Source organism: Rhyacophila brunnea, unplaced genomic scaffold (assembly GCF_057557595.1).
Source record: "Rhyacophila brunnea isolate RB1 unplaced genomic scaffold, BYU_Rbru_1.0 scaffold_24, whole genome shotgun sequence".
Taxonomy (NCBI): Eukaryota; Metazoa; Arthropoda; class Insecta; order Trichoptera; family Rhyacophilidae; genus Rhyacophila; species Rhyacophila brunnea.
The window spans coordinates 12,751,153-12,823,241 of NW_028232904.1; the positions used below are offsets into that span (position 1 = coordinate 12,751,153).

The 72,089-nt window shown below is 34.2% G+C and overlaps 2 protein-coding genes across 4 annotated transcripts; one reads left to right on the top strand and one right to left on the bottom strand.

Moving 5' to 3' along the window:
- Window positions 1–13,958: 13,958 nt before the first annotated feature.
- Window positions 13,959–35,049, bottom strand: LOC147069066 (uncharacterized). Of its 3 annotated transcripts, XM_085951127.1 has the most exons (10): window positions 34,869–35,049; window positions 33,440–33,627; window positions 32,029–32,199; window positions 29,635–30,037; window positions 28,447–28,771; window positions 25,272–25,498; window positions 23,336–23,688; window positions 20,839–21,936; window positions 18,299–18,562; window positions 13,959–15,223 (listed from the first exon to the last, which is right to left on the bottom strand). In XM_085951127.1, the coding sequence occupies exons 2-8, from the start codon at window positions 33,618–33,620 to the stop codon at window positions 21,926–21,928; spliced, it is 1,671 nt and encodes a 556-aa protein (XP_085807253.1). In that variant the 5' UTR covers window positions 33,621–33,627; window positions 34,869–35,049; the 3' UTR covers window positions 13,959–15,223; window positions 18,299–18,562; window positions 20,839–21,925. The 3 variants fall into 3 exon arrangements, with proteins under 3 accessions (XP_085807253.1, XP_085807252.1, XP_085807254.1); XM_085951128.1 differs by lacking the exons at window positions 13,959–15,223; window positions 18,299–18,562 and having other exon boundaries at window positions 21,424–21,936; window positions 28,593–28,771; window positions 34,869–35,002; XM_085951126.1 differs by lacking the exons at window positions 23,336–23,688; window positions 25,272–25,498; window positions 28,447–28,771; ... (2 more) ...; window positions 33,440–33,627; window positions 34,869–35,049 and having other exon boundaries at window positions 20,839–21,915.
- Window positions 35,050–47,706: 12,657 nt separating this feature from the next.
- On the top strand, window positions 47,707–56,493 carry LOC147069067 (uncharacterized). Its single transcript, XM_085951370.1, has 5 exons — window positions 47,707–47,894; window positions 49,356–49,532; window positions 50,463–50,597; window positions 52,289–52,516; window positions 55,278–56,493. Exons 1-4 carry the CDS (start codon window positions 47,816–47,818, stop codon window positions 52,345–52,347), a joined length of 450 nt encoding a protein of 149 aa, XP_085807496.1. The 5' UTR covers window positions 47,707–47,815; the 3' UTR covers window positions 52,348–52,516; window positions 55,278–56,493.
- The last annotated feature ends 15,596 nt before the right edge of the window (window positions 56,494–72,089 follow it).

Here is a 72,089-nt window from a genome sequence, read left to right on the forward strand (position 1 = left end):
ATAAATAATAATAATCAGGCGAACGTTCCGTGGCTTACAAGAAAAAATGACGTTGCCGCAACACGTTGCCTCTCTGTGTGGACAATTGAGCAACGTCAACAAGTGGCAACACCTTCGATTTTATTACCCTATTCCGAGACATAGTCGCTAAATTTTATGAGGTTGGCAACAAAAGTCGCAGATGTAGTCCCACTTTTACTCTTTGCCTTGAATCAAATCTTTTAAAAAATACTGCCCTTACTTCTTTCTGCTCTGCTTGTATATGGACAATTATTTTCAACCCTTTGGTAAATCAGGAGTAGATAATATCTGTACCTCAAAGGCAGACGGATGCAACTCCGTTTTTGGGGAAAATGAGTTTTTTTAAGAATCGTCATGCTAAAGGCTTTATCTATTAGTGGCAGAGAGATGAAAGTCCTAGTCCAAGATATGCATAGCATAAAGATGCAAATGCCATACCTACCTTAGAAGCAGAAGGATGCAAATCCAATAATCCACTAAGATAAAATTCTCTCAAACCGTCTGCAATATGTAATAGACGAGAACCAGCCAGGAGAACGAGCTTTAGAGGAGGATACAGCACTATGGACCATATTATCCAAGTCATCAGAGAAATCAGAGCGGTAACAGGAATACAAGCTGCCGCTATCCATGGGTTTTACAGACTATGAGAAAGCGTTCGATTCCACAAAGAAATTTTCAATACTCGATGCACTCAGAAATCAAGGAATCCCCGGGCGCTATATAAATATTTTCAATAATATATACAGTAGCACAACAACATCTCCATAAACCATCGCGCATTTCCTATCAGCAAAGGAGTCCGACAAGGTGATACAATCTCACCTAAACTATTTACAGCTACATTTGAAGACTTATTTAGTCAACTTGACTGGAATGACACGGGTCCCCATAAATGGAGAATACGTGAGTAATCTACGCTGTGCCGATAACAATAAATAGTAGTTTGAAAGACTCAAAAGGCCTCCAAAGCAGAATGCAGTAACTCGCTGGAGTAAGCAACAAAGTAGGCTTGAAAATAAATGTATCAAAGAATAAAGTCATGTTCAACTGCTTTGCGGGCCAAAAAGAGATCCTCATCAATGGCATTCAGCTCGAACAGGTGAAAAACTACATCTATCTGGCACAATAAGTGTCTATTTTTTTTTTCGACCATGTCCGATCCTAATAAGATCATATGGGCCTCCACAAAGTAGAGGTTTTGTATTAACAGATTTTTGTTTTTTACGAGAAATGGATGTCAGCCACTTGCTCAACCTATTAGGTCCATACCCTGACTCACACACAAATTGAAAAACAATATGTGTACTTGCCAGACCCAGGATTCGAACCTGAGACCCACGGCGTGATAGTCCAACGCTTATGCCGCGCGGCCACCGTGGGTGTCAAGTGTCTATAGATGGATGTATATTTGATGAAATTGTTCGCAGAGTAAAGCTAGACTGGAGTGCTTTTGGCCACCTGAATAATTTCTTCGAAAATGCCTAAAGTGCAAAGTGTTCAACCAGTGAGTACTTCCCGTAACCACATGCGTGTGAAACATTGAGCCTAAGTAAAAGAGAGATCCAGAAACTTAGAGTAGCACAACGTGGTATGGAAAGGTGCATGCTGGGCATAACGCAAAAGGACAAAAAAAGGAATGAGTAGATAAGGGAGCAGACTTGACCAGAGCAGTTTGCTAAAAACCTCAAATGGAAATGGGCTGGAACGTGGCTCGAAGAAAGGACAATCGTTGGAGAAATTTAGTCATCCAGTGGTATCCAAGAGGTAAAAAACATCCGCAAGGTAGACCTAGAGGCCGCTGGATCGATTAAATGATAAAGTTCTGTGGAAAAACTTGGCAACGCAACGCACAGGAACGAGAGAAGTGGAATCAGCTTCGAGATTAGCGAGGCCTTCATCCAGCAGTGAATAGATTCAGGCTGGTGATGATGATGATGACATAATAAAATTTAAAAAAAAAATGTGTTTTGCTTTGTTATATTTATCCTATAAATTTTTTAAACTTATAAATTGTTTTATTTTGGCTAGGTAAATAAGATACAAATCCACATTAACAAAATATCTTTAGAGGCAGAAGGATGCAAATCCATACTACATTTTTTATTTTATTTTTTTTAGATATAAAATTGTATTATATTTATTCCTTTCTTACATATTCCAGAAGTAGTTTAATTGAATTAGAATAAAAAAAATAATGATTATTCTATGTATATGAGTTATGAGTATTCGTTTAAAATAAAAATTGTTTTTTGGCTCTCCTGAACAATTGGGTATTTGGATTTGCATCCGTCTACCTCTGAGGTACAGATATATCGAAGTGCCTAATATTCTTTGCATATTTCAGGATAATATACACGTGGCGAAGGGTGAAGGTCGGCTGCGGAGATTCGGCATAAATAATGCATATTAAACTTTATCAGTCACACTTATTGAATTTATTTTACTAAGAATACAAATTTCGGATGATATTGGTTATTTTTTTTAAAATTAATTAAATGCTGCCTAGAGTAAACCACAATAGTAGAAGTGGGCTGTGGGTATCTGATTAAAATAATGCACACTTTGTCAGTCATACTTATTTGTTTTCATTTGACTAAAAATATATACTCCACAGCCTACCCCCCACACTTTGTCATTGAATGTATTTACATTATAAAATTAAAGGTTTTATATGCGTTTAATCGTTTAAGATAGCCTTGCAGAAATAATGAAATGAAGGAAACTGTGAAAATACTTACATAATTTTGACGCTACCTACAAAATAAGGGGCTGCCATTTAAGTTTGCGTATAGGTAGGCAGTTTTTTGCTTATGTATGTCATTACTTACCTCAAACTTTATTTTGACCCACAACAGGAATCATCTTTTAATAAAATGGCAAAGATTCTGATACTTACTTAAATCACTCTAATAAGAGAAAATACAAGAAAAAGTTGCCTTTTTCTTTAATAAAGACGTCGGTATGTAATAAATTATTTCACAAGGAGACGTCATTTTTATTTTTTCACAATTCTTGGGTTCGCACTATAACACTAGCTAATACTTTATTTATTTTTTAAATAGGTACAACAAAAGCATAGTGAAACAGAATAAAACATCCAAAACGTACTTTTTTTAATATAAACAATTTTAAAGACTACACGAAACAGCTTTGACACAATGTAAAATATATCAGGAGCGAAGGATGTTTTCAAAAGAATGAATCCAGGACAGTGGCGACTGTAGCTTTCTCCATGACTTGGCATTCCGCGTTACGTCAAATTGGTGGGAAAATCATTTGGCGGTCATGATTTACGCTACCCATCTAAAGGAAATTCTTTCTCACACTCTTTAACCTGTGCAAATAATACAATTATCCTATGGAGTCTTCCTCAAGCGTGAAGCCAAAAATTAGAGTGCATGGCAGATTCAAATTAAACGAATGTCTGGTTTTATAATTTCGTTTTTTAGTTAAAATATTACAAGATATAAACATTTTTTTATATTTATATTTGACAGTCACAGTGACAGAAAAAGAAAACTCGTTGCAAAAAAACAAAAGAGAAAAAGATTTGAAAAAAGAAGCTATCCTTTGACCAGTATTGCTAATTTTAAAATTGTCATAAACACAATAATATTGATATTACCTATCAATTATTTTACCCAAAATAATAATAAATATCAATTGGAAAGACAACTGACTTACTTCAGCTGTCTTGGTTAAACATATTACTGATCTGAATTGGTTGCATTCAAGATACATTGTTTTTTACCATAATTTTGATCATAAAGACAAAATGACCACCTTCTAATTTATGCGTGAAGAATTCAATTACTGGAATCTGTAGCAACATTAGAATTGTATAAAGCTTAACGAGAAACTTATTTGAAAAATTCCAAATGATTTCGATGAAAACCTACTTAGTATATAATTATTTAACTTGACACAAGACAACATTCAAAATACAAATAAAACCTACCAATCAATTGCTAGATTTAAGAAAATATTGTTGTCGCTGGACCGTCTCATAGCTAGTGGCCAAAAAGGCTGATTCTGAAATAGGTTATGGGTTCGAATTCCGCTTAGTTTAACGAATAAATGATATGATAATTTTACTAGGAGCACATACTCAATGTCCACTATTATTTCATAAAATAAAACGTCACATACGTTTCCTTGTACGGCAACTATGATTTTGCACCCACGCCGGTGATCCAAGTCCATACCTTATATTCCATAATATCAATGTACTTACCTCCATTTTGTAGCCATAAAGTATTAAAGATGAAAGTAAACCTAGCAGTCAGTGATTCGGGAAAATTCCAGTTCAAATGTAATATGAAAAATAAATTTGGCTGATTTCAAAAGCTCTTCCCTTCCAACCAATATATGGGTACACTCTCAGAGGATGTGATCAACATATTATTACCTACACAAGTTTGAGATAGTAGTTAATTAATCAGACAGACCTTTAAAACAAACAACAAACTCACAGTGAAGAACTTGACAATTACAAATCCCGACAGAAAAAAATATGCATTATAGGTGTGGCATTCAATTCGGTATAAATCATGTTAATTATTAATGCAATAGTTAAAAATATTTGTATTCATCAACTTTTACGCACGTTTTTGTTAGCATTGAAACTGATGGATAGGCGAGTATTTTTTGATTATTATCTATTATGACTTGGTTATTGAGGGGTTATTTTAATTTTAAAAACTAAACAACACCACCTGTAAATTATTGTAGTCTTATTTCAATGAAAATAAATACGTATGACTGACAAAGTTTAGTGTGCACCATTTATGTTGGATCTTAACAGCCTACCACTTTGCCACTGTAATATTGTATGTCCGTATTGTTTTAGCTTTTTTGTTTGTACTTTATACAATGAAGACCAGCCCTTGAGCTATAGTTACGGGTGCTTACCTACGAGCAATCGCGACCAGTTTCATCCACAAGTAGTTACGAGTATCAAATGCACGTTGCCTAACGGTCATACTTATTAGAGCGCCACAAGCCTTGCGTATCGTAGAATACCGGAGGAGAGAGGAAAAGCCGTTGAGAAAGCTGTTCGACAGCCAAATCATCCGGATCATGATCCTCAGTCACGAGGCCCTTGAAGAAGTAGGAAAGTAATATTCCATTCACCAAAATATTTTGTATTTTTTTCATTTTCGGCGTGATGTATTTATTCATATTTCAGTGATCTGGTCACCCTATATCGCATTGCTCTTCACTTCAAAGATAACCCGTAGAGCAGAGGTTTCCAAACTTTATGTTACTATGCCTCCCTTTAAAAAAAAATCTTGGCGCCTCCCCTCCTTTATTTCATTAAATAATACAGACACCTTTTTAAATAGTCAACAATTTACTAATATAAAAATGAAAAAATATATATAAAAATCAACAAGCTTTTACTACTTATATTAACTATATTCGTTTTAAAATCAATTTGTTTAGTAGTCAATCCAAATATTATTATATAATGTAAAAAGTGCATTAGCAAACTAACTAAGAACTCAGTAAATAGATTTTTGTTTGCTTCAATATATCTGGCGCAGAAATTATTTAAAAGTGGAAATATGGAGAACTTATTTTTTTGGAATTTTGATTTCCAAAGCTCCATCTTTTTATGAATGCCTTCACTTTGTCTTTTTAAATCAGTGATCGCATTATTGGTCCTTGCATTGATTTATTCACTCATTTTTTTTTTAATTTCAATCAAATAGACAAGTTTAACAACGAAATTATCGTTCCTAAACAAATTTGCCAATTTCATTATGATTTGATCCTTCTATTTCATTTTTTCATGAGATAGCCAGCGCGGTTCACAATAGTTACGAAGTGAGGTATTATAAAATTAGTCTCCTTATTTTCAGACAGGTTTACAAAAACCTTTTATAGGACTGTTTTTTATGTAGTTTATAACAATAATTACTAGCGGGCGTATTATAAACTATGCATTTACAAACTGCAAACCTGTGGCTACATTAATTTTGTTAAACTTTTCGCGCCTCCCTTTACAACACTCTGCGCCTCCCAGTTTGGAAATCGCTGCTGTAGAGCATTGAAATCAAGATTTTTTTCGATAACAAATTTAATATTATAATGTATGAATAGCGGGTGCGGTACATATTGACAATCTCTATTTTTTTGGCCTCAATAATTATTGAAATTCAAGATAATTATGGGTTTAGTAAGTGCACATGTTAATAATTTTTAATTAAATAACCTTTTTATTCAACGAATTATTCACAAGATTTAAGAATGTAACATTCTAATTATTGATCATACATAATTTTGAAAACACTTCTGAGAAAATACATTATAACCAATAGAAAAAAACTTTTTGAAAAAAGTACTTTGATTTTATACAAAAGCCAATACTAGCTCAATTTTATTCAGAAAGCGCTTCAGATAGTATTATAAGAGCCATTTTAGTTAAAATCTGTCGTAATTAAGTATGGTACCTTTAGCATAGTGGTCTATGTGAGTGGGCGCGAAACCCGAGAGATGCAGGTTCGATTCGTGCGAGGTGTCTTACTTTTTTCAAAAAGATTTTTTCTATTGGTTATAATGTATTTTCTCAGAAGTGTTTTCAAAATTATGTACGAGTATATTAAATAATTATAATGTTACATTCTTAAATTTTGTGAATTATTAGTTGAATAAAAAAAGTAATTCATTAATATTTTAGTTAGATAATAATGTAGGTACGCCAAACATTTTCCTTGTCAGTGTTAAAACAATATAATTTACGTAATTTTATATGTCGCAGCACGATCCTATATTATAGATGCAAGCATAAAGTTCCTAATCTTCTAATATATAAAAATCAATATTTGTTTGTTTGTTTGTTTGTTCGTATTTTATGCGCTGCCATACCTTTCATCCGATTGCGATAAAACTTTGTCAACTTATTACTTGCACTTGCGCGAAGAGTATAGGCTATATCTTACATATAAAAATGAATGTCTGTCTGTCTGTCGATCTGTCCCGTATGCGTTCCTATACCATTCATCCGATTGCTATGAAATTTTGGTAAGTGGTTGTATGCACACCCGCGAAGGTTTCTAAATTAGAAAAAATCATCATCTTTTTCTTCTTCTTCATTATATTTTCTTTTATTCGTATGATTCCTATACCATTCATCCGATTGCGACGAAACTTTCGTCAGTTATTGTATGCACACCCGCAAAGGTTTCTAAATTGGAAAAACAATCTTCTTCTTCTTCTTCATTATATCGTCTTTTATTCGTATGGTTCCTATACCATTAATCCGATTGCAATGAAACTTTGGTGAGTTGTCGTGCGCATGCCCACGAAGATTTCTGAATTAGAAAATCATCTTCTTCTTCTATTCGTATGCGTTCCTATACCATTCCTCCGATTGCGATGAAACTTTTGTCAGTTGTTGTGCGCACACCTGCGAAGTTTTTTAAATTGGTATTATATAAAATACAAAATTTGTTGTTTGTTTGTTCTATCCAATTTTGATTTTTTTTACTACATATTGATAACATTAAAAACGTTTTCATATTTTGGATTCGATTTTAATTTAGTGTTCTTTTGTTTGACCTTTACTCCTATTAGAATTATTTTCATATTGCCAAATTGTATTACACATATAATTTGATATTAAAAAAATAATTACCTTTTATTATTTTTTAAATATCTAATATAAATATAACCACGAAGCAACCGTGTGCGAAGCCGGGTACTTCAGCTAGTAATTAATAAGAATTTAGATATTTTTGATACACCCTTGGATGGACTCTCCGCCTAATTTAATATGAATATATAATTACTGTAGTTGTAGATATTAATTTATATCATCAATATGTCACGTCATCTCAGTCACTCTCAATCGGTAACGAAGGGTGGAGGTAGGCTGTGAAGATTCGATATAAATAGTGTACACACTGTACACCAAACTTGATTTGACAAAGTGTACTTATTTTTTTTGGATCTGCTCTAATTCTCAGTAGGTAGGTATGTCAATTTGGGCGGTACTTTACCTAGGGACACATTTCCCAATATTATTTTTCGACTGTCTGACGTGCCGACCAGTTTCTCAAGGGGGAAAATAGCTTTTAATAAAAAAAGTTTAAAAATTACAATTATTGAGACTTGAGAATTGAATTATACGAGATTCTATTTTTCGCCGAAGTTATATTTTTTATTCTTTGAATTTTTTTTTCCATTTTCAAAATTTTTAAAGAGATTCTGGAAGCATTAACCATGCTTCTTTCATATTATTCCTCATCACTGAGCGGTTTTCCATTTTTAGCGATAATGTATGATGCAAAATATGAAGCAGGTGTTTATATTAATTGAATGACTTATTCGTTTATATTAATTGAATGAATAGGTTCGCCATCACTAGGTATTAAACGAATTATTTTCGTCGATCTGTTAATATAATATAAGCAATACAATGTTAAAAATAAATAATATTAAATAATATGCAATAATACTTGTCTTTTTTTTATCACGTTATTCTCTATAGTCATAGAATTGGAATTCTGAATTCAAATTTTAAAAATTCGTAATACAAAAAGAAAATTGCAAATAAAACAAAACTTTGACAGTCAAATTTTATCGTCAACCCATTTCGCCATCGAAATTGTTAGTGCGTTTTTTTAATATATAAGTATAAGTAACATAAAAAAAGATAACATAAAAAAAATAAAATAGAAGAAGCCTTTATTATAGCATTCGCGATGTTCGGAAATCCGAAAAGTGACCGTAAAGTGAAAAGTGAAAAAACACTTTCAAATTCCAACAAAAATGGATGAAGCATTCGGGGATCATTGACGGGAAGAAAATTACCATATTCGACGCGCCCATTTGTTTCAACAAATTCAGGTATTTAGGACAAATTAGTTAATTAAGCATATCAATTATTTTATTTCTCCTGTTATTTATAATAACTATATCTCCACATTTCGTTCGTTCTACTTTCTCACGAATTATTAGGTAGGCACCTATGTATCTATCTTTGTTTTTTTCGTACATATCTACTTTTTTTTGAGATTTGAGATTTGTTGGCAATATTATACAAGGTTGGTTGTTAATCACTGTATTCTTGATTGAGATATTTAAAGGGTGGTTAAATGGAAAGGGGATTCAATTTATTGCTAAATTGTACGACAAAATATAAATTCCGATTTGTGTGGTGAATACAATTTTTAATACATATCATTATTATTCCCATACCAACCGTATTTTATTTGAATATTTTGGCTTGACGAATGGAATCGAGAAATCGCCGCCCTTAACGCAGACTATATTGTCGTCCTATACTCCTATTTTATATTTAGTTTCAAATTGTCTGAATTTTAGGTAGGTACTTAGGTATTTTACAACGTTTTTCTTAGGTCGTATTCTTATTTGTCCGATAAAGATCTTGCAATCGATTTTTAACTAACTTCCCGACTAGCTAGATATTTGAAACTTTTAGAATATATCAGAACACGATGTCAATGCATTTTTTTAATACTTTTAGCCATCTTTAAGTAGAATTAAATTAATTTTTCGTTAATTCTGTTTTGTATGAAAAGTTATTTCGATACCATTATTGGTTGCTAGGGGGTCCTAGCAACTAAATCATTTAAATAATATATACGTGCATTACTATAGAAATCAATATGAAATGACATTTCATTATTCAGTATTTCTATCAAGTACAATTTTTTTTTGATCATTTAAGCTAGTCAAGTCAAGTTTATATAATTCAATAGAAAATTTAAAAACGTTGTATATAAAAAGTTCTTTTTATCTTATAATTATTATTATTTTATTTTTGGCTATCTTAAACAGACAAATATACCAAAAAGCTTAAATTTACAAATGTACCTACATACCAGGGAATTCATGGAAATAATGGAAACTGAAATACCTAACAAGTGTGGAGAAACAGGTAACCGATCTCGAGTGTGAAAGAATATGAGATAAACTTAAACACTTGTCAAGAATATGCATTCGCATTCGTTCTGACAACTGCTCTCGTTTTATGCACTGACGCTAATGCAATATTGAAATACACTCGATGATTGCACTCTATAATGTGTGGTTAATTTTCGTAGGATTCTCACACATTCAAAACCCTGCGTCAAAATGTAGTGTACTGGGATATAGTCTATCGGAATTATATTTATTAATCTGTTCTGTGCTACATACCATCTATTGAGAATTAGAGCATTACCACGAAAATTACTCTCAAACAGTGGTGTTGTTAGGTGCGCGGAGGCCAGTGGCGCTTACAGGCTTGGAGGCACCCTTGTGAATATTTAGCCTGTATGATCAACTGCTAGAACAGTATGCTTTATAAAACAATAATGGTTACGTTGACAAGATTTTTATGCTTCGATTATTTTTTTTAAACTAAGATGTTATACTTTAAAATAAAGAGACGGCGTTGTCTATTTCATTGAAAACTGCTAATGCTCTCAAAAGTTGTAATATTTGTATTCGTGCCTCCGTTCGCCACTCTTTATTATGTGCCGCCCCTATGCAACGCATGATCTGCATATCCCCATGGGACGTCACTGAGTGCAATCATGATTAGAAACTTATAGCACCTGTACACGTGCATGGATTTACTATTACGATTTACGATTATTTACAACAATAATGTGTATTTTAAACTATCGTGACAATAACTGACACGACTGTGTGTGAGGAAGTGAGTTGCAATATTGCTGGTAGATTTGATTCATGGCCATGTAGCAGTCGAGACGATTTAATTTGTGCAACCGGGCTTAGGTACTCGGCCTCGCGCACTTTAAATAATGTCTCTATTCAGGCAGTCTCCACTAGGGATCCCGGGATCCCGAACTGTTTTCGCTACCTATGAATCCCGGGATCGGTATATATAGGTATAACAGAAAAAATATTTTTAATAACATACGAATAAGTAGGTACATTAGAAATAAACTGAGTTTGAATGAAGTTTAATTTATTACCCATCTGTTGCCAATTCATTTTATTTTTTCACATACATTAATAAAAGGGATAAAGATTGGAAAAACAATGCTTCGCACTTTTAACAAAGTGATTCCACCATGTTTTTTAATGTATTTGTCATTTTTTTTATTTTAATTGAACTTGTATTTATTATCTTTTCATAAATAATAAAACTGTTTTATTTCCACATTATTATTTATACATTTATAACAATATTATGTACTCCATTAAACCTATATATTTCCAAAGATTTAACGTACACACTATTAACAACAAATGTCCAAACTAAAAATAGTATAAACCAGGGGTGGCAAACCTATGGCACGCGAGATGAATTTGCCCGGCACGCAAACGAAAACCAATAAAAAATTACAAAAAGGTATACAAATGAATATTATACTTATTACATATAAAAAAATAATGACGACATTTGAGAAAATTGTGCAACCTGCGGCGAAAATATATACCTAAAAAAACGAGCCGACTGTGAAAAATTGACCAACGTGCGGCGAGCCGACTGCGAAAAATTGACCAACATGCGGCCCGCGGCGAAAATGACAGTCAAAAAATATTTTTTGGAAAATGTTGGCACTGTTTTTGTGTTTCTAAATGTCATGTTGTGAAAGTCTTAAATTAATAAGTTGTAATGCCCACTATTATGTAAAAAAATAAATAAATAAAATAACAATGCTATGTACCTATATAGTTAACAAAAATAGAGTCTTTAGGATAAACAGTGATTCATAAACAGAACTTCTATAATTCTTCTATATAAAATAAATATAAAAAATCTTAACACCACTGCACATGGATGTACTGAAATATTACTATATTCTAAAATATTAGATCGAGAGGTTTAAAAGAATACTAATTTATGTAATAAAAATACTTTATGCGGTCATCAACTGTTTAAAATAAATATAAAGGATAATATGGCTTCAAAATTATATAAAAAGACTAGCTGACCCGGCAAACGTTGTTCTGCCATATAAATTATTTCTAGTGAATATTTTGGTTGTTAAATAAAAAATAACGAATGTATCGTAAGTGTGTGGGGATGGGATATATGACAGAAAGAGGAATAGAGCGCTGTAGACGATGACCGCCGATAAAAACAAAAAAACATCAACCATTCATTTTCTCAATTCAAAATGAGTAATGATGTTCATAATGAATGAATTACCTGTGACAGGATCTCGTTGTTTAATGTTTATGCAATATCCGTCTTTTTCCTTCCTGAAAATTAGCGGATATTGGAGAGCGTCGTATGAACGGTGTGTGTCAGCGATAAACTCCAGATTATTGTTTCTTCTTCGAATCACGATTTCTCGCGTCAATGTGTGGTCGCCAACCATGATTCCAGCAATGTCGTCAACAACAGGCGCATTGAATCGAAGCAAGTGCTCTCCAGCTGGTGTTTTCTCATGATTGATGACAATAGCGTGATTGTCACTTTGCAATTCGTGCATGTGTGCTTTGAAGAATTTCAATAATTCATTGTGCTCATTCAACAGGGCGTCCAGTTCGCCGACGATGCGCCTGGCATTAGGCGAATTGAGGCTATTGTAGCCGCAACGTGCATCCACATGATTGATGTCCTCACCGCCCATGAAGTAGATTTGTAAAAAATTATGTGGTTCGTTTGGCATTGGCAGCAATGAGCCTACTTTGTGGTATACTTGGCCTTTGATTTTGAACGTAGAATGGAATTGTTGACCATTTACCGCAGTATTGTGAACTATTTCTGTTGCTCCGAACGAAGTCTTTTGGAAGCATGAATTGAATGTGCGAATGGACTTCAGGAACAGGTTTTAATCTGGAACCGTGCCGATGAGCAAGCCGTTCAATGGTTCTGGTGGTATCTCAATTTCTGGTAGTTGCACTTTTCCTGATGCGTAACACATCCCGGCTGACTCATGTTTGAATTTGAGCGCATGACAATGGGGACATTCTTTGTCCATAGCACCGATCAGTACTTTCGGATGAGCGGAATATTTAATATCTGGCTCGTACTCGAATGCGAGACGAAGGAACGAAGCGGATGTAAATGTTCGATGTACTTGTTGGCGTTGTCGGTCATTTGCTCTGCGTGTGTTAACTACGAACCGGCGCGCTTGGCTCCGTTCCAATTGTCGCTGTTGATTTCATACAGCTCGTGCCTCTTGTGATTGGGATGCACGCAATTGCGACATGCTTACACGCACGTTTTTGTTATCTTGTTGGATTTGTTCGTCTGTTCTTTCTGCTCTACTATTTCGCATGTTTGTTGCTTTATTCGTTCGACGGCCCAAATGGCCCCCCTTGCGTCTTGATGGCATTGTGTACTGTAATACACGCACATAAAAATAGATAAATTAAAATAAATCGTACAAAATTTTGCACGCACTGCGTTGTGATATGCCGAATGAAATGTCAATATGATGCGACGCTTCTCTTGAATCCTTCTTGGACGTAGCGCCATCTGTCATTCAACAACATAAATAATTTCGTTCTGTTTGAAATACAAACGACGGTTAAATTTGTTCATACAAAAATAATAAAATCGCGATTAAAAAATGGGAGGGTGGGGGTAGGAGGGTGAAAATTTGAGGTTATAGGTATTTTTTGATGCAAAATAATAAAAAAAATAAATTTTCAAAAAAATAAAAGAAAAAATTTTCTAGATAGAGATACCCTAATCACCTAGCGGTATGAAATATACTTGTTGACCTATTCTCATACCTAACAAATATACATAAAAAAGAATCACAAAAATCGGTCGAGCCATTTCGGAGGAGTTCGACCACAAACATCGTGACACGAGATTTTTATATATATAGAGATTATCTACAACGTTAAAGGAATGTCCAGGGTTATGCTCTGAACATAGCATAAAACCTCCATTTTGACCTACGCTGAGCATGTGGGCCGTTAAAGGATGTAATTTCTTGTATTAATTTTTTTTTTCGTGGAGGGTCTCAAAATTAGTGATAACAAGGTATCATGTCGTATAAATTTTTTATTTATTGTTATTTGTAAAATCGTTTTACAAACTGTACTAACTAATAATTTCACATTGACATGTAGAATTACTGGAAACGAAAGTCACAGAAAATTACCTATCAATTTTAGATTTTATTACCCACTTACTAACTGTCAACGTATACAGTATACATTCCACCACTTCATAAGTCGAGAAAATACAGCTGAATTTATGATCAGGTCACAAAAATAAACATGCACTGTATTAGTCCTTTATTTAAAATGATAAGAGTTTTATTATTATAATAGTGAAATGAAATAACAGTAATAACGTATTAGCATTGTTTATTAAGATATTTAAAAATTAAAGACTATAACAGATATTATAAATCGCACCTAATAAATTTGCCGCCAGTGTGGCGACATTAAGTAATACGGTAAAGACCTAAAATGCCGCCAGGCTGGCGACAATCTCGTAGAAAAAGTTAACATCCAAAATTATATAAAACTTATGTTGTTTATACTCTGATTATATGTATTTGCTATAAAGTAGTTTGATACTGGTTTAGAACTCCTTCAGGTTATAATATGGGAATGAAGTCAATTAATAGGGGATGACATATTTTGGTGGGTAAATTTTGGGATCCGCAAAATCAGTCAGTGCCTCCAAGTCAGTAAGCCCGCCACTACATTCATCTTATATTCATAGTCCTTATCCATATTAATCATCTGCTTCTTCATAATCAAATTCAGAATGTTGTGATTGAAGTGCTTCTTCTTTCAAGCTGATTATCTTATTATTTATGTATTTCATAATCTTCTGCGCAATGTCTTTGTCGAGTGTTTTTGTTAATTCGTCAGCTGTTGGCACTTTATTATTGTACGTGAAGTCGAAGTTATTGCAAAATTTATGCATACGTTTAGGGAAGTAAGCTGGGAATTTAAAATCTTCAAACATGCTTAAAAGATGTATCCGCTCCAAAAGTCTTTGAATTTTCCATTTAGATTCTAGACTCTTTGTGTCTATAATGATGAGAGATACGATAATATTCATGATGACAATGGAAACGCATAGTATGAAAAGCAAAAACAAAACCCTCGTGAGGTGTGCAATGTAATCAAATGGCTTCTCATTAAACAGGTTCGTGTATTCAAACTCTGAGGTCACCATGACGATAGTTTTCATGAAGGCGTCTTCCCACGACTCGAACGGCTGGCGTTTCTTAAACAGGATCCAAAACGCAAAAGTGAACCCGGCGATCGGGAAGAAACCGAAGAAAAGTACCTAAAATTAAATAGTAAAAGCAATTATTTAAAAAAAATTACAGTATGGAACATGAGGTGGGCTACTATTTTCAAACACGGCAAAAATGCAATAAACTGTTTTAAAGACTAATAAATTTGTATGATATTTTTAGTTAATTTTTAGTGTAGTATATTTAAAATAGAAAGCAAAGGGACACGTATACATTTCAATATTGGTAATAAAGAATCTATCAAGCCGGGTTTGACAGTTAAGTTGGATTGAGCCGTTTCTGCAATTTAAAAATTTGGATTAATCCCATGTGACCCAAAAGCTGAGCTCCTATTGGCTAACGTGAAACGAGCTGTCTTTGAAACTAAATGATTCTGGAATAGGCCACATTTAAAAGTTATTTAGATTTGATATATTGTATAGAATAAAGCCAGGTTTAGGCTACTGTCTAAAAAATCATTTAAAGTTTATTCTCCTTTACAAAATGTCATTCAAAGTTAATTTTTCAACAATATTGGAACAAGCCGCATTGGCAAATAGTAGCATCATATAATATACATATGGTAATCACGAATCCTTTATTTAAGAGTGATGCTGTTTACATTTTTAATTATTAACATTTAAAAAAAATCATTTGAATGTGATTGTGAGTGGAATTTACATTTTAACCATTTGGCTGCTTTGATGTTTTTCAAAATCCCAGCGACAAATGTTAATATTTAAATTATCGTTGATTAAAAAAAAATGTATTATTTTTAAACACTCTACTTTTCTTATTAATTGTGAGACTTTGGATTATGATCTTAACACCGAGCATGCGAGAGACTAATAACAACATCTCACGGTAGGTTGAATTGAGTAGAGAATTGCTATTATATAATTACTCGGGTATAGTTAGTTACATTCTTAAATCTTGTTAATTATTCGTTAAACAAAAAATGGTTAATTAACATTAGAAACGTTCTGGATTTTCTTGTCATGAGTATTTTTCCAAAATTGTATGGTGGCTTTTCAAAATTTCGTACCTGTCTATATCTATTTATTAAGACAACATATTATATTGCATTAGTGTACAAATTATTTGAAAATATTATTTACCATTATTTTTTTAAATTCTCACTGGAATAATAACCATTAATATGTATCGCATTGTCTAATGAAGTTTGTTACAAAAAAATACTATAATAATACTAGCTGACCAGGCAAACGTTGTTCTGCCATATAAATTATTTCTAGTGAATATTTTGGTTGTTAAATAAAAAGTAACGAATGTATCGTAAGTGTGTGGGGTTGGGATCTGTGACAGAAAGAGGAATAGAGCACTGTAGACGATGACCGCCGATAAAAACAAAAAAACATCAACCATTCATTTTCTCAATTCAAAATGAGTAATGATGTTCATAATGAATGAATTACCTGTGACAGGATCTCGTTGTTTAATATTTATGCAATATCCGTCTTGTCCCTTCCAGAAAATTAGCGGATATTGGAGAGCGTTGTATGAACGGTGTGTGTCAGCGATGAACTCCAGATTATTGTTTCTTCTTCGAATCACGATTTCTCGCGTCGATGTGCGGTCGCCAACCATGATTCCAGCAATGTCGTCAACAACAGTCGCATTGAATCGACGTACGTGCTCTCTCCAGCTGGTGTTTTATCAGGATTGATGACAATAGCGTGATTGTCACTTTGCAATTCGTGCATGTGTGCTTTGAAGAATTTCAATAATTCATTGTGCTCATTCAACAGGGCGTCCAGTTCGCCGACGATGCGCCTGGCATTAGGCGAATTGAGGCTATTGTAGCCGCAACGTGCATCCACATGATTGATGTCCTCACCGCCGCGCCGCGCCCATGAAGTAGATTTGTAAAAATGTATGTGGTTCGTTTGGCATTAGCAGCAATGAGCCTACTTTGTGGTATACTTGACCTTTGATTTTGAACGTAGAATGGAATTGTTGACCATTTGCCGCAGTATTGTGAACTATTTCTGTTGCTCCGGACGAAGTCATTTGGAAGCATGAATTGAATGTGCGAATGGACTTTAGGAACAGGTTTGAATCTGGAACCGTGCCAATGAGCAAGCTGTTCAATGGTTCTGGTGGTATCTCAATTTCTGGTAGTTGCACTTTTCCTGATGCGCAACACATCCCGGCTGACTCATGTTTGAATTTGAGCGCATGACAATGGGGACATTCTTTGTCCATAGCACCAATCAGCACTTTCAGATGAGCGGAATATTCAATATCTGGCTCGTACTCGAATGCGAGACGAAGGAACGAAGCGGATGTAAATGTTCGATGTACTTGTTGGCGTTGTCGGTCATTTGCTCTGCGTGTTTTAACTACGAACCGGCGCGCTTGGCTCCGTTCCAATTGTCGTTGTTGATTTCGTTCAGCTCGTGCCTCTTGTGATTGAGATGCACGCAATTGCGACATGCTTACACGCACGTTTTTGTTATCTTGTTGGATTGTTCGTCTGTTCTTTCTACTCTACTATTTCGCACGTTTGTTGCTTTATTCGTTCGACGGCCCAAATGGCCCCCTTTGCGTCTTGCTGGCATTGTGCACTGTAATACACGCACATAAAAATAGATAAATTAAAATAAATCGTACAAAATTTTGCACGCACTGCGTTGTGATTTGCCGAATGAAATGTCAAAATGACGCGACGCTTCTCTTGAATTCTTCTCGGACGTAGTGCCATCTGTCATTCAACCACATAAATAATTTCGTTCTGTTTGAAATACGAACGACGGTTAAATTTGTTCATACAAAAATAATAAAATCGCGATTAAAAAATGGGAGGATGGAGGTAGGAAAATGAAAATTTGAGGTTATATGTATATATATATATATATATATATATATAGATACAAATAATAAAAAAAATACAAAAAAAAAATTGTCAAAAAAATAAAAGAAAAATTTTCTGGATAGAGATACCCTTATCACCTAGCGGTATGAAATATACTTGTTGACCTATTCTCATACCTAACAAATATACATAAAAAAAATTCATAAAAATCGGTCGAGCCATTTCGGAGGAGTTCGACCACAAACATCGTGACTCGAGATTTTTATATATATAGAGATGTTGTAGGTACCTTTATAAGTCTTTCGATAGCCTTGTAAAAAATATCGATGTAGAATCTCCCCGTGATTCTTGAAAATTGAATCGGGAATTGAACCCACACCACAAGAATAGCGATTGCGTTAAGAGTTAGGGACATATGACTGGTGCTGTCCGTGGCTATGTGATGGTTCAACAATACCATGAAGGCCAGAATTACTGAGGACAGTTTAGCAATCCATTCCAGCTGGCAAACATATTTTCTCCGAGACTTAATTTTCATCAAAATGAAAATCTCCTGAAAACATAATAATAACAATATTTATAGCTATATCATCGCTGAAATGATGTTGAAATACGACTAAGCTTAGTTAATATAACGAGTTTAAACTCTAAGTGCCTGATGCATAGAATGTTGACATTATAATTATCGACAATGTAATTTCAGATAGAAAAACAATAAATGGCGTCCTTAGCAACAGTGCCACCCTTAAGAAGACTTAGAATTCCGTCCCTTTTGGTTTTTAGTTTCAAATTCAATTTCAATATGAAAATTGGTCAGGTACCTAATTATTTATGAACACCCAAAATCTTAAAATTGACGTACACACTATCTACTGAAACTTAGAGCATTTCCATAAAATCTACTCTCAAACAGTGGTGGTTTTAGGTACGTGGAAGTCTGTGGCGCTGACAGGTGTGGAGACACCCTTGTGATAGATTTTACTGTATACCAAGCCGCCAATAACGTTCAATATTAAACAACTATAGTTACGTGATACTGCCATACTGCCAACGTGAAAATCTCTTCATTTAAAATGTTCGGCAGTTTTGAATTAGCTTTTGTCACTTACTACAATTTTTAATATTGCCTCTACGTGCTCATCTCTCCCATGGGTACTCTTAACTTAAAGTCTTGTATATTCAGTCAAAGCACATTTGAGTGCATTTAATTTGTGTGACCCAAGACTTGGGTAACTGCTCCTGAGACATTCCCAGTCATAAAAAAATGATGCTTCACATCCAACCGTAGTAGCGGAATACGCTTGATTAATACCGGGTGTGGTGCGGGGCGGGTGTGGTTTGGTGGGGCTATTAACTTTAATGGTATCAGGATGTTGATACAATGAAGCGATCGCATCTCACAGTCTGCACCATTGAAAACCGCCGCGGCTCTCAAAAAAACTATAATATTTGTATTCATTTCTTCATTAGCAACCGCTACGCAACGCATGACCTGCCTACCCCCACGGAACGTCACTGAAAACAATAATCTAACATGGCACTGTCGTTTTTGGCGATCTAAACTGCTGGCATTTAAAAATTAGGATGTTACGTAAATTATTGAAATATTTATAAATCATAACACACATTGAATAATTATTATAAATTAATAAAAGTTTATTTAATCATTAAATAATTAATTGGGTACACCAATGATGGCCGAGCTTATAATGTCGTGGTCCCGGGTTGTTTTTCAATGAGTGTTTAGACCCAACGTATGGACCAATTAGGTTGAGCAAGTGACTAACATCCATTTCTCGTAAACAACACAAATCTCTTGAGTACATAACCTCTTTGTCGGCGGCCTTTAACCACATAGGATTGTGGAACCACTTAAAATTATATATATTGAATGAAATTTACTATTCTTATAATAATACTACATAAGCGTGAAGTTCGATAGTTTTGACAGAAAATATGACGTAGTTAAAGCGACGCCGAGCGAGGGAAAACCATGAAATAAGGTTCGTGTAAGAGCAGTCAGAAATAATAACGGTAACATAACAATAATTAAATTTACCCTATGTATTGTTGTTTAATTTAATAAAATGCAGTATTTTTTTGTAGTACTTATTCCACTTTTAATCAATAAATTAGGACCGGTTTCGTGCGCCTCAGAGGGACATTTTCAACTGAAAACAAGTCGAAAATGTCGAAACGACACCTGTCCGAATTTATTGATAAAAAGTGGAATAAGACTACAAAAAATTGCGTTTTAATAAATTAAACAACAATACAATGCAGTGCCACCATGAATTGACAGTTAACAAAATAAAAGAAATTTACCCTATGTAATTCGTGAGCAGCAGAAAACATCGCAATTTGTGCAATTTCAAGATTACGTTGTTCCATCCTAGTTTGTTTTTTTTTGTTATTGATATGATGAATCCCTTAATGTCATTAAATGTTATGTTGTGAACGTCTTAAATTTATAATTTGTAATAATGTTCATAATAATGTAATGTAAAAAATAAATAAAGTTGAATTTGAATCATTTATCGATATTTGCATATTTTTTTCAAATTATATCGGCCACCTAAAATATTGTGGATTTGAAACTATATTTACTGGATTTCTGTTAACAATACATAATTATTTGACAGGACGTGCATCATTTATTTCAATCTTTGCCTTTATTCATAATAGAATATAGAAAATAAGTATTACTATGCACAAGGCCATGAACTTAAGAGAAACGATAATTGATCGGTATTTTTATAACCGGAAAATATTTGAAGGAGAATATTTATAATTTTATAATTTATAACTTTTTAAAAATAGATAACTCACCATGCTTATAAGGAAGATTATATATATCCACAAGCAAATAACCCAACCATTGGATGCTATTTTGTCATTGTAAGTGTTTATTATGAAACGCGTTAACAAAAACACCAGCAAGCAGTGTATAACAACCATTCCGACAAAGAAAATCTTTAGTCTTTTCCATTCCAAGTGTAAAAAACTCTCAGCGACTGGATGTAGCAAGAGACGCTGGAATCCAGAATTATCTTCAAATAATACGTTGATATTTTTCATTCTCCCCATCACCGAGTTCGTCTCATCACCTTTTTGTAAGAACACTGAATAAGAAATACGAAAGCGGCTCAGTTCTTGGGGTTTAAATTCCTTCCAATCCAAAACGTCTTCCTCAGGCGATATCAATTGGATTTGTGAATCTAATAAGCTCATAAAATAGTCGACTGGCTTGTCGAAGTAAGTAACAATTAACAAGGGTATGGATGCAGAGACTCCATCTGACAGATTACAATATTTTGAAAGTAAAATGTCTGCCCACCTTTTGTTTGATTGGAGCATTGCTATTTCAATAGGCTGCAGCTCTTTAGGGCCTCTTTTTTTGGTCAATATTTTTTTGTAGTGTTCATGATTTATAATAAACGAAACCACTTCGTTAGATTCAAACTCTGAAACTGCAAAAATGTCTATAAAACCTAATGCAGATATCGATATGTGCCTTTTACCACTGACGGTCACAAGAAATTCAAAGCATGTCATGCAACCATTTCTGATTACTATCTGAAGACATCTCTTTTCTAGATTGACCTTTTTTAAGTCATTCAAATAGTCTTTCCTCAACGTTTCCAAGAAAATGTGCCTGCAATTTATTAGACTTTTGATCAGAGCATTATATACGCTGAACTTCCCAAGAGATAGTAAAGCCTGCACGTTTTCATCAGCGCCAGTCGCTGTAATAGCTATGTCTATTGGAGTTATGCCATTATTATTTTGTAACTTATGTTTCACCACGCCTGGCTGATTGACAGAACACGCGATCATTAAAAGATTCAAAGGAACTGCACCAAATTGGGCTGCATAATGAAGGACGGTGTTTCCAACATTATCAACTCTGGCGATATTAAATTGTTTCTTAAGGGGGGACATGCTCGTCGAAGGTCAAAATTGAGTTTTTATTGTATTTTCAAACCATGATCCTGGACACTCCTTAAACGTTGTAGATAATCTATTTATATAATTTTGAAGCCTTATTATCCTTTAGAGTTATTTTAAACATTTAATGACTGCATAAAGTATTTTTATTACATAAAATAGTATTCTTTTAAACCTCTCGCTCTAATGTTTTAGAATATAGTCATATTTCGGTACATAACTGTGCAGTGGTGTTAAGATTTTTTTACATTTATTAATTTTCAGACGCATTTATAAAACCATTAGTATAATTTATTACGAGATAATTTTTGTAAAATATTCACGATAAAAAATAATATTGATAATCTCTGTGATCCCAAATTTGACAAGAATTAGGCATTTTATTATTCAAAAAATCGGCAAGATTAACACATTTCAAGATGATTCTAAAGAAACTTATTATAAGCTATGTCTTTGACCATTCAAGTGTGATAAACATCTTATGAATAATGATTGCTTTATAATATTTATTGATCTAAGAATAAGGTAGTGTTTTTTTGAAATACGCCATTTCTTTTGTCATTCCCTAGTAGTTAAGCTACAACATACGGCCGTAGCCATAAATTAACAAACTATAATTAAAGTAGGGAGTAAATTTATGTTAACGCGCGTGTTTGAACATGTACCTAACTGATCTTTTTTAAATTTTTTTTTTAAACGGTACATGTTCAAACACGCGCGTCAATATAATTTTACTCCCAACTTCAATTATAGTTTGTCATTTTATGGCTACGGCCGTATGTTGTAGCTTAACCACTGGGGAATGACAAAAGAAATGGCGTATTTCAAAAAAACACTACCTTATTCTTAGATCAATAAATATTATAAAGCAATCATTATTCATAAGATGTTTATCACACTCGAATGGTCAAAGACATAGCTTATAATAAGTATCTTTAGAATCATCTTGAAATGTGTTAATCTTGCCGATTTTTTGAATAATAAAATGCCTAATTCTTGTCAAATTTGTGATCACAGAGATTATCAATATAATTTTTTATCGTGAATATTTTACAAAAATTATCTCGTAATAAATTATACTAATGGTTTTATAAATGCGTCTGAAAATTAATAAATGTAAAAAAATCTTAACACCACTGCACAGTTATGTACCGAAATATGACTATATTCTAAAACATTAGAGCGAGAGGTTTAAAAGAATACTATTTTATGTAATAAAAATACTTTATGCAGTCATCAAATGTTTAAAATAACTATAAAGGATAATAAGGCTTCAAAATTATATAAATATATTATTTACAACGTTTAAGGAGTGTCCAGGATCATGGTTTGAAAATACAATAAAAACTCAATTTTGACCTACGACGAGCACGTGGGCCGTTAATAAGACACTTTAATATTGCAGAAACACCGGGGCGCCACTTGGTATTTATTGTCAGCCTTAAAGCGGCATGTAGAGTATCTTCATCTACATCGTGAGCGTCACCCAAGAGTTGAAGGGTTTTGATAGATCTACATTGTATGGAGCAGTCCATCGGTGTCTGTCCTGAAGCATTTTGTTGTATTGATGGAAATCGCGCATCTAGCAGAAGATTGATTGATTCTATGTCGTCGAACTTGGTGGCAGTATGTAACACAGAATTTCGCTTAATACTTGAAGACACGCAGAGTTTGCGGAGAGGAGACAATGTCTCAATATGACGTACGAGAACTTCAATTAGTTGGTAAAATCTGCAACATCCACAACATTTTGTTTTAGGAGTATATCGGGGCTTATCGAATATAAAATTGCATAGTTATCGCAGTGTTGCCAACGTAAAGTATGATCATTTTGATTTCAATATAAATTAATGTAAAATTTGATATTACAATTTTTCAACAAATATGTTAAAACAAATATTGATAGATTCGGTACGAAAAATTTACTATAATGTACAGTAAAAACAAAACAATGATGCGGTTGGTCGACGGTGTGTGTGCGGATGTTTAGCCATACTAGTGATACTAATTACCTGGCTGTCGATTTGCTCGTAGTGCTGACAATGGTATACGTATTCGTACGCATACAATCCATTAACCGAATCATTGTTTTGTTTTTACTGTACCTACTATAATCAGCATAGAAAAAATAGCATTGAATACTGACATACTGGGACTTCAGGAACAATTAATATTGCCTATGGTTCAAGAATTTGGTTAAGGGGGATGCTTGTACCTACCGGAGGTACCTAGCGGAAAAATACGAAGCTTGGAATTTGTGACATTTTTTTGATAATTTACAATGTCAACTGTATTAATTAATAAATAGGTATGTATCTGAAAACATTAAAAAGAAATATATATTTTTTTAAATCAAAGATAATCTTACAATTGTAAAGAATTTTTTACATATTTATGTCCACAGTAACGTTATTATTACAATATATTTTATGGTCAAATTTATTATTAAAATCTAGTTTATTAAGTTTTCAATTTTTCCTCGTACAGATTTTTGACTAATTCATATTTTTTATATTTATTTAAAAAAAATCCATTTTTATAAAAATATAAATGTGTATAACTTGAAATCCTTTTTATTTATATGAAATCCTATTCAGATATGGTCCCAATACTTAAGCCCTATTTCAAGTTTTCAGCCCATTTTCCCTAGGTGATACCTATGTATAAATTAAGAAGGCTATGGCGTCTATTTTTCGCTGACCCGTCGCCGCGGTACAAATCTCATTCTACAAGGATGTGAATACATTAGCGTTAGTATACGCAGCCTGGGGAGCGAATCAAATAACCCAGAGGTGAGTAGAAACGCTCGCTGTATGTTGCTCTTGAAAACTGATAATTAATTATTAATTAAGTTAATATTTTAAGCACGCTTTTTACATGTGATTAAATAACGACTCAGATAATCATATTATTTATTCTGAAAAATTACTCATTTTCTCATTAATAAAATCATATTATCATTAGTAGCTTGGTAAATAATGTATAATATGAGAAAGTATGCAAGTATATACAGATAGTCGCCGAACCGCCACTGTACATAGGTACATAAAAACGTAACCACAGGTGAATGGGCGCGCAGGCTAATGCGATTAGTTGGCAACCGTAAGTCACAGAGTACTTTTACTTCAGTTTCTGAATTAAGAATGACGTTTTCATAAAAAAGTCGACGATATCTTGTTTATGACTGTCAACAAATTTGATTTGATTTTTTGATTGATCGACAAAAATCGAGATGTGGAAACGCGTCATAAGTGAAGTTGTAATCTTCACTTAGATACATAATAATATATATAATATATTCTCTATATACTAACCTACTGTGCGCGATATCTATGGATCCCTCAATTACATTAAACTGAGAGCCGCAATAATCCATTGTAAATGAACAACCACTGTCATATCGATCTTCTGCGTGGCCACTTTGGCATGACGTGCAGATTCTTGCTCCTTCTGCTAGTAAATATTTAACGCATTCTACTTCCATCTTTGAAAGAGCAAGTTGTAATGGTGTTTCTCCACTCTGACCAATACTTTTAATCATCTGAAACATAATAACCGATTTTAAAAATAAAAGTTTGTCCCAAAGTCACAGGTCCACAGGTGTAAAAAGGTTGGGGAAACTAGAATTATTCTAGTATACTTACATAAGAAAATTAATAATTACAAGATAAAAAGAACTTTTTATATACTACATTTTTAAATTTTCTGTTGAATCATATAAACTTGACAATTCTATGTCGCACCCCCAGTAAGATACTGTCGTAAGTCTGAAATGGGCGTTTTCGAGTTATGGATGTGGTTGGATTCGTATTTTTTTTTGCTATTTTAATAAAATACTATCGTATCTCAAACTCAAATAGTGTCGGAAAGAAAGCACTTAATACAGTACATTACTTTCCGAAAACTGTTAAATAGATAATAAAATAGTGTTGTAACTAAGTTACGACAGTATTTTACAAGAAGCTTTCTAAAAAACTAAAACAATACTTTTCAAAAAAATACTGTTGTAACTCTGTTACTACAGGAAAATCTTGAGATACAGCGTAATTTTCTCACTAATTGCAAGGATATTATTGTTCCAAAGTATTCAAACAAAAAAAACTGGAAGCAGCAGAGGCAACAATTTTTGTTACCTATCAACAATTAAATGGAAGTAAAATACAAGAAGTATGCAAAAAATACTTTATCAACACATTTGGGGTGAGTGAATGGTACTGCTCCACTGCATGGAAAACAAGAGATCTTCTTTCCGGAACGCCAATTCCAGAACAAAGAGATCACAAAAATCACAAAAAAATTGGTGATGATTAAAAAAAATGATATAAGAGCTCACATTAAGTCTTTCCCAGTGATCGAGTAACATTATTTGCGTGCACAGACGTCTAAATTGTATTTAGATGGTAAATTAACAATTGCTGAAATGTATCGGTTATACAAAAAACAACAAGCTGACAGCAATATGCCATTTGGAAAAGAACACTATTATACGCATCTATAAATTTAATGACGAATTTAATATTGGCTTCTTTAAGCCTAAAAAAAGATTTGTGCGTTGAATGCGACCTATACAATAATTCTTCACCACCAGATGAAAAAAAACAACTTCAAGAAAAATATGAGACACATCAACCTGGAAAAAAGAGGCAAGGGATGAAAAGATCAAAGACGTAGCAGAGTCCCGAACTAATGGCCAAAATAGCGTCATTAATGTAGCTGTATATGATTTGCAGGCTGTTTTACCGCTTCCTTGCGGAAATGTGTCAACTTTCTATTATAAACGAAAGTTTGGCAATGTACAATCGTACAGTCTATAATATCACTGAAAATATTGCAAACTGATACATGTGGGACGAGAGTCAAGCTGCATGAGGATCCAATAAAATTGGTAGCTGTGTACTCGATTACAATGCATGTGAAAAATATCACCACAATGAGCATTTTATTTTTTACAGTGACAATTGTGCCGGGCAGAATAAAAATAAATACATTGCTGCAATGTATTTATAATTATGCCACCGGGAATTCACAAAAAAATACAACGATCTCTCATAAGTTTTTGGTCACCGGGCATAAACAAAATGAAGGCGATATCGTCCATTCTATAATTGAGCAGCAGAAGACTAGGGTTCTAAAAAGTGGACCAATATTTGTGCCCAGCCAAATGATTACCATTGTACAAACAAGTAAGAAAACAGGACAACCACACATAGTTAAACCCATGACGACAAATAATTTTCTCAACATGAAAATACTAGCAGATGAAATCGGTAAAAATTACAACACGGATGAAAATGGAGAAAAAGTTTTGTGGCAGAAGATTAAAGTTATAAAAGTAGACAGAGACTATCCATACATTATTTTTTTTTAAACCAGTTATCATGAAGAATGTAGGAAATTGAATGTTCGACAACAGCAAATAGGTAAACCGTTACCAATGGAAGGTTTCAATATATCCAAAGCATATCAAGAGTGGCCAAAAATAACGACAATTAAAAAGAAGGATTTGCTTTCCTCTGCACCGCTAAACACCGTGAATTTTATTATGATTTTTTTGCTTCTCTTCCAAGTGATGTTTAAAAATAAAAAATCGTATGTAAAAATTTTATTTTCCCATTAAATTAAATAATTAAGTATTTTTTTGTTGTTTTGAACTAATAATTGTATTTTTCTTTTTTTTTCAATAAATCTTTAAAGTTTGTACCATAACTTATTATTTTGAAAACCTTCCTTTAAAGTGCCCAACAAATTAGTTGAAATTATTAGAGTGATGGTAGGGAAATTTACATAGAAAGTATTGAGTTGATTCAAATTTTACCATCAAATTGTCAAATATCCTAATAAAATACAGTCGTAACTCAGAAATATTCAAATATCTCCGTTTGTATATGTTTTAGAGAAAAATCATGAATACAGTTGAAAATAGATCATGTTTTTCCATAAAAATGAGTAATAATTTTTACATTCAGACTTTTCCTGTATTTACAAAGAATATTTGAAACTTCAAATGGCTCTCCTGCAAAATGCCAATTTTTGACTTACTACAGTATTTTACTGGGGGTGCGATGTATTAATAAATATAGAATACTGAAATGTCATTTTGAAATTTTATATTGATTTTCATAGTAACGCACGTATATTATATTAATAATTTAGTTGCTAGGAAATATTACTTTTAACGATTTTTTCCGAAACATACAAAAGAAAATTAACTGAAAATGAATTCAATTCTGCTTTAAGATGACCAAAAGTATTAAAAAAATGCATTCCTGTCATGTTCTGATATATTCTAAAAGTTTCAAATGTCTAGCTAGTCGGTAAGTTAGTTAAAAATCTTTGACAAACAAAAAAAAATCTGTACGAGACAAACAAGAATACGATCTAATAAAAACATGGTAAAAAATATACATTTAAATAATTTAAATGTAGATTGGTAACAAAAAATCGATTACCATTTCGAATGTTCGTTTTTCAAGTACTGAGCATACTCACACTAATCTTGGGGATAGTCGTTCCGATATCTAACCATGACGGATCAGGTGTATCCATGGTACCACGTGGAGCATTAATGAAGGCCTTCTTTTGGATTTTATCGGTTGTATAATGGTTGATTAGTGTGCTTATACAGTCGATATTACCTAGCCAGGCAGCAATATGAAGTGGGGTGTAGCCACGGGAGTCTCGTCTGAAGGGTGCAGCTCCACTATTCAGCAGCAATTTGAGGATGAGATCAGATTTTAGTTCTACAGCTATATGGCAGGCAGAAGTGCCTAGGTAGCGACACGTGGCATTCGGGTTTGCTCCTTCGACGAGTTGGCTAGAAATTGAAATATTAGAATATTATAGGTCCGGACGTAAAAATTGAGAGCGTTGAAGTTAATGGCCTCATCAAACTACGTATCACGGGAGTCTACGTTTGGATGTGAAGCATATTTTTTTTATGATTGGGAATGTCTTAAAGGCTCCGACATCCAAACTACCCGGGTCATGAAGTCACGATAATGACGAAGAGGAAGAAGTTAATATCTCATTCGCCTAAATAATTTGGTTAGATGTAAATTTTAGGTAAAACATTTCACCGTGGCACAGTTCGCCGTGAGCTTTCTTATCGGAAAGAGATGACCGTATACTATGAGGTCTACAATTTTATTTGATTCAATATGAACATTAATTCATTTTTCATAACCGATTTTGGCAAAATTCATAAATTCAAGAATGAAAACCTAACAAACAAATAATCCAGTATACCTATTGGCTATTTTCAAAGTTAGTTTGCTGCTGGCTTCCTGTAAAGTGTAAACCGACAAGAACCGTATTTTATTAAGACATGAATTTTATGTCAGTACTATACGACCCAAAGATATTGAACGGTCTTTAATATACAGTCATATATTTTCGATACAACATTTCACTGTGAAGTGTTATACGGCGAACTGCATATACTGGATTATTTGTTAGGTTAGGTTAGGTTAGGTTTTTATTCTTGACTTTATGGATTTTGCCAAAATCAGCTATGGAAATTTAATTAATGTTCATCTCACACAGAGAGAGGTAAAAAGAAAGAATATATTAAATTTATACTGCAAAACTAAGCCACATCCAAAAATGTTGACAGATGGCACTGTAGTCTGGTAACTTGTTATTAACAATAGTTGATTTGGCTATTTAATTATTTCTTACCGTTGTACGAGGTGTGGGTTATTACAATACACATTGCTCAAGAGGTCTGTATTAGAAATGGCTGTTTCATTATTTTTATCGTCTATCGAGAGTTCTTCGGCATCTTTCGGCAGTATAAAATCCCCCAAACTTAAAATAACTTCATCGTCAGGTGTCACTCGGTTCATTGAAAATTCAACAGGGTTTTTAAGTACAGGCGATGATGAACATTTCTCAGGAATTGCAAATGGTTTTTCTGATAGAATATCCCTTTGATCTCTATTTTCTTCATTTGGTGGTGTACTGTTGATGGGCTCGGGGCAGATTGTGTCTTCTGTATTTTTAGCTGTCTCATCTTCAGTTAAAAGTACCACGTCATCTGCAATCGCTGGGTTAGGCCCACGTATGATGAGCTTTTGTTGCACTGTAAAATTGAATATAGTATACAGTGGGAATATACATATACAACCATTGATATACTACTAGATGAGGAGTTCCCATACAAGTGTCATTTTAAAAATGTACCACAAAAGAAGATATTACGAATATCGTCTTATAATATTTCCTTGTAGGTATAATGCGTTAAGACCGTTAACATGGATTCCCGAATTTCACCCGTAATGCCCTGGTTGTAAAACTAAATTTGCGTTCTTGGAATAGTGACCCTTAGGGTTTGCAACCCAAAGCTTGCAAGCTACCGAAAATTAATGTCTGAGCGGACAGAGCAAGTCGTCATGCGCTGACTATTAGTTAGAGTAAGATGCAAGCTAGATCGGGCTTACTCGTAATTATTACCAGGTCGTTTTCGAGACAAATATTAAGTGAGCTTATATCGAGTTAAGTCCGCTGATATTAAAACAGTAAGTTTTAACACTGGCCGAGTCGCTGAAAATCGGACGTCATTTTAAGAAGCATATGATTCATCCAGTAGTATATCAATGTATACAACATAAATTTTTGCTGTATTACGAATTTACCAATTATTGTAGTTAGCCGCCGATAGCCGCTCGTAACCGCCTTGTGTATAGAATGGTTTCCGTGTTAATTTGGACCAATGAAAATAACGGAAATGTGCTAAACTGTTAAGAATAGCTGCGCAGGATCATTAAAGGCTCGATTACATTGAGCGAATTTACAAGCTACTAGCCGGCGAATTTACTATCTACTGGCAAACTCGCCCAGCGTAATCATCTAACTAGCTAACTAGCAGATTGTAATCAATCTACGAGAAAAGTTGAGAGCTGGGCTACTTTACTCGCTACTTGCTGGCGTGTGGGCTTGCTAGCTAGTAAAACTAGCTGTGTGTCATCCATAGTTGCTAGTGAACTTGCTGCGAGCAGGCACGAGCAAATTAAAGAAACAACATATGGTTTCAACTCGCTAGCTTGTTGGCTACTGAGTGAGTGGAAAGTTTTGTGTGTCATCATCACTAACGCACTAGCTGACTTGCCTGCTTTTAAACTCGCCGGCTAGCAGCTTGTAAACTCGCTCAATGTAATCGAGGCTAATGACAAAAGTTAGTATTTTTGAGAGCGTTGTATGGAAACCCCATGCTTGGAATACTGTACCGCCTCCAAATTTTAATATTTTCATTAGATCAGCTGAATACTGAATTTAAAGACTCTGGGTATACGGGAATTAGGCGAAAATTCAGCATAAAAAACATAAAAACCTGACACAATATTCTGACAGAAAAATAATTATTTCTTCAATCGCATTTTTTCGGAGCTTTGTTGGTATTATTGAATAATTTTGCGAATAACTGCATAGGTACATTTTGAGTTTTGTTAAATTTAAGTCTTTCTGCCATAAATAATTGGTAGTTAACATAGTTAAGACCATTAAAAAAATTAATATATCGGTATTATTATAAAATCATAACTAGATTATAGGTGCCTACATACTTTGCATGTCAACTAATCAAAATACTGAAGCATTAAAAGTAAAATATACTTCTAATTTCGTAATTCGTAATTTTATAACATATACTTTTTATTTATTTAAATTGTATTGTATTAAACAGAGATGATACCTACTAATGAAAGAATATTAATGTGATTTAACTTCAAATATTTTTGGTAAGTATAAATCCACGCAATTAATAATAATAATGATTGATTTGTGAACATATTTAATTCCAACGAGAAAAAGTTTCTGTATTTTAATAAAAGTCAAACGTAAAATGTATTACAACTACTAAGTAGATATAAGCATTTTAAACTTTCTTGTTTACTTTCTTTATCAAATCGCAATGTAGAGTGTCCTTCACATAACTTTGCAATTGTACACAGTGAGTAGTGACAAGGACTCGTCCCGGCGCCCGATCGGCCCGGCACCTACTTGTCCCAGCGTCCAATAGTTTCGGCACCCAGTCGGCGGTACCCAATCGTCCCATTTCCAATAAAATCAACTCACTGTTAATCCACGATAGTGTAGGCTCCCGATCACTTTCATCTTCGCTGTCGCGTGTTTCGTTGACATCTTGTTCTGAATCATCGCTCCGTTGCCCCGTTTCGATGTCATCTTGATTACTTTTCTCATGAAGTTCCGCATTCCTCGCTTTAGTTTCCATTTTCAGTTTGAGTTCTGTACAGGGAATTTAATTATTTAATCAAAGCATAATCACGTAAGTACTATTTCCGTCATCCGTATTTGTATATTTTTGGATAAGCAATCTTTTTATTTGAAATTGGGTACGCGATTGTTACGTGACCTTTTTATTGTAGTTATAAACGGCATTGTTTCAGAAAATATTTGATTCTATTCGTATTTTACGGATTTAAAATACTTGAATTCTTGTCCTGTCATTGAAATATTTAAATCTGAACTGGCATAATATATGCAATGGATACAATTCTAGTGAAGGTTGGAGGTAGGCTATTAATATCCGTCATAAACAGTGCATACGAAACTTTGTCAGTCATACCTATTTGTTTTTATTGAACTAAGACTACAATATTTACAGATATTGTTGATTAAACATTTATTAAGTGTATCTGAAAACATTAAAAAGATTTTTTATTTATTTTTTAATTTAAAAGATAAACTTACAATTGTAAAAAAATGTAATAAGATGTCAATTCGTTGCAGGGTCACATCTTACATTATATTATATGGTCATATTTATTATTAAAATTTAGTTTATAAGTTTAAAATTTTTCGTCATCGTTTTAATATTTATTATATTTGTTTTAAAAACAACGATTTTTATAAAAATGTAAAATGGTTGTAACTTGAAATCTTTTTTATTTATATCAAATTTTATTTTAGGTATGGTCCCAATATTGAGGCTCGTTTTGATATAAATAAAAAAATCAAGTTATACACATATTTTTATAAAAAAAATGTGTTTTTTAAAATAAATATAAAAAATATTAAAACGATGAATTAGTCAAAAATCTAAACGACGAAAAATTGAAAACTTAATAAAATAAATTTTATAATAAATATGACCATAAAATATAATGTAATAATAAGATTAATAATAATAATAATAAGGTAATTACATTTTTTTACAATTATTGTAAGTTTATCTTTAAATTTAAAAAAAAATCTTTTTAATATTTTCAGATACATATTAATTTATTAATACAATTGAAATTGTAAATTATCAAAAAAAAATCTCAAATTGCAAGCTTCGAATTTTACCTCTAGGTTCTCTGCTGGCGTGCCTCTATCTCTTAAGCCCCTTAGTGTAAACATGTTACAAAACGTGAACTATTTGTATGAATTAATATCTCCGTATCTGAGAATAAACATATTAATCCCGATATCGCGGTGTATAATTTTCCCCGCTGAACCTTCTAAAGCCTATCTAGGTACTTACTGTCATACCACGTTGGTGAAACCTTCGGAACAGAATTTATACGTTCACTGTTCAATGTTTCGTTGACATCATCATCATGTTCTGGATTGTTGCTTGATTCTCCCAATTTGATGTCATCTTGATTAGTTTGGTTTGAAAGTAACGCCGTTTCAATCTCCGTCTCCTCTGATTTAGTTTCCATAACGAATCTGACAATAGAATTTAATTTGATTAACCCACTAGCTACCTACTTCATTTTTATAATATATAATACTAAATTGACTTTCACCAATCAAATATTAATAACTCAAAAAGAATGTTTTTAATTAACTATTTCTTTTATTCCACGAATAATTCACAAGATTTAAGAATGTACCATTCTAATTATTGAACATAAATAATTCTGAAAACACTCATGAGAAAATATAGCCAATAGAAAAAATCTTTTTCGAAAAAAGTAAGACACCCGGCAGGAATCGAACCTACGTCTCTTGGGTTTCGCGCCCTGTGCATTACCACTATGCTACGACTGCCATGCTTAATTGCGACAAATTTTAACGATTGACCTTATTAATACTTGCTCATAAGCGCTCTCTAAATTGAATCTCTAAATTGTAGGCGATCGATTTTTGTATTCTAAATCAAAGAAAGAATTTATTACTTGAATTAATTACTAGGTAAATGACGTAACGGAACTCTCTAATATTTTCTGTTTTAACTTACTTGAACTTGCTAATAATTTTTAATTAACTATTTCTTTTATTCAACGAATAATTCATAAGATTTAAGAATGTACCATTCTAATTATTGTACATACGTAATTCTGAAAACACTCATGAGAAAATAGTGTTTTCAGAATTATGTATGTTCAAAAAGAATGCGTTTAAATCATTTGATTGTTTGAACATAATTAATAAATGGATGCTTTAATATGATTTAAAAGTCAGAAAAGAAAACAAAAATATTTAAAGAGAGGTAGGGAGGTTCAAAGTGAAATAAATAAGAACTTTCGTTTTTTTTTCTTGAGAATTTGAGTGTTAAATAAAAAAAACAATTACTTCTTAACTAAAGATTTAAAAACACTGCTTGTATTATAACGTATAATATATTATTTTCGTATGTTAACCAATAAAATATCTGAAAATTATTGACAAATGCCGTACTTTTAGCGTTTCTACCAAAAAGTGTAATTCTGCGTACAGATTGCTCTGTTTCACAAAATATGATTTCTTCATTTACGTGGGGTTACTGCCATAAGTTGGTAAGTCTCGGAATCATGTTATGGATTAATAATTAATTGCAAAGTTTGACATGTCCTATAAAATCAGGCACAATGCTAATTTCTTTTTGTTCTATAATATCGTGTGACCTTGAGTTTTTATTCTAGCATACATATTACGACATATAATCCGTTGATAACTATAATTAGTTACCTAAATTATCGACTTACCCACTTTCAGCAGCAACACACGTAATATACTAAGTATAATTATTATTAAGTATGTTATTTTCTTTTCCTTTATAAAATTGTTTCCTGTATTATCCTTTATCTTAAATCACTTCAAATGTTTATAAATATTTAAACAGATGTTTATTTTCAACGCCGATAAAAAAAATTAATAACCTTGAATTTGGTTGGAAACATGAATAGGTACCTACTTGTTTTTGTCTATACAGTGAACTGTTTTAATAAATATTAGATCAAATCAACAGATGTCACAAACTGTTTTTTTTTTGTTTAATACAGTAGGTACTTACTATATTTTATAGAGCGCAATGGAAGATTTTACGAACCGAAGCGCTCGACAATTTTCCAAAAATATTTATATATTATATGTAGGTATTATATATAAATAAACATGCCAAATTCAGACAGTTAAATGGAGTACCTACCTAACTGTCTTTAAACTTAAAATCGAGCATTATTATAATATTTTATTTTACTTTGGTTTCGTATATATATATTTAAAAACTATTTATAGCCCAATTAATTTCATTACTTTTTAATAATTAACGAACCGGAATGTAACATTAAATTTTTTCACAAGTCGGAACGATAATCTCGGTGATTTTACGAACAGGAGCTGCGCTTCGGTGCGTTCCAGTCCATTTCGATTGATGATTTTACACTGGTTGATAAGAAATAATAATTATTTACTTATATGTTTGAAAAAGGATATTAATATTATATTTGAAATGTGCTTGGCGGTTTTTTGCAATCATCTCAAATTGACGGAGTATGGAGTTAACAGACTAATAGTCTCATATACCTACTAGTGATGCCGGTTCATGGGAAATTTCCTTTTCATGATCGAATCATAAAATAAAAAATATAGTCAAAACAAACACATAAGCCCAGTCGGTTGACTGCAATATAGTCATCAATCAAAACTGGGCGCAATGTTTTTTTCAATTTATCTGTGAGCATATGCAAAGATAATCAAATAATGCTAGACCGGGATGCACAATAAAACAAAGAATTCCACGAATCATGGCACAGTGAAAAAAGTACTGGAAGGATAGAGGCACGGCACAGAACAGATTAATAAATAGAATTCCGATAGGCTACATTTTTACATTTACAGGCTCAATACACTACTTTCCCCCCCCCTTTTATTTTGTTAACTGTCAATTCAATCCATATAAAATTGGATAAACAGGAAATCCTAGAAATTAATAGATATACATTTTTGTCCAATTCTAATTTGTTAAATGATCAATTATATTTTGTGTCTTCTCCATTATTATACCCTATTTAATATTTGGGATTGTTATAACATAACTTTATATATTGTACATTATTTATTATTTAATTTTGACTCATATTTTGGTTGTAAGTATTTGTATTCGATCTTACTTCAATTGATAAAATTGTTTATTTTATTATTTTTTATAATTTTTTATTGTAATAATTGTTGATATTAATGTTATTGTAAGTGTTGATTGTTACATATTTTGTGGTTTGTTAATATTTAAAATAATTTGTTTAATGCCCCTGATGATATATTAATGTATCAAATATTAATGTCCAACCTCATTAATTTTAAATTAATCTGTTATTGGGAAGGTATTAAGTATTGGACGGATAATTTATGTACCTATTGTTATATTATTTCTGTCGCTTTGGATTTTTTTTGATAAATATTGTTTAAAAAAAATGTATTCAGTTGAAAATGTCCCTTTGAGGCAGACGAAACTGGTCCTAATCTATTGAAGTGGAATAAGTACTACAAAAAAATTGAGTTTTATTAAATAAAAACAACAATATCAATACACTATATTTTGATGCAGGGTTTTGAATGTGCGAGTGTCCTACAAAAATGAACCACGCATTATGGACGACATGGACGTGCAATAGTATATGTGTAATACACCAATATTAACCGAGAGCAGTAGTCAGTATTTGACGTATGATGTTTATTCCGATTCGAGATCGGTACCCGTTAGGTATTTCAGTTCCCTCGATAGAGGGTAGGTAGTCGAAAAATAGCTTTTGAAACCTAGTTCGCCACCTTTTTCGCGCCAAAGCACCTATTTTTAATAACAACATGTAATCCAAATCAAAATATACTTAATACTGAATTTTCCCCCATCCGTAGTTTAAATTAAAGTGAAAACAAACCCTCCCACATAAGCCCTTCTACATCATTATTTAGGTACATAGCTGATTTTTTTAAAAATAAATTATAAAATTTACGATCCATGTTTGAAAAATCATCAAAAACAGCACGCTTTTTTTGAGTCACTTATTATCAAAGGTCAAACAATTTAGATAGCAAATTAATAATAATAATAAATAATGTTTCTAACCGTTTTCTGTATGTGGTTAGGTTGAGGTTTGATAAATATTAAAAATTAATAAAATTATTATAATTTTTCAAAAAAACACAAACACTTCTCCTCAAACCCAAGTCAGGAGTGGTGAAAAGGACATTTCGCGCGTTGCATGTAGGTATGTATGTCGTATTGCTAGGGTGACCAGATATTCCGTATTATACAGGATACGTTCCGTTTTATTAACATTTTTCCCACTGCCTCGAGCAAGGGCACTAAGAATAGCCTATGACGCCATTTTCATGGGGATCGCTGCCTACGCTGCCAGCGTATGGTATATGCAGTAACGTCCCTAGGTAAAGTGCTGCCCTTAAGTAGACTTGGAATGCCACCCCCTTTCATTTTAGTCTCAAATTGTCCACAAATTCGTTAAGTAGGTACCTACTTAGATATATTGGTGAAGGCGGAGCAAGGTCACCAACAACGGCTTCCTCACCTTTAAGGAGCATCGTGGATGCACCGCGTACCTGTACGTCTGTATGTGCAGGTCATTAGGTAGGATTTAAGGCTGTATTCTGTGAGGACCAAATATCGTTTGTTCAATTCGTGCGTGCTACCTGTGCTCCTGTATGGCTGTGAGACGTGGCAACTTACTAAGCTTCAAGGGTCTCGGCTTTTGAGCTTTGAGAATCGATGTCTCAGCCGAATCTTAGGGATACATTGGTACGACCGCATTACAAACACCCGAGTTCGTGAGCGGACACAGCAGCCTTTCGTGATTGAGGTAATCACGAAGAGACGTTTTACGTGGCTGGGACATGTATTCCGGATGCCGCCAAAAAGAGCGACACTTCGTGGCACAGCCTCAAGGGTTTTGTCGCCGTGGCCGACCCTCCCTCACTCTGCAGCGGTGCTACAAAACCGACCTATGCATGGTAGGTCCAACATGTCGGGAGGCGCGAGAAAGTGTATCCAGAACACATGTTCCAGTCACGCAAAGCGTCTCTTCATGATTACCTCAATCACCGAGGGCTGCCGTGCCCGCTCACGAACTCGTTGAAGCTGTGTAAGTTGCCACGTCTCACAGCCATACAGGAGCATACTTACGCATTGAACAAACGAAATTTGGTCTTCACAGAATACAACCTTGATTCCGACCTATTGACCTGCACATACAGACGTACAGGTATGCGGTGCATCCACGATGCTTCTTTAAAGGTGAGAAGGGCGTCGCTGGTGACCTTGCTCCGCCTTCGAACCTTGATGTAGAAAATGTATTAATCAGGAAGCGGACAATACGTCAAATAACTCTGGATACCTGACAGCGAAAATGGGCTGCCTCCAACAAAGGCAGGTACACATATTTGTTCATTCCAAATGGCGATTTTAGCTAACCGGTTTGACTCCTGACCACTACGCTAATCAATTTTTGACTGGTCACAATGAAGTCGCTGCCAAACTTTTTGTGCTTGGACTTGTCACCTGACCAACAGTCCATGTGGCGGAGAACTACGTGAAGCAAACCACATCTTCTTGGAATGTCCGAGAATGTGCTACGAAAGAAAAGATATGTTTACGTTGCTATAACTAGATGTTGGGCCTATCAGGCCGCCCGTTCTCGACGTCATAAATACCAATTTTGTTGCATTGAAAAAGTTCGCTGCGTTTTATCGCAAACGTGAAGATCTTTTCATATAATATTGTATGTTTTTGATTTTTTGTTTGTAGTTTATACGATGAAAACCTGCCTTGGAGCTATACTTACGGGTGCCACCTATGAGTAATCGCAACCTGTTTGATCCACAAGTGGTTATCAAATGCACGTGGCCTAACGGTCATAATTATAAGAGCGCCACAAGCCTTGCGAATCGTAGAATGCCGGAGGCGAGGTGACAAGCCATTGACAAAGCTGTTCAACAGCCAAATCATCCGGATCATGTTCCTCAGTCACGAGGCCCTTGAAGAAGAAGGAAAAATAATATTCCATTCACCAAAATATATATTTTTTTTTAATTTTTGACGTGATGTATTCATTAACATTTCCGTGAACTGGTCACCCTATATCGCATCGCTCTTCACTTCAAAGATAACCCATAGAGCATTGAAATCAAGATTATTTTAGATAACAAATTTAATGTAATGTATGAGGTATAGTGGGTGCGGTAGGTACATTTTTTTTTTTTATTTATTAAGGAAAACAAACAATTACATATTGATTACAGAAATTTAAAATATAATTATAAAAAGTTAATTGAAAGCAGCAAAGTTTCCATATATACATTATAATATAGTTAAGCCTAACAAGATAGAGAGTAAAATAACATAAATATAAAGAAATTACATAAGAAGATTACATGAAAAATGAGGAAGAATAATGAATAATTAAATGATATACAAAAGATAAAAAATAAAAATAAAAAAGTAACATAAAAAATAAAAGAATATATATATGTATAAGTAAATACATTATATATCTATGTATACAAAATTTTTGAGACAGCATGTTTAAATGAAACAGGTGAATAATTAAAAGGATCAACGGTGGAGAAATACATATTATAATTTGAACAAGAGCGCCGAATAAAGGAGTTTTGTGCATAATTAGAACCGCTACGACTGATATGGTACAAAGTTTGGTTTCGTGTAAATCTTGATGGACAATGGAAACCCACCCTTTCGAGTAGGTTTGGCGGGTCAACAAAACCATTGATAATTTAAAAAGAAAATATTGATCAGATATAGAACGTCGACTTTCCAAAGATGGTACCATAAAAGTTGCAGCGGTCGAAGTAGAATTAGATTTGACATTCTATATTTTTTTATGCGTCAGCTGTTTGTGAAAAACCTCAATTGAAATTCAAGGTAATTATGGGTTTAGTAAGTGCACTTCCTAATAATTTTTAATTATTACTTTTGTTATTTAACGAATAATTCACCAAGATTTAAGAATGTAACATTCTAATTATTGAACATACATAATTTTGAAAACACTTCTGAATCGAACCTGCATCTCTCGGGTTTACGGCATTACAGCGATTGGCCAATGCGCGATAATACATAATAAATACAAAATTATAAAAATATCTTAATTACAAATAACAACTAATATAACAAGAAAGTAGAAAATACAGCATGTGTTTATGTGAATATTAAGGAAACATGATAATATATATAATTATAAATTTAACCTATTTAACACGTCCACAAACATTATAATATAGTTAATAAAAAACAAATCAACTTTATGGTGCCATCAAATAAGTTAATCGCATATGTATTATATGTGATTAACTTAAACACAAATTAGAGATAAATACAGATATGTATTTATATCATCAATATGTCACGTCATCTCAGTCACTCTCAATCGGTGACGAAGGGTGGAGGTAGGCTGTGAAGATTCAATATAAATAGTGTACACACTGTACACCAAACTTGATTTGACAAAGTGTTCTTACCTTATTTTTTTCGGATCTGCTCTAATTCTCAGTGGCTAGCAACGTTCCCTCTAATTTTTCAATTGTGTGAGTGAGGATCATCAACGCATCTGAGCAGTGTCACTCGGCACCCGGTGCGGTAAATTTAACCCCCTCCCCCCATAAACACACACATACAATTTTTCATTAAAACTTATATTTTTAAATGAGCATTTTTGCACAGATACTGTCTTTCATCAACAATAATTATGAATGTATGAAACCGAGACTTAAATACAGTAGTTCGAGAGTAATTCGTCAAAAAAATCTTTTTTAAGGGCGGACGTGCTCAGCGTGGGTCAAAATGGAGCTTTTTTTCTATTTTCAAAGCATGATCCTGGACATTCCTTAAATGTTGTAGATAATCTATTTGTATAATTTTGAAGCCTTATTCTTCGTTATATTTATTTTAAACAATTGATGACTGCATAAAGTATTTTTATTACAAAACTAGTATTCTTTTAAACCTCTCGCTCTAATGTTTTAGAATATAGTCATATTTCAGTACATAAATGTGCAGTGGTGTTAGGATTTTTTACATTTATTAATTTTAAACGCATTTATAAAACCATCAGTATAATTTATATCGACATTATTATAGTGAAATATTTACGATAAAAAAATATATTGATAATCTCTGTGATCCCATCTTTGACAAGAATTTGGCATTTTATTATTCAAAAAATGGGCAAGATTAACACATTTAAAGATAATTCTAAAGATACTCATTATAAGCTATGTCTTTGACCATTCAAGTGTGATAAACATCCTACGAATAATGGTTGCTTTATAAAAATTATTGACCTAAAAATAAGGTAGTGTTTTTTTGAAATACGCCATTTTTTTGGCATTCCCCTGTGGTTAGGCTACAACATACGGCCGTAGCCATACATTGACAAACTAAAACTGAAGTAAGGAGTAAGATCATGTTAACGCGCGTGTTCGAACATGTACCTAACCGATTTTTTTTTAAACGGTACATGCTCTACAAGCATTCGTATTGTTCACGTGAATTGTTTGTTACGTACACTGAACAGTAATTATTACCAAAATCAAGGAATTCAAAAAAAGGAAACTTTCTTTTACAAAATGTTTGTGTGAGGACTGTGCGGGGGATGAAGACATGTGTGCGGACACATTTTGGTAGGTGTGCGCGCGCACACCTTACAAGAAACATTGGTAGGTAGGTATGTCAATTTAAAGTTTTTTTTGTGAATTTATTTGTTTAATTAAAGATATCCTCAAATAAACAATAAAATAGGTAAGTAGGTACCTAACTCATTTTCAGATATTTTCAAAATAAAAATGAAATGAGACGGCAAGGGGGAGACGCATGCCAGCAGAGAACCTAGCGGAAATATACGAAGTTTGCAATTTGAGATTTTTTTTTGATAATTTACAATTTCAACTGTATTAATTAATAAATATGTATCCGAAAACATTAAAAAGATTTTTATTTTTTTTTAAACTTAAAGATAAACTTACAATTGTAAAAAAATGTAATAAAATGTGAATTCGTCGCAAGATCAAATCTTATTACTGCATTATATTTTATGGTCATAATTATCATTAAAATTTAGTTTATTAAGTTTTAGATTTTCTGTCGTTTAGATTTTTGACTAATTCATCGTTTTAATATTTTTTATATTTATTTTTAAAAACATCGATTTTTATAAAAATACAAATGTGTATAACTTGAAATCCTTTTTATTTATATCAACTCGAACTTCAATATTGTGACCATGCCTAAAATAAAATTTGATATAAATAAAAAGGATTTCAAGTTATACACATTTGTATTTTTATAAACATCGATGTTTTTAAAAATAAATATAAAAAATATTAAAACGATGAATTAGTCAAAAATCTAAACGACAGAAAATCTAAAACTCAATAAACTAAATTTTAATGATAATTATGACCATAAAATATAATGCAGTAATAAGATTTGACCTTGCGACGAATTCACATTTTATTACATTTTTTTACAATTGTAAGTTTATCTTTAAGTTTAAAAAAAAATAAAAATCTTTTTAATGTTTTCGTATACATATTTATTAATTAATACAGTTGAAATTGTAAATTATCAAAAAAAAATCTCAAATTGCAAGCTTCGTATATTTCCGCTAGGTGCCTCTTTTCGCCTCTGATAGTATAAGCATCCCCCATAACGGCGATACTTTATCTAGGGACACATTTCCCAAATATTATTTTTCGACTGTCTGACATGCCGACCAGTTTCTCAAGGGGGAAAATAGCTTTTAAGTGTTAATAAAAAAGTTTAAACATTACAATTGAGTTCGAGATTATATTTTTCACCGAAGGCATATTTTTTATTCTTTAAATATTTTTTTTCCGTTTTCAAAATTTTTAAAGAGATTGTGGAAGCATTCATTAACCATGCTTTTTTCATATTATTCCTCATCACTGAGCGGTTTTCCATTTTTAGCGATTATGTATGATGAAAAATAGTAAGCAATATTAATTGAATGATTGCCGATATTTTCATTAGGTGTGTTGGTTGAATATTTTTATTTTCAATTGTCCGATTGATATCAATCATTGTAAATCGATCAAAATTAGAGTGTCGCGACGCAGCTTCCCCCGCCGCCTGATGATGATAGTCCGGTAATATTATTTGTGACGCATAAAGCCTATGGGACCGACCTATGCAATTATATACATTAAAAGTACCTAATGCTTATTCTTGAAGAGTATATTTACCTGGTGTTATACAATGCGAACTGTCATTTCTGCATGAATTTCGTTGTTTCCGTTTGCGCATCGAGTGGTAAAAATAATATTAAAAACCGACGAAAATGCGCAAGGCTATGACGTCATTAATTTTAAATATTGCCTATATATACATATTATATAGTACCTACTAATATATTTATTTATTTGTAAAACTTTTTTGTTCTTATTTTTTTTATTTGGTTAGTATTTTTTTCTCTAGAAAATAAAACATTCGCGTGCCATAGATTCGCCATCACTGTACTAGACGATATTTCGTCGATCTGTTAATATAATATAAGCAATAAAATGTTAAAAATAAATAATATTAAAATATGCGATAGTAATATTGTCTTTGTTTTTATCACGTTATTCGCTATAAGTCTATAGTCATAAAATTGGAATTCGTAATTCAAAATTTAAAAATTCGAAGTAATACAAAAGAAAATTGCAAATAAAACAAAATTTCGACATTCAGCAGAAAAGTTTATCGTTCCTCAACCCATTTCGCCATCAAAATTCTTTGTGTGTTTTTTTAATTATGTAAAGTGATATTTTGATAACATAACAAAATAAAAATGGAAGAAACCTTTGTTATAGCATTCGTGAAGTTCGGAAATCCGAAAAGTGGCGGTAAATTCATAACATTTTCAAATTCCGACAAATGGGCGAAGCAGTCGGGGGTCATTGATGAGAAGAAAATTACCATATTCGACGCGGCCATTTGTTTCAACAAATTCAGGTATTTAGGACAATTTTGCTAATTAGCTTATCAATTATTTTATTTCACCTGTTATTTATAATAACCATATCTCCACATTTCGTTCGTTTTACTTTCTCACGAATCATTAGGTAGGCACCTATGTATCTATCTTTGTTTTTTTCGTAGATATCTACGTATTTTGGAGAATTGAAATTTGTTGGCAATATTATACAAGATTGGTTGTTAATCATTGTATTCTTGATTGAGATATTTAAAGGGTGGTTAAATGGAAAAGGGGATTCAATTTATTGCTAAATTGTACTACAAAATATAAATACCGATTTGGGTGGTGAATAAAATTTTGAATACATGTCATTATTATTACCATAGCAACCGTATTTTATTTGAATATTTTGGCTTGACGAATCGAATCGAGAAGTCGCCGCCTTTAAACAGACTATAATAATAATATTGTCGTCCTATTTTATGTTTTATGCCGCCTGTACATGTGCATTATTACTGGCGGCAATAGTCCGTATTTTAAACTATCGTGATAATAACTGTTTACAGCATAGACTATAGATACATATAGACGCCACCCGTTGCATTGCTTAATGAAGCTGTATGCCGTGGTTTGGTTTGTGGGCAAGCGAACGCATTCGTCTACAAATGTTCGAGACCATAGACCATTTCGCTAGTGCTCGCCCAAAGTGCTCGCACTAGACGCTCTGAATTAAAATATAATTTTCTATTTTTTACGTTATATAGTATTTTTAAGCGGTCAAAATGCAACCATTATGTAAAGATATCCATAATTTAAGTTATTTTAAAGAAACACTTGGTCACTGATATTAAAACATATAATAATATAAAAATAAATTATCACGAACATGTATCAACTTACCTATGAAACGCAATACCATCTTCTTGCTTATCAGTACGGCTACCACATTTTTATACAACACACAGAACCATCTTTCCTATTTAATTAACTAAAAATATTTACCACTGACTTTATGTTTAACACAAAAAATAGCAAATTTAGCAACACGAGCTCTCAGGTTATCGGCGCTACGTGAAGCAATTCGCCACGATTTGCTAGCGATACTTTTGGAAACTAACTCACAAATATGTAGACCTTTTATCTTACTCTAGCGCGTGTCGCAGAGATTATAAGGGTGCCGAATACTTTCTCACTCGCACTCATGCATCGTTTTTGTTCAGGCCTTGATTTACACGTAAAAGTGCTGACTGTCTCTCCAATTTCATTCTTCAAGACTAATAGCGCCTGTGCATATGCATGGAATTACTGTCGGCAATAGTTGTGCTTACTTTAAACTGTCATGACAATAATTGTTTACACGTAAAAGTGCTGACTGTCTCTCCAATCTCATTCTTCAAGAGTAAGCGTGACGCGAGGTTGTAATTGTACTACTATCTGACAGGTCGTATTGAAAATCGGAGCTCAAAATGAGTAGTTCGTTTTTCTACCGGCATGTTCTCTATCGCTATCTCGCTCTCTATTGCTCTACTGCGCAGGCGAAGATCGAAAATAATCTTACTTACGCGCAATAAATCATCACAGTTTGGAATCTTCCAATCTTGTTTGATTTATACACGCAATCTTGCCAACTGCAGGATAATAAATATTTCCCCATACATTTTCTTACTATGCACAGAACATCCATGCACGTATAAACGGGGTATAAGCGAGACGCGATGTTGTCAAATTGACTTGCGTGTTGTAGTTCGTAATGCGTCAATTACATTGAGCTACTTTACGAGCTGTTTGTTGGCGAATTTAATAGCGGGTGATTTAGCTACTGCGATTGTGATGATGACAGACAAAACTTTCCATTCGCTGAGAAGCCAGCAAGCTAGCGACTATTTTGACAGAACGTAGATCGTTTTTTACCGGGAGGGCTTTACTGCGCAGACGCAGTAGGCCCACACGCCGGCGTGTAGCGTGTAAAGATGACCGGCTTTCAACTTTTCTCGGTAGATTGTTTACAATCTGCTCGTTAGCTTGTTCGATGATGACACTGGGCGACTTTATAGGCAGATTGTAAATTCGCCAACAAACAGCTCGTAAAGTAGCTCAATGTAATTGACACATAAACGTAAATTGGTAAACATCAAATATAGTTCGTTTTTTGCCGGCAGGTTTACCACTATCGTTCTACTGCGCAGGCGCAGATCGAAATAATCTTACTGTCGCATTGAAAATTCAGAAGCTTCCAAACTCGTTTGATTCATGCATGCAATTTTGCCAACTGCAGGATAATACATGTTTACCCATACATTTTTTTACTGTCAACCGTAAATCCATGCACGTGTAAACGGGGTATTACGTATTTTATTATTTATTTTAGGTTATCTTAAACAGACAAATACACCAAAAAGCTTAAATTGACATAGGTAATATGTACATACCATCTACTGAGAACAGTGCATTTCCACGAAATTTATTTTCAAACTGTGGTGTTAGCTGCGTGGAGGTCTGTGGTGCTTACAGGCTTAGAGGCACCCTTGTAAATATTTTGCCTGTGCGATCAACCGCACATAACAGTATGAAGGTATTATAAATCAACAACGGTTACGTTGTCAGGACGTTTTATGCTTCGATTATTTTTTTAAACTAAGATGTTATACCTACTTACAATTGAAGAGACGGCATCGTTTAATGCCTAAATCTGTAATAAGTTGAGATCCGCTAATGAATACAAATTGTGCAACATTACAACATTCTAATTATTATTGAACATACCTACATAATTTTGAAAACACTTCTGAGAAAATATATTATAACCAGTAGAAAAAATCTTTTTGAAATAAGTAAGACACCCGAACCTGCATCTCTCGGGTATCGCGCCCATGCACATAGAACCACTATGCTAAAGGAGTCACACTTAACCTACTTTGAATTAAAATACAAAAGCCGATCGCCAATAGTAAGTAGCTCAATTTGGAAAGCACTTCAGTTATTATTAAAAGCCATTAGTTAAAATTTGTCACAATTAAATAATATTTCGAATTATAATATATTTTCTCAGAAATGTTTTCAAAATTATGTATTTTATATAATATTTACGTAAAAAAATATTTTTAGAATATATTACTATCATTACGGAATGTAAAGTTATGAAGTGGCAACTAACTTTACCTAGCAGATAAGATAAGAATTCAAAAAATGTTGTGCTAAATCTTGTATTAATGGTAAATAGTACCCATGCTTAAAATCAAAAAAAATATCACATGCTTATTTATTTATAAAAAAAGAGTATTACGGCATTACAGCTATTGGCCAATGCGCCATAATACATAATAAATACAAATAAATAAAAATATCTTAATTACAAATAACAACTAATATAACAAGAAAGTGGAAAAGACAGCATGTGTAAATTTTAAAGAAATATGATAATATATACAATTATAAATTTAACCTATTTAATACGTCCACAAACATTATATACTGCCGTATTCATATACATTTGAACTGCGTTCAACGTAGTAAGCCGTTTATCGGCCGATTAAGGAAACTATAAAAAATGCATACGTCACGAGATGCGCACAGGAATGCGCACCAAACTTAAAATGGCGGCGATCTGCGCGAGCTGTCAGTGTCACTTTAATACACAATGACTTCATCACAACAAACGTTTAGTAGGAGGCTTGAAACCTTCGTAAGTTTTATAAATTATTGCGAAAATGTGTGTGAAACAGAAAGGAGGAGACGCTTGCGACTGCAAAAAAGATACATCAGAGATATGGACAACCCATACTCAAGGTATAGTGCGGTGGAATTTCGAAACAAGTTTCGATTTTCGAAAGATGTTCGAAACGCGATATTCCCGATGGTGAGAAGTGACCTGCAAAAAGTTACACAGAAAGGCTTACCCATTGCACCAGAAGTGCAACTTCTTCTTACCCTCTAAATTTAAAATTAGGTAACATTATCCATGGCATGACGCGTATTACGTCGGCGACGTGACGTCACTATCCGTCAGATACATTTAGGTTTATGCATGCAAATTTGCAGTAAATAGCTTGAATGCAGTTTGCTGTTATATGCATACGCCTGTTAGTTAATAAAAAACAAATCAATCTTATCTTGAATATAAAATAATAATAAATAAATATATATAAAAAATAAGGTATCAATCAAATGAATGAAAAATTTCAAAGAGATACATGAGTATAGTACCTATTATAATTGTGATAAAATATAGGTAGATAGTTTCTTTTTGTTGCCTAGATAGAATTTACAAAAGGGTTACATATCTGTCAAACCGATCTGTAATACTGCGTTCACTTTTTGACATTTATGATCAGTATAATAGTCTGGCAAATTATCCAAATTTACTTTGAAAATCAGTCGTGGATTCGCGCAACTAATATCTAGACATTGTTTTATCGCAAAATTGCTTTCAGCGATGGTTTAACGGGGTTGTTAATAAGCACACCAAAATAGACCCTATAGACTCAATTACATCCACAAAAATGCACCATTTGGTGCGGTATACACGCTGGTAGTATCATCGGAGTTTATTTCTTTAAAAATGAACTCGCGTTACGCGGTCAATGGGTATCGTTACTAGACCATGATCGACATTTTTTTTTAATAATGTTGCCATTATGGATGTATGTGCCTTACTATTACGGCGACCGCAACCATCGACGCTTTCGTTATAAATTTGGCGATAATTTGATTATGAAAAATAATCTCCAAGATCGTGCGATTTGATACCACTCGATTATTTTCTGTAGGGCTTTGTAAAATCACCGACTAATGCTGATAAAACAGCAACAATAGACGCCTTGGAACACAACATTGTTCATGCTATTCGCAATATACTGCACAACAACATTGCACGAAAAGGTGGCCCAAAATTGGACGTCCAGAATGCGCTTCGTCGAGAACAACCACGCTGGCAAAAAGCCCAAAATCATTTTCAAATCTTAATCCTATGTAATGATCTTTCTAAAAAAATTTGATTAAAAGTTTTTTTGTGGACAATGTACAATTTCAAGTTTCAATTTCGGACTTAAAAAAACACTCTTTACTTTATGCCTGTCTGAAGATTAGTCTAACTTCATGTTTTTTTCAATATCGAACTAAAATCTAACTATATTATCTTATCACAGCTATACTTATACATTAAAGGTGAGATAAACCACACCACTACACGACGTACTGGCATAGTTTATTCCTAATTAATAACTTTAATTCAAATTTAATTCAAAAAAGGTACTGAACGCGCCATGGCAACTAAATCGGAAGAGAAGGAAAGCGAGGCAATGTTACTTTCTGATAAAAATAATTATCAAGATGACATCGAAATGGTAAATTTAAAGGATGAATCAACTCATAGCATCGAAATAAGCGATGGTGAACGTGGAAATGTTCCGCCATTGCGGATGAAGCGTAAGTAGAGTTTAACAGAAGAATCTTATCAATGAGAAATTTATTTCAAGATATCGGAATCAGTAGGATTCTTGGATTAGGTACAAGCATCAAATGAAATACTTTCTGAGAGGGTATATATTATTGCACTTTGGATTATATAGTGTTAACTTGGTACATTCAAACTTAAATAATTGTAATAGTTTGCACTTGGAAAAAAAAGTTTTAAGATAGTAGGTACCTACCACAAACTTTCATTTTAATAGTTTGGAGTTTGAAGTGGATTATTTAAAGTTTAATTTGGAAAAATTCTGGTATAATTAAATGTCATACTGTTCCGTTATAATCGCTGTGAGCGACCCGGGATTCGCCTTTCGGCATCTTCGGGCACTATATCTACAATGACCAATGGCAAATGTACGGTTCGAAAACTGGGACGCTCACAACGATTCTAATGGAACACTACACACATTCAATAAATCAGAATTAAAATTCCACGAAGTACCCTCATTCATAAGTATTAATTATTATTTTTTAAATTTTGATATTATGGACATTGGAATTAACTACATAAATACATATTGCCACGTACCAGTATCTTTAGAGCCGTCTGTGGAGTAACCAATGCAATATAGGCACCGCATTATTATTTTAACAGTATTATAAAAAAAAACTGACCATTTTCGATCCTAATAAGATCCTATTAGGTCCATACTCTGACTCATACACAAATTGAAAGACAATAATATGTGTACTTTCCAGACTCAGAATTCGAACTTGGGATATACGACGCTATAGGCCGCGCGGCCATCGTGGGTGTAAGATTATATAAAATATTACAATTATAATATAATTATAATAAATTCTACTTAATATATAATTGTTATATACATATAAAATTACGAGGGGTAAAAATAGCGTAAACTTTATCAATTAATTGAATTCCTATAGGTCTCAACCGCAGTATGATAACTAGGATATTGAGTGTGACACCATTCACATCATTTCTTTTCAACAAAAATAATCGGGATGACAACAATACAACCGTGGATGAAAATGGAAATGCCGTTACAAAATGGTCTAAATGTAAGTATTGATGCAAAGATGTTGAAAAAAACCTTTTTCTATAGAGATGAAATCGAAGCAAAAAAAAGTCGTCTGGTCTACCGACTAAGTAGTGTACTTACCAAAGTATTTAAAGAAACTAATTTAAACTTTTTGCGAACCGGAACGCAATTTATAAATTTTCCACGAGACGGGGAGATAGTATCGTATATTTTATGAAAAAAGCTTAAGTTTAGTATACATACAGTTTGCGTATACGACGGTATCAGGGGTATGTATGCAGCAACATATTATAATTTGGGTAAAACCGATGCAAAATCCGACCGTTCATTTAATGCCGGCGCTCCATTGGCACGCAAGTCAGACGATTTACAGTCTTCGGACTGTTTTGGCGTGGAGCACCCCAGATCTGCGGACTTTTTAATCCGCACACCAGGCTCGTTGGATTTCAAACATGTTTGATATTTTACTCTCCGAGTTGCCAGCCTTTGTCCGTCGATCAGTATGCAATTTCGATTTGACATTAATACGCAATCATTTGGACCGACAAAGAATGCAAATTGTTTTAAACATTTTTGTTGCTTAATTTTTTAATTTACACATTAGAAAATGAGAGATTTACCAATTATTTTTTTATTTGTATTTATGAAATTCATAAAAGAAAACGTAAAACTTGTGTTATTTTCAATGCTACTCGTATATTATTTTATGCAAGTCTAAATATAAATAACACAAAATTATAGGATATTAAGACATTGAGAGAATCGTAACTTTTCACGATTGACAGTTCGACTTTTTTATTCGTTCGTTGATCAGTAGCAGAGGATAGACAAATCGGACGATTTATTGTCCTCGGACTTTTGGCTCGCCAATGTAGCGCTGCCATTTTTTGTCGTAGCGATGCTTTCGTGGGGATCCCTTCGCAGCAATAAGACATTTATATAATGCAAATGACGCAATAAATTCGTCATAAGATTTAAAAGGGGCCTCTCACATAGAAAAAATATTAATGTTTACCAAAATCTTAAATTTTAATTTCAATATTTAAAGATTTTTGTTTTTATTTTAAGTCATCATATGCTCGAGCTGAAGCGAGCTATTTTCATTTCTAAATATTTTAAATACTAGCTGACTAACTAACGCGTGGCCCAACGGTCATAATTATTAGGATCATTAGTGTCCGTTTGTATCGTTTGCGCTGTGTTGTCGGGTTAAGCATGCCGCATGAGAATATTAAAGAAAATATTCGACATCCCAGATGGGTGCACCTATTACGGTCCTTGAGTGTCATAGAATGCCAAAAAGTGTGGAGTCAACCCTTTGGGAAGGCTATTCGATAGCCAAATTATCCAGGACACGATCTACAGTCACGACTTCTTGACAAAGTGGAAAAATAAGTAATCTTACATACTTAATAGTAATTTGAAATTTTCCACTTCTGTGTGCGCGCCTGGGAAAATGTACACTACAGTGTATTTACTTATTAACATTTGTCCATACACAGTGCTTAACTGTATACCTAACCTCCTTACCGGAATTTACCCGGTATGGGATATGGAGATCCAAAATCATATTCAAATAATATACAACCACACTGTAAGTCTAAAAAGGCAGTATTTATGCTCGGGACAATCGACCTATTATTTAACAACTTGTTCTCTCCTGAATATTTTCTAAAATATCGCACTCGACCTTTTACTTCTGACGTACAGGTTTTAAAGAGTATGAATATGGGCCCAACCCAACGATCGCCGATGACGTACTACTTTAACTGAAGAGGAAACAGCTAAAACCACAGAAGACACAAACTGTGTCGAAGTAAAAAGAAGCGATGTTCAAACACACAATCGACCGAGGGTCAAGATTAATCATGAAATAGCTATTTTAAATACGGACCTCCTCACCAGTGTGCAACTTCATAACGTGGATCTAGCAACGCAGTAAGTTATTAATCAATATCATTTCACTTGCACCGCATTTTCCGTTTATAAAACAATAATTGCCGTTTAGATGAAACTGAGAACTATATAGATTTGAATAATTACATTTTCCTTAATATATAATATGCATTCATATCAAGGAAAATGTAATAACCAAAGGGTAAATATGCATGGGGCAGTGAAATCATAGAATTATTGGGAAAATACAACTCCTATTCGTCTCTCCAATAAAATGTTGAGGAAAACACATTCTAAATGAGTTCATTGGCATCATGAAAGATCGAGTCATCATCGACCGGGGTCGATTAACTGCTGGGTGAAAGCCTTCCGTTAGCTTTCTCCACTCTTATCAGTCCTTAGTTCTTCGCTACCACGTATATCCACCGAACTTTATGAGTTCGTCCGTCCAGCTGGTTTTAGGGCGTCCCTGTGAACGTTTAGTGCGCTTTGTGGACCACTGTATAAAGGCAATTGTCCACTGGTTATCCATTCCCGAGCGATATGCCCAGCCCATTGCCATTTCACCTGTTAAGCGGCCTCTATCACATCGCATACTCGTATCTGCTTTCTTATCGATTGGTTTCTTTTGTGATTATCCGCGTTATGCCCAATATGCACCTTTCCATGCCACGTTGCGCTACTCGTAATTTTTGGATTTCTGTAACTGAAGGCTGAGTAGTCATCGTTAATTTGAAAATGAGAAAAAATATTTTACTGTCCAAAAACCTAAATTATAATAAGGTACGAGGGTGGGTCAATAAGTCCTTAGAAAAGCCGACAGGTGGCGCGACTAGTACTGTAAGCGGTTTGTTTTCATGCAGCGGCACTACCGATTCAGTATGCTGCGAAGTTTCAATCAGATTGGTCGGGTTGTTGTGTGTTTCTCGTACATTTAAAAAAAAAATTTGCTTGTGGAAAATGGAAAAATGGAAAATGGAGAAAATTGAGTTTAGAGCTGTTATTAAATATTTTAATATAAAAGGGTTAACAGCAAAGGAAATAAAAAATGAGTTGGATTTAGTTCACGGCATATCTGTTCCTTCACTTGCAACTATTTATAACTGGTTAAATGAATTTAAACGTGGTCGTACATCAACAAAGGATGAACCACGCTCAGGACGTCTTGTAGAGATGACTACACCAGAAATGATCAATAAAATCCACGATATGGTGTTAAGTGACCGAAGATTTAAGTTGAGTGAGATAATTGAGGTTACAGGGATCTCAAAAGGTAGCGTCATTTCTATTATACATGACAAATTGGGGATGAAAAATATTTCTGCAAGATGGGTGCCGCGTTTGCTCACAGTCGACAATAAACGCAATAAGGTGGTGGCCTCTAAAGCCTTGTTGTCGCTCATGCAACGCAATCCGGATGAATTTTTTCGTCGCTTTGTGACTGTAGATGAAACATGGATACACCACTATACTCCCGAGACGAAAGAACAGTCAAAGCAGTGGATTGCGAAGGCAAACCATGTCCAAAGAAGGCGAAAACCGTAAAATCAGCTGGTAAGGTTATGGCTACTGTATTTTGGGATGCACGTGAAATTATTTTCGTTGACTATTTGGAAAAAGGAAAAACAATAACAGGGGATTATTATGCATCTTTATTGGACCAGCTAAAAAACAAAATTGAAGAAAAACGGCCTCATTTAAACAGGAAAAAAATCCTCTTTCATCAGGACAATGCCCGTGTTCACACATGTTTACGATCAATGGCTAAAATTGAAGAATTGAAGTTCGAATTGGTCGACCACCCACCGTATTCGCCAGATTTAGCCCCCAGTGACTTTTTCCTTTTCCCAAACTTAAAAAAATGGCTAAGTGGACAACGTTTTTTTTCAAATGAAGAAGTCATCGATCGGACAAATGCTTATTTTGAGGACCTTCCGAAAACTTATTTTTCTGACGGTTTAAAAAAAATTGAGAAACGTCTAACCAAGTGTATTGAGCTCCAAGGAGATTATGTTGAGAAATAAAAAAAAAATACAAAAATAAAAACTGTTTTAATGCTTTTTTCTAAGGAATTATTGACCCACCCTCGTACCTACCAAATTATTTTAGCTAAATATGTTTCTCAATTTATGAATTTTTGCATATAAATTACATGGAGTATTGTGCCATTATTCAATTGACGATGGATATTGTAGAAATAAAATGTAGGTAGGTACTAGGTACAACATAATATTGAGTACTTACTGATATTCCTATATTTATTTATTTACCCTAGCACGCCACTGTGAGATAATAACTCGTACGTACGCAGCTGGTGTGAAATTCTAAAAAAGTATATTTATGAAAGCTGTGATCGATCTGTAATGGTCTGTACAGATGTATCGACATGTCGAACGCAACGCAAACGACGTTCGCTGTCCTTTTATCTCGGATTCGCCGCATGTATAGGTAAATCATTCTACAGTGGCACCGTGGGTATCGAATAGCGACTTGCAGTTGTAGTGGTATTGTTTGTTAGCATTAAATCAGGCATTGCAGCAAACATAATGTAACAAATACATACGCGAAACGCCTATGGTGCTACTGTAGAATGATGTACATATACGTCCGCGTATTTGTGTCTGCTAAAAATATAATATTAGCGCTCCGTACACAGGGGGCTCACACTTCTTAAGACCACCCTACCCTAACATAACCTAACCACATCTAAAAAATGTCTCACCCCTGACCCTTTTCGCCCATACAAAAGCAACCTGAAGTTGAGATTAATAACTAAAAAATACATTTTGTTTTCAAATTTCAGAAGTCTCAAAAAAGGCGCCAACGCAAATGCTACTTGCCGCCGTCAAGGCACTTCTGCCTGTCATCTGGCTGTAGAACTAGACACTGTTTCCATCCTGAAACTGCTGTTGGATTATGAGGCTAACCCCTTCAGGCGGGACGGCCGCGGCTACACCCCTCTACATATCGCTGCCTGGCACGGAAAGATCCACCATCTAATCATCTAAATCTTGAGTTTGAATTTTAAAGATGGACCCGAAAAGAAAGCCTTCATTAATGGGTGACCGGACAAAACAGAACAAGACAAAACAGAACACGACAAAACAGAACACGACAAAACAGAACATGACAAAACAGAACACGACAAAACAGAACATGACAAAACAGAACAGTCAGGGAAAAAATGAAACATTAATTTTTGTGAAATCATCAAGGTTATGGGTATACTTTAATTTTTTTTACAATACCGTTATTTTGAAAATAATGCATTTTTTATATAAAATTGTATGATGTAATCACTGCATGTTGGCTATTCGGCGTAAATACCTCAATTTTTCTGTTTGATTTTGATAATCATGCACAACTATTGCTACTCGATTACTAAGGGTCTCATACTTTCTCTTTATAACTTCAGGGCGACCTGTATGAGCACTGGCTAATAATAATCGATGGCAAGCTATATCCCGCCTTAATCCATCTAATAGGTTCCAAATGGTTGGTGACACGAACAGAAACGCCGACCTTCAGTTAGTGTTTGTGGCAGAGTATGGTTTAACGACATAACTATACAAATCTAGCCTTGTAGTCAATTCTACTTCTCAATAGCCGTGCGACAACCTCACGACAAGGTATAAACAGGATATATAAGTCCCATGGTTCTAAACTATGGAAGAAGCAAGAATGAAATGGTCGAAAAGGACCATGAACAGGTAACCAGTAGCGTAATCGTTTAGTAATAGGAAGTAAAATGTACGTTGTTAACCTTTTCTTTGTAAATGTAATAAAAATTTTACGTAAAAATCTCGCCTCAGAAAATCGAGACTGCTGAAGTGTAATTGGAACACTGTGACCACAGCCCTCGAAATGTCACGTCGTGAAATTTCAACGCGATCTATTTTGATATAAATTTCCGGGAAATCTCCATTAAACTTAGAAAATAAGTTATGGCAGAGGTTGTTTGCGTAAAATTTAGCAAGTACATGCTTGAATAACTTTTATAGAAATAATGGAAATGTATGAAAATTGAAAAAGAAAATTTAATATTTATAAATTTATATACTGTATAATTGTGAATAAAAATTTTTATTATTAATTTTATCAGAACAAGATAGAGGCTAACTATCGTTATAAAAATATTGTAAACGCATACCTATATATATAGATGCGTAATTATAATTATAGATTTTGTTAATGCTATAACTCGCTAACTATAATGAATATTGTAAAAGTAACAATTGGAAAAACTTAAGATTCTGGTATAGATGGGTTTCTACCCATAAATAATAATAAATCTTAATCGCACCCTAAGTAATAAAAGAATCAAAAATCGTAACTAAAAATACGAATTATCACACGACCTTGAACTTTAGAGAGAATCCTTTTCGGTCAAAAACACGGCCCAGCTGTGTTTACTCGCGAGGTAAAAATAGATTCAAGGTTACATTCAAATTACTATGTAAAAGCTACCATGCAAGATTAAATAAGTTAGTAACTGCTCATGGTTAACATCTTGTTAGAATTAAGCATTTATATACTTAAGTGGAAATGTTAAATATAATATTATAGTATTTTCACGTAATAATGTTCGCCCGAAAGGTAAATATCGAATGAGAAAGTTTCTGCGGGACCAAACAGTTTTATTAAAACTTAGTAAAATTCTATTGGCTTAAAAAGGCCAAGAGTGGTGGAAAGGACCAGCACGTGGGTGTCAACCTTTCGTTTTGACGTTTTAAATTTAAAGACTGCCATCCCCTTATCCAGTACACGAATACCTATTCCGATACCTCGTTGGAAAGCCAGAAACTTTCCCCTTCGTTTGAACACAAAAAATCATATAAAATCCACTATTTTGCTTACGTCATCGTAACTGCGTATTTAAGGGACATGTTCTAGAGGGTGCTTAAAACACCCCTATTGAGTCTTAATTTTGCGGAAATAAAGTAGAGTAAATTTAACCCGACTAAAGTAGAAGATATCTCTATTAGAAAATTGTCAGGAACGGGAGATATACGTAAATTTATCCCGTGAGAGAGAGATATAGATCTGCTATCCCTTACGGACTGTTTCCTGTTAAACCTCTATCCGAAGGGTATAAAAGGCGACCACTTTTCCCGTAAAATCATTAGTTTCTACACTCTTCACCAGCGATCTTCAACAAGCAGCAGTCCTCACTGCTAAGTTGCGAGACATGGTTCTCGGTAAATTCGCGATTAATACGTTAAGTAAGTCCCCTTCGGCGGGCGAAAACGTAGCGCGAATACCACGTATCTGTCGGTAGTGACGTATGCCGCTAAACGTAGCGCGAATACCACGTATCTGCCGGTAGTGACGCACGTCGCGGAGTAATTTTATTTTTTTATTACGCATCATACGAGGTGACGTAATCGGGATAAATTACGCGATCGGATTTGTTTTATAAAAACAAATTAATAAACTCAGTTTGTAATAATAAATTTTACAAATCTTTTCGGAATTATAAAATAAATTTTTGAAACTTTATTAAGTAACTTAATTATAAAAACAAATTTTAGTAAATAAATTTGTAAACATAAAAACAAATTTTAGTAAATAAAATTGTAAACATTAACAAACCTTTTGTAAACAAGTTTGTAAACACAAATAAATATTTGTAAACATACTGTGAACATAAATAAATTTTATAAACAACAATAAAATAAATTCTATTCTTTTTTTTATAAACCCAATACTATGTGACTAAAGAACAATTTATAATTTTTCTTACGAGAAAATATTCCATGAAATAAAAATATTCAAAGAATATCTGCGTATACATTCTCCGAGTTAGGTGTGACTTTTTGGAAACTTGTGAAAGATTTCACAGAGATCTGGTATTGGCACAAAGGAGAGAGCAGCCCTTAGGGACTTCAGTTTCAATTTCATGTCAATATCAGACTCGTACACTCCTTTTAAGCCAACACTCCTGATCTTTCTAACAACACTCTGGCAAAGATGAAAGTAACATCCTTTTACTTCTGCTTGTGTAAAAGCAACTTGAGCAGCAGACATACATGCTTTTTCAAAGTCCAGCAAAATCTTTTGGGGTGTTATATTATAGATTAAAGAAAATAAATACATGGAGGATATGAGTTTCCAATCTTTGCATGCCATGTATGCAGCTGATAAAACATGCTGGGTGCTTTATCAAATGTTCAGTCTCCATATATGACATCTTTGTTTAATTCTGAGAGCAGATCACCATTCCCAATTGCCAATATTCTTTCTCGATCATCAGCTCCCGTATCATGCAAAATGAGATCAGCATACATCGCTGGGATAGTAAAATTAATTGTAGCTGGATTGGGAATATGATTTGCTTCTTTATGTCTCAAGAGACTTCGCGAGAATGAGGATTGCTTTGGTAAGTGTTCTAAAACATCTCTATTCGCTTCTAATAAAATATTTCCCGTAACATTCCTCGGAGTTGCACCAACTGTCCGCATGTCTTGCGTCATCTTAACCTTTAAAATATTTGGTTGTCCTTTATGAGGATTAGAATCATGGCAGTGTTGTGGGACCTCTCCGATGCGATCACCAGCGCCTGTCCTCAATAATGCGTTGCATTTGGCGGAAAAGTAGATTCTGCATCTCCAGGTGATCGCTCCACTTCCGTTTTCCCTATACTTGGTATATTCATATCCTTGGTACAGTAGAACTTGATTGCCTTTATTTGTCAGTGAAACTCCATGATAAGGGATCTGTTGAAAAAATATATTATAATTAATTTTACTTATATTTAATCGTTGTCATAGTACAAAACTAACTAGTGGATTGTAGGCTTACCTTGAGAAAAATTGTATTTCTACAATAAGTATGTGGAAGATGAATGACCCCTTTACTCTGGCAAATTGGCGATACAATTATTGCCAACACGTTTTCACTACAGAAAAAAATTAATGTTACGCTGTATCTAACAAAAAATTCAAATGTACAATAAATAAAATGTCTAGTTGCAAACCATAATATACTTACTGGAAACTGTATTTTGGGATTGAAGACAGATATTTACGCATTTTAATAATATATTTAAAAATGAAAATCGCTTCCTAAAAGGGTTCGGCATTACGAATGATAAATCAACACTAATCCGTAGCACCTAAAGCACACTGCAATAATCTCGATTGACATTTTGGCAATTATGCAGTTGCTAGATTTGCCATAGGTTAACACCATTTATTGTAAGACCATTTAAATGATTAAATTAGGGAAAATACAAGACATGGAACGGATTATAAAATGCATTTATTTTATGGCGCTTTGGAAATAATTTGTATCCGCAAACTATGTATAATTTTATACAAATTATCTTGTTTGTCCATATTTAACGGAAACCCTGATAAGGATTAAATTATCCATCCCTTTTTAATCCTGACATCCTAATGTTGCTAATATATAGATTATAATACATATTCAAATAGCTAAAATTCCGTTTTTTATCTCTGCAGAATTACCTAGTCACCCAATCATTTTGAACATATAATATTGATTAAGATGAGATATCCTAAGCTTGCCGGCAACACCGGGGTAAGTTTATTTGAGGATTTCTAGCGATTAGTAATGCAGAAGTTATGTATATAATTTGATGTACGAGATTATGGCGTATTGAAAATCTCTGCTATTAAAAATCTATCAATATAATAGATATAGGACAATTTCAATATATTTTTCCTGAAATTTCATAGTTATCTTTGTCGTTGTTCTGTTTTGTCACTGTTCTGTTTTGTCGTGTTCTGTTTTGTCGTGTTCTGTTTTATCTTGTTCTGTTTTGTTATTACACATATCAAGTAGTTGATTTTAATATACTTCTTTTCATCTACTAATATTTTTTAAAATCTCAAAATCAATTATATTTTCAAAATTTTATTAAGAAGCACTTTTGTCTCATGGGTCCCTACATCAAATGATTATGTAATCATAGAACAGATTTGTAGATACATAGTTAAATTTCAGATTAAGAAATACAAACTTACATTTATCGTTATCTATATTATGAAATTAAATTATGCCCAATCGCAAATAGTTAGGTACTTACTGATAACGCACAGATCGTGATTACGTATAGCAAGATATTCCTTTAGATTATTTAAAAATAATATTCAAAATGATTGAAGCCAGTTCAATACTATTTATTTGAATCGTTTTTGGCGATCCATCTCATCTCGTCTCTGGCTTCGTCACCATCTTCAGGCACTATACTACTAAAGGCGCTACAAATGTTGGACTTCGTCTTGCGTACTTCTATGGTCTTTTCGGATTCTAATACGTATAATACGTACTTCGGTAATACGTATATACAACTAAAAGTATGATAGGAAAATTAAATTGATGCTGTGCCGTTATGGTGTTTTATCTGTAAATAGATTTCCCAAAGAGGAGGCACTTAATATTGATAATATGTATTTCGCATATTATGCATAGTACTCAATGGTGGCTGGCCCTAAAGGTCAAATGGTCAATGACCCTCCAAAAATAAATATGTTATTGCATACAATCTAAGTACATTTTACAATGTCAATGATCTCCTATATATTATTATCCTACGACTTTTTCCAAATGTATCGACTCTCACAGACGCTCGCTGCCTCGGTCAATTGAGAAAATGCTGGGATCCATATTTCTTAATAATATTTCTTTCTCTCTCATTTTTCATATGTGAGACGGAGAGAAAGCACAAAGTACGCCTTTTTTCATATTGTTTTGTCGCCTGCATAGACAAAATTTTGGTCAATGCTGAAAATGAGTATAAAGATACTCATTATAATATAGATTATATAGATGAATATATATATACATTTTCAATATGTCAAATAATGAAACATTTAAAACGGCATACCTACTCAACACTTTTTCTTTAAGCGTGCTTGTATTATGTTTCAAGGTCTTATTTAAGCTGCAAACCTTTTTATACTTATTTGTTATTTCTATTATTTCAAACTTACCATTGTCAATGTTTGTTTTGTAATATACTCAACCAAGATAGCTTTTAGTTCAGTTTAAATCTAACCTTTGAGTAAAACACATCGATTACATTCTCTGTGTTAAACCATTATATAAAAGTTACCGATTAAAATGTAACCTGCTATATCTATAATATTAAAAACAATATTTGTTTGTTTGTTCGTGTTTTATGCGCTGCCATACCGTTCATCCGATTGCGATCAACTTATTGATTGCACTTGCGCGAAGATTATAGGCTATACATAATATATAAAAATGAATGTATGCATGTCTGGTTGTCTGTCTGTCTGTCCCGTATGCGTTCCTATACCATTCATCCGAATGCGATGAAATTTTGGTAAGTGGTTGTATGCACACCCGCAAAGGTTTCTGAATTAGAAAAATTATCATCTTCTTCTTCATTCTATTTTCTTTTATTCGTATGGTTCCTATATAACATTCATCCGATTGCGACGAAACTTTCGTCAGTTATTGTACGCACACTTGCAAAAGTTTTTGAATAAGAAAAACTATCTTCCTCTTCTTCTTCTTCTTCATTATATCTTCTTTTATTCGTATGGTTCCTATACCATTCATCCGATTGCAATGAAACCTTCGTCAGTTGTTGTGGTAACATCCGCAAAGGTTTCTGAATTAGTACAACCATCTTCTTCTTATTCTACTTCTTCATTCTATCTTTACACAGAAATTTTGAGAGGTAGATATCTACTCGCCAGTCACGATTTTCTCACCCGATTGCCAACTGTCAAAGCCAGCCACAGTTAACTGATGCGTTTCGTGGATTTAGGTGGCATCTCAAAAAAAGTAGCAGAGATCAAGCAAGCGATTAACAGTTTTCTGCCACCCAGAAAGCAAGACCTCAAGCAACAGGAGGTCCCATCATCAAGTCAAAAAGCGAATATCCGCCTAAACAACGAAACCACTACCAATATGTGAAACCAAGGAAAACAGAATCAAGTGGGAACTTGCAGATTCTGTTTCCTGAAACATTGGCTCGCTTACTAGAAAAGCAGTCATTGAATTGTCAGTGAAAACCAACTCTGATGATTTTTATTAATGAACATAATTTCCCAGCAATATAATATATTGGCGGCTCTCGTGGTGCAGTGCTGCAGAAGGCGCTGGACTTCCGTCCCGGAGTTCTGGGTTTGATACCCGGTGAGGTCAAACTATATTTACATAATCTAATGTGTAAATTCCTCAAACCTGAGTTTGACAACAACCAATATTATTGGGCGTCACGGCCTGTTGTGGTGCTTAATAAAGAAACAAATAATAATAAAAAAATAAATAAAAAAAATTGAAATCAAAATAATTACAGGTGATCACAATCCACATTGTTGTGATATTTTTCTTGATTGAAAATACCCCGTTAAATATTTTTAAAATATTTAAGAAAAACTCGCCTTTCAATAGTGCTAATTTTCACATAGCCACTACGACCCTTAACGGCCCAAATGCTCAGCGTACGTCAAAATGGAGCTTTTATTCTATTTTCAAAGCATGATCCTGGACATTCTCCTTAAACGTTGTAGATAATCTTTGATTTTGATTTGATTTTAAACATTTGATGACTGCATAAAGTATTTTTATTACATAAAATAGTATTCTTTTAAACCTCTCGCTCTAATGTTTTAGAATATGGTCATATTTGAGTACGTCCATGTGAAGCGGTGTTAAGATTTTTTATATTCATTAATTTTTAAAAGCATTTATAAAACCATTAGTAAAATTTATGTCGAAATTATTATAGTGAAATATTTACAATAATTTTTTTTATTGATAATCTCTATTATCCCAAATTTGACAAGAATTAGGCATTTAATTATTCAAAAAATGGGCAAGATTAACACATTTGAAGATAATTCTAAAGATACTAATTATAAATTATGTCTTTGATCATTCAAGTGTGATAAACATTCTACGAATAATGTTTGCTTTATAATAATTATTGACCTAAGAATAAGGTAGATTTTTTTGAAATACGCCATTTCTTTTGTCATTCCCCAGTGGTTAAGCTACAACATACGGCCGTAGCCATAAATTGACAAACGATAAATGAAGTAGGGAGTAAGATCATGTTAACGCGTGTGTTTGAACATCGGAAATCCGAAAAGTGAGCGTAAAGTGAAAAGTGAAAAAACACTTTCAAATTCCGACAAAAATGGATGAAGCAGTCGGGGGTCGTTGACGGGAAGAAAATTTCCATATTTGACGCGGCCATTTGTTTCAACAAATTCAGGTATTTAGGACAAAATTAGTTAATTAAGCTTATCAATTATTTTATTTCGCCTGTTATTTATAATAACCATATCTCCAGATTTCGTTCGTTCTACTTTCTCACTATTCATTAGGTAGGCACCTATGTATCTATCTTTGTTTTTTCGTACATATCTACGTATTTTTGAGTATTGAGATTTGTTGGCAATATTATACAAGGTTGGTTGTTAATCACTGTATTCTGAGGTTCGTATCTTTCAACCTGAACGAAACAAATCAAACTAAACCATAGACAATATACGTACAAATTGTATGAGTATAAAGTAGACCGGAAATGGTTTGAGATTTGACGTTTGGTTCAGTGTATCATTGAAAATCAAACAGTTCTCGGACCATCAGAAATGGTTTGACATGAAACGTCATACCAATTCGGACGATCCATAGACTAATGGCAATCTGTCAAAGTGTTGATAAGCATTATTCGGCATTTATATATCGTGAGGTGTTCATATTAATATGTTAGACATTTACACCGTAGAAGTTTACTTGAATTATGTATACTAGCTGAGCCAGCTGGCGGTCGCCAGTCTGTCTCGCTAGGTCTTGCAGACGGCTTGGCGGTGTTGGATTTTAATATAATTGTGAAGTATGCATAGAGTTTTCCCTTCGGAATTGATTTTCATTCACCTCAAGACAGTTTGACATTTTGCTGATTTGTCAGTTTTACGATTTTCAAGTCGTCACTGTCAATATAAATTTGGGGTCATATGCGTAGTCTATTCTGGAGTCTGGCCTTCACAATATCATCCGACACCACCTCAGGCTGATAGGCCAAATAGAACAGCTTGCAATCGCCGATTGCGACCACTGACATTTTAATATAATAAAATATGACGTATAGTAATATAAATGTTTCGTTAAAACACGTGCCTTCAAATATGATAAATAATTATACATCTCATAAATTCGAATATAAAGCAATGTATGTGATAATTATAAATGGCGATCCAATATAACATGAATATTAATCTGCCACGGGACCCATTTAGATAATAAAAGGTTAGCAGTATATAAATAATAAATGCTTGCAGCCGTTTTAAATATTTAAAAAAATAAAATTTTGAATTAAAATTTAACCTTAAATAACAAAGTCTTCCGGTGCGGGACATTCGTATCGAAACAAAATTTATTTTGAGTAAGGTTTGGGTATATATAATCACAAATTAAAAAAAATATAGCAATATATATGGCCAAGTAGAGTAGAATTAGGTTGGGATAACCTTCATCCAGCAGTGGATGGATCCTGGTTGATGATGATAAAAACGATATTATGAATGGGTAAATATAATATCAAAAATTTTGATAAATATAGCAATCGTTTAACCGCTAGTAGTAGAATCAGGTTGCGGAACCCTTCATCCAGCAGTGGATTGATCCTGGTTGATGATGATGATGATTATGATGACGATATGAATAAATGTAGATAAATCTAAAATTAAAAAAAAATATCACCGATTTTGATAAACACAGCAATTTAAATGACAGAAAGGAGTAGAATCAGGCTAGGGAGGCCTTTATCCAGCAGTGGATTGGTTTAGGTCGATGTTGAGAAGGATAATAGAAATAGGTATAATATCACAAATTCGTTTTACCGTTAGTAGTAAAATCAGGTTGTGGAACCCTTCATCCAGCAGTGGATTGATCCTGGTTGATGATGATGACTATATGAATATGTAAATAAATATAATATCACAGATTTTGATAAATACAGCAATTAAAATGACAGAAAGGAATAGAATCAAGCTAGGGAGGCCTTTATCCAGCAGTGGAATTGTTCAGGTCGATGATGATGAGGATGATAGAAATAGGGATAATATCACAAATTTGTTTAACCGCTAGTAGTAGAATCAGGTTGTGAAACCCTTCATCCAGCAGTGGATTGATCCTGGTGGATTATGATGACTATATAAATATGTAGATAAATATAATATCACAGATTTTGATGAATACAGCAATTCGCAGAATCAAATGGCAGAAAGGAATAGAATCAGGCTAGGGAAGTCTTTGTCCAGCAGCGGATTGGTTCAGGTCGATAATGATAAGGATGATAGAATTAGGTATAATATCACAAATTCGTTCAACCGATAGTAGTAGGATCACGTTGCGGAACCCTTCATCCAGCAGTGGATTGATGATGATGATGACGATATGAATATGTAGATAAATAACATTAGCATTTTTAATAAATATAGAAATTCAATACTGTCAAGAATACAATCAACGTAGAGAGGCCTTCATCCAGCAGTGGATTTATTGAGGCTCGTGATAATAATGGCATTATATATAGATAGGTAGATAATAATATAATATCACTGATTTTGATAAATATAACAATTCATGTGTACGTAAGGAGTAGAATAAGGCTGAGGAGGCCTTCATCCAGCAGTGGATAGGTCAAGATTGATGATGATAGTACAAATTTGGAATATCACGTTATCTATGAAATGGCGGACAGTGGCGGACCCCGCTATCAAAATATATTATACGTAGTGAATTGTACCAAGATTATTGTTTTTTCACCGGAAAAAAAGTGCACCAATGCCTACATTACGATATTTGAATAAAAATAATTGATTTCGTTTGTCAAATAAAGGATTAAAAGTGTGTAAGAAAATATCGGATATAAACGTCACGTACATGTAAAATCATGGAGAATTTCTGAAATGTGTTCAATTCAATCGGTAGATGAATCGGTAGCGCATATTTCGAAGTGAAGATGTAAAAATAACAATAAAATGTCGCTTAAATGAGCTGTTAGTGCATTTTCCAAAATCTCTTAGGATAATAATATATAGGAGATTATAGATTAATAATCAATACCTATTATTCATAAGTAACCATACGCGAACAAGACGCCGCTTTTGGTCTTATTATCTCAAAATCCAGCCATATTTTCTATGCAGAGTGCGATTTAATATCATTACTATAATTATTATGTCAGACCAAGAATTTATTTTCATTTTATTTATATTTTGTAACGGAGATTCTAAACTACAAACTGTGTTAAATCAACCCGGAATGATCATTATATTACCTAACGAATTTTATCAATTTAATATGTTCGATTGTCGTCTAAGTCACAATATCATACTGTCGACATGAACAAGTGGTCAATTATTATGAAAAGCTTTAATCAAAAATATTTTTTAAAAACTTATCATACCTATAAATCTTATAAATTAACTAAATGGATACCTATTTATGAAGAATTCTGTATATTTTGTAAATTTAAAATGAATGAATACGACAGTTTGTTAAATTTGTATTATTGTAGACGACAATAGGAGGTTAGAATTTCATAACAAGTTGACGTTTCAATAAATATGTTCCTGTTTTAGAGACTAATATGTTATGAATTAATTTTAAGTACCGGCAACACTAATTAGTCGTCAGAAAAGCGTTTCCGTGGACCAGTGGCGCACCCAGGGGGGAGCCAGGGGCCCTGGCACCCCCCAAAAATGAAAATTATCAGAATGATTTTTAAACATTGAAATTGAAAGCCAATAAACTATAACCTTTGGGCTTAGACAAACAAAAACACGGCATAAAATATGATTTGTAATAATTCTCCAGCACCCTTTTTAGAATAATTTCTTAGATTTTAATTTCTATCACAAAAATTTCGAAACACTAATGTCAGGTTTTTTAGAAACCCAATCCCTAATGGAACTGTCAAAATATTCTCAGTGTCCACCCGAATTCCGGAAAGGTGTAGGTCATAGCTGGGGAGGGCTGACAGAGCTCTAGCCTTGAGGGGCCGGGCTGTGGAGGGCCCGGCGTGTTGGGTTGACCAGATAAGTGACATAACCATACATCATAAATTAGCTTTAATAGTAAAAAAAGTCGCCTGCGGCGCTATTATACTTCACGACCATGAATATTTTCAATTACTAATATAATTGTGGAATCTATTTTTTGATTATTATGTTTCGATACTCGACAGCTCCATTATTAAATTAGATGTATTAAAAATTGCCAATAATTCACTGTATAAGTACCTACCCTTAATTTGAACTAAAAAACAATTTGAAAAACGTTAGTGTAGTGTTTCACACTGTTTTTAATCTTAGCGGTAGGTAAGGGGGCCACCAAATATCCTTGCCTGAGGACCCATTTCAGGATGTGGGGACCATGGCATAGGTACACCAAGTGCAATAGACAAAAGACCGATAAACGAGAAATTAGGCTGTGAAGAAGAAAAAGAGCCTATGGGACTAATTTAAATTCTCCTCCTTGGGCCCCCCCAATATTAAATCCTGGGTGCGCCACTGCCGTGGACATTCTACCAAACGGTTCCAAATAAAATAAATCCAACGGTGCCATTTGATTCGTTCAATTCAGGTTCAATGATACGAAATTTTGATTGAGATATTTAAAGGGTAGTTAAATGGAAAGGAGGTTCAATTTATTGCTACATTGTACGACAAAATATAAATACCGATTTGGGTGGTGAATAAAATTTTTAATACATGTCATTATTATTACCATAGCAACCGTATTTTATTTGAATATTTTGGCTTGACGAATCGAATCGAGAAATCGCTGCCCTTAAACAGAATAATAATATAATTGTCGTCCTATTTTATGTTATATGCCGCCTGTACATGTGCATATTTGCTGGCGGCAATAGTGCGTATTTTAAACTATCGTGACAATAACTGTGTACACGTAAAAGTGCTGAATGTCCTCCAATCTCATTCTTCAAAATAGCGCCTGTACACATGCATGGAATTACTGTCGGCAAATGTGCTTATTTTAAACTGTCATGACAATAATTGTTTACACGTAAAAGTGCTGACTGTCTCTCCAATCTCATTCTTCAAGAGTAAGCGAGACGCGAGGTTGTCATTTTACTACTATCTGACAGGTCGTATTGAAAATCGGAGTTCAAAATGAGTAGTTCATTTTTCGGCATGTTCTCTATCGCTCTACTGCGCAGGCGCAGATCGAGAATAATCTTACTTGCGCGCAATAAATCATCAAAATTTTGAATCTTCCAACCTTGTTTGATTTATGCACGCAATCTTGCCAACTGCAGGATATTACATATTTCCCCATACATTTTCTTACTATGCACAGTATATCCATGCACGTGTAAATGGAATATAAGCGAGACGCGATGTTGTCAAATTGACTTGCGTGGTGTAGTTCGTAAACGTAAATTGGTAAACATAAATATAGTTAGTTTTTTGCCGGCATGTTTACTAGTATCGTTCTACTGCGCAGGCGCAGATCGAAATAATCTTACTGTCGCATTGAAAATTCAGAAGCTTCCAAACTTGTTTGATTCATGCATGCAATCTTGCCAACTTCAGGATAATACATGTTTACCCATACATTTTCTCAATGGCGCACCCAGGATTTAATATTGGGGGGGGGGGGCCAAGGAGGAGAATGTAAATTAGTCCCATAGGCTCTTTTTCTTCTTCACAGCCTAATTTCTCGTTTATCGGTCTTTTATCTATTGCACTCGGTGTACCTATACCATGGTCCCCACATGAAACGGGCCCTCAGGCTAGGATATTTGATGGGTCCCCTACCTACCGCTAAGATTAAAGGCGGTGTGAAACACTACATTAACGTTTTTCAAATTGTGTTTTAGTTCAAATTAAGGGTACTTATACAGTGAATTATTGGCGATTTTAAATACATCTACTTTAATAATGGAGCTGTCGACTTTCGACACATAACAATCAAAAAAATACATTGCACAATTATATAAGTAATTGAACATTTTCATGGTCATGAAGTATAATAGCTCCGCAGGCGACTTTTTTTACTGTTAAAGCTAATTTATGATGTGTGTTTATCTCACCTATTTGGTCAAGCTGACACGCCGGGCCCCCAAGGCTAGAGCCCTGTCAGCCCTCCCCAGCCATGACCTACACCACTCCGGAATTCGGGTGGACACCGAGAAATTTTTGACAGTTCCATTAGGGATTGGGTTTCTAAAAAAACCTGACATTAGTGTTTTGAAATTTTTGTGCTAGAAATTAAAATCTAAGAATTTTTTCTAAAAAGGGTGCTGGAAAAATATTACAAATCCCTTTTTATGCCGTGTTTTTATTTGTCTAAGCCCAAAGGTTATAGTTTATTGGCTTTTAATTTCAATGTTTAAAATCATTCTGATAATTTTCATTTTTGGGGGGTGCCAGGGCCCTCAGGCCCCCCCCTGGGTGCGCCACTGCATTTTCTTACTGGTGCGCCACTGCATTTTCTTACTGTCAACCGTAAATCCATGCACGTGTAAACGGGGTATTACGTATTTTATTATTTATTTTAGGTTATCTTAAACAGACAAATTACACCAAAAAGCTTAAATAAGCTTAATAAAGGTACATACCATCTACTGAGAATAGAGCATTTCCACGAAATTTACTCTCAAACTGTGGTGTTGTTTGATGCGTGGAGGTCTGTGGTGCGTACAGGCTTGGAGGCTTTCGCCAGCTAGCCGTGGGGGGGGGGGGGGGGGGTGATGAGGTGAAAATCACCAACGTCGGCCTCCTCGCCCTTGAGGAGCAATATTGAAGCGCCGCTGACCTGAATATGCAGGTCAAGTGGGAGAATGCCGGCCAGGACCGGGAGCGCGTCAGTTGAGGTAGTACGGTAGGCCTTGGTAATGAACAGAAGCGCGATGCGCTGTCCTCTTAAAAGAAAGATTCTAAGTTTGACACTTTTGGGAATGCGCGGGCACCAAGCACTGGCGGCATAAGCCGCGATTCCCATAAAAATGGCGCCGTAGGCGATCTTGAGCGCCCTTACATTTAAGCCCCATCCTTCACCAGCCATGCGGCCGATCCTCTGGAAGGCCACCCCAGCCTTGTGGACTTGGGTTTCGGCATGGTGTAGGAAATTTAACATTGTGTCCATTTTGACGCCTAGATAGGTGACGATCTTCGACACTTTCACTCTCGTGTCACCGAATCGGACTGTGGGTAGTCTCGAACAGCTAAGTCGTCTCGGTCCTTTGAGGACAATGGCTTCTGTCTTGGAAGGTGCGAATGATAGTCTAGTAAATCTACCCCAAGCCTCAATTGATGCTAAGGCTTCGCCAATGGTGCTCTCAATCTTTGCCCTGCTGTCAGCCTCGACCAGCAGCAGCGCATCGTCTGCGTAGGCAATGACAGTACAGTCGGTTGGAAGCGGAATTCTAAGGAGATCGTCGAAGAGTACGTTCCAGAGAAAAGGCCCGAGGACTGAGCCCTGGGGACATCTCATGCTGGTGTTCCTCTCTATTATGGTTGATCCAACTCGAAACTCGATCGATCTATTGGTGAAGTAACTTTGAATTGACGCGAACAAATTTCCTGGTAGTCTCTTCAGCCGGAGCTTTTGAAGTATAAGAGGCCAGGACGCACTATCAAACGCACCTACAATGTCCAGGAAAACTCCTAGGACGTATTTACGGCGAGAATTTTCAGCAATGGCAATCACGTTCCTTATGGCGTCGACTGTTGATTTGCCTCTTCTGAATCCAAATTGCTTATCGGAAAGCGGCGACTGTGTCTCCAGGTGGGCTTCAATCCTGTGGCACAGTAGCTTCTCCAGCACCTTACCCAGAGCGGGCAAGAGTGTTAGGGGGCGGTAGGCTTTGGGGCTAGACGGTTCTCGGCTGCCAGCTTTGGGGATTACCTTAAGTAAGCCCCTCTTCCAGCAGTCGGGGAACGTGCCGCTTCTGATGCAATCACTGAAGAGGGCTGTAATCTCTGGCGCGGCGATGGCCCATGTGCGTTTGACAAGTAGATTGTCAATGCAGTCCGGGCCCGGGGCCTTGCCAGCAATCAACGTGCGTATGATGTGGTTGATCTCCTGTTCGGAAGGCAACGATGAGTGATCCGTGTCAATGGGAAGAGAAGCCTCAAAGCGGGCCATCCTCATGGCGTCATCATCCCTAGATTCATCATCCAGTGGGATGAGGGCCTCGAGAAGGACCGCAGCCGTTTCAGACTCAGTACTGGTGAATCCGCCACCCGGTTTCTCGATGCCGCACAAGAGGCTCGTCGGTCTGAGTCCCAGCCTCAGTGCACGGTATGGAGGACCCCAGGGGTCCGAACCTCCCTCAATGGTGACGAAGTTACGCCAGTAGTCTTTCTTGGCTTGAGTAATCGCTTTCTTGTATTCCATTCGGGTGGATTTGGCCATGGTTGCAAGGGGATCGATGGAGGCAGGTGGTTGCTTGCGCAGGCGTGCACGTTGATGGGCCTTGCGTGCTTTTCTGAAAAGTTCACGCAGGCGCGAAACATGCTGCGTCCACCATGGCAACTGGCTTGGTGGCTTGGGCTTGCAGCGTCCAAGTGAAGCTTCGGCTGATCCGGTGATTTCTTCAGTCAGTCGTGAGGCGACCGAGTGAAGGTCCGGA

Excerpts from the sequence above, each read along its gene's own strand:
- LOC147069067 (XM_085951370.1), top strand. The coding sequence starts at position 47,816 with ATGTGTGTGAAACAGAAAGGAGGAGACGCTTGCGACTGCAAAAAAGAT. Across the intron at positions 49,533-50,462 it reads TCCGCCATTGCGGATGAAGC|GTCTCAACCGCAGTATGATA; the intron begins GTAAGTAGAGTT and ends GAATTCCTATAG. Across the intron at positions 50,598-52,288 it reads CGTTACAAAATGGTCTAAAT|GTTTTAAAGAGTATGAATAT; the intron begins GTAAGTATTGAT and ends TCTGACGTACAG.
- LOC147069066 (XM_085951126.1), bottom strand. The coding sequence starts at position 21,846 with ATGATCGCGTGTTCTGTCAATCAGCCAGGCGTGGTGAAACATAAGTTA. Across the intron at positions 18,563-20,838 it reads TAATCTTCCTTATAAGCATG|GAGATTTTCATTTTGATGAA; the intron begins GTGAGTTATCTA and ends TTATGTTTTCAG. Across the intron at positions 15,224-18,298 it reads CTATCGAAAGACTTATAAAG|GTACTTTTCTTCGGTTTCTT; the intron begins GTACCTACAACA and ends ATTTAATTTTAG.